The 72,089-nt window shown below is 43.0% G+C and overlaps 4 protein-coding genes across 6 annotated transcripts in view; 1 reads left to right on the forward strand and 3 right to left on the reverse strand.

Moving 5' to 3' along the window:
- LOC135513258 (WW domain-containing transcription regulator protein 1-like) overlaps positions 1-9,982 on the reverse strand; it is an 84,021-nt gene extending 74,039 nt beyond the window's left edge. For both annotated transcript variants that reach the window (XM_064936110.1, XM_064936109.1), the window contains exon 1: positions 8,689-9,982. In XM_064936110.1, the coding sequence (XP_064792182.1) occupies positions 8,689-9,092 (404 nt within the window). In that variant the 5' untranslated portion in view covers positions 9,093-9,982. The remainder of the gene's footprint in view (positions 1-8,688) is intronic.
- Positions 9,983-15,816: 5,834 nt separating this feature from the next.
- On the reverse strand, positions 15,817-23,330 carry commd2 (COMM domain containing 2). 2 transcript variants are annotated; one of them, XM_064936113.1, is made up of 5 exons: positions 23,106-23,330; positions 22,057-22,134; positions 21,831-21,913; positions 21,486-21,659; positions 15,817-17,850 (listed from the first exon to the last, which is right to left on the reverse strand). In XM_064936113.1, the coding sequence occupies exons 1-5, from the start codon at positions 23,170-23,172 to the stop codon at positions 17,650-17,652; spliced, it is 603 nt and encodes a 200-aa protein (XP_064792185.1). In that variant the 5' UTR covers positions 23,173-23,330; the 3' UTR covers positions 15,817-17,649. The 2 variants fall into 2 exon arrangements, with proteins under 2 accessions (XP_064792185.1, XP_064792186.1); XM_064936114.1 differs by having other exon boundaries at positions 23,228-23,325.
- Positions 23,331-37,570: 14,240 nt separating this feature from the next.
- On the reverse strand, positions 37,571-57,001 carry lmnb2 (lamin B2). The gene is made up of 12 exons (XM_064936115.1): positions 56,562-57,001; positions 52,943-53,079; positions 51,559-51,715; positions 49,529-49,654; positions 48,263-48,433; positions 47,191-47,316; positions 46,773-46,993; positions 45,265-45,493; positions 43,952-44,059; positions 43,659-43,778; positions 42,590-42,676; positions 37,571-40,858 (listed from the first exon to the last, which is right to left on the reverse strand). The coding sequence occupies exons 1-12, from the start codon at positions 56,763-56,765 to the stop codon at positions 40,820-40,822; spliced, it is 1,725 nt and encodes a 574-aa protein (XP_064792187.1). The 5' UTR covers positions 56,766-57,001; the 3' UTR covers positions 37,571-40,819.
- Positions 57,002-70,656: 13,655 nt separating this feature from the next.
- Positions 70,657-72,089, forward strand: part of LOC135513264 (large ribosomal subunit protein eL36) — a 2,773-nt gene continuing 1,340 nt past the window's right edge. Inside the window, exon 1 of the mRNA XM_064936117.1 lies at positions 70,657-70,732. The gene's annotated coding sequence lies outside the window, so the exon portion shown is untranslated. The remainder of the gene's footprint in view (positions 70,733-72,089) is intronic.

A 72,089-nucleotide genomic window follows, 5' to 3' on the forward strand; every position in this document is an offset into this window, starting at 1 on the left:
CCACATGACATTTCCTTCAACTTTAATTGCGTTCAATACAATGTATATCTGTAAGTCACGCAAGGCCAGAGTGCTGTGCAGCTCTCTGGAGCTACAAAGCCCTTCTTGTCCAAGAATATCCCCCATCAGCAGGAGAGGAGAGGGGAGCGGCCTAAACGCCCGGCCGGCCAAACAAGCAGGTCTTCATGCTCGTCCAACTTACATATTGGGACAGGAAGTGGATCGAGCGTGTACGCAGAGCTCAGGCCAGGCCTCCGCCAGACTACATACAGAGCTGGCCTCCGCCAGACTACATACAGAGCTGGCCTCCGCCAGACTACATACAGAGCTGGCCTCCGCCAGACTACATACAGAGCTGGCCTCCGCCAGACTACATACAGAGCTGGCCTCCGCCAGACTACATACAGAGCTGGCCTCCGCCAGACTACATACAGAGCTGGCCTCTAGACTAGAAAGACGAGGCAGAGGGATCCAGCATGTCTGCCTGTTTGCTTGGCTGTCTGCTAACCGCCTGGCTGATTGATTGGCTAACTGGCTGGCTGACTGGCTGGCTGATTGGCTACCAGGCTTGACCAACATCTGTTCTGGCTGTTCCCTAACCACCCCCCCCCTCCTTCTTCCTCCCTTTGCCTAGAACAGACTGAGGCAGCAGAGAGCAAAAGAGGGAGGGAGGTAGAGAGAGCCTCATGGCCCCTGGCTTTGGGCCTCTACCTCCAGCCGAGTCTATGGGAGCAAAAGGGAGGAGGAGCAAGAGGGAGGAGGAGGGCGACTAAAATTTTTCCAAAACAACAGTTCAAGCAGTGACCAACGAGACAGCCGATTGGCTGCCTGTGCCTGGCACATGTAATATGTCACAGCTAGGTGGCTCATAGCATATGGAGACCCGGTGAAACTGACCTCCAGGTTAGTACACTAAAGGTTACAGACAAACAAAAAGGCACTGGTGGCTGGGATGGACCAGGGTGCAGGAAACCAAAGACACGACAATCAACTGAACTCTACCTGGCTGCCTCAGTGTGGGTCCTGATAGTGACAAATACTGCCAAAATATCAGTCACTCTTCTGCCATTGGTAAGGAGTGCCCCTGTCCCAAGCCATAGAATGGCTAGCACAACACATTCCAAAACAATGACAACAAAGAATCCAAATTAGAACGTTATTGTCATGGAACATGTTGTGCCAACATGGATGACAGTGTTCGGAGAATATCTGTGAATATGCTCCGACTCGGTCATGCTCTTAGGATCTAGCCGTGCCCTTCGTGAAAACAAATCAACATCAGCCAACCAGCCTTTTTACCAACAGACTGCTGGTCTGGTCCTAATTTCAGCCCCTAAAAACTGATACCATCCCAGGTTGAAGATAAACGTTTAAGACAAGAGGATTCTAATATCCCAGAACTCTTTGCATAAATGAGGAAGAACTCTGAACTAAGGGACCAACGATGCTGTTCAGCAATGGCACTGGTTCCATGAATCTGTTTATTTTCTAAAGCTTCCACATGGAATCATTACATTGTGCTAACCTGGGTATCTTTAACCTACTACCAATACCGATGACCTCTAACCTCAACAGCCACTTCCACTCCCCGACCCTGCCTTCCTGGTAGAACCCCCACCACCATCCACCTACCGCTTAACTGTCAGTCCAGTTTACAGGTGCAGAACAGACCTCCTGTAGACCTAGCTGAACATCCTCCCAGGACAGCCCTGGGTGAACTCCAACCAGCCACCATTACACCCCAGGCAAGGTTTAGCCATTAGTTACACTATGCAACCAGTCTCGCTCTCTCAGACTGAGCCACTAATAGTAAACTATTAAAAGAACTGAATACACCTTTCAAATCACAGCACCGTCCATCTTAGTGGTTTGCACCAGGTAGCTGGACAGTTAAGTAGAACTTTTAATGAGCTGGTTGGTCTACTCCAAGCAGTGGCTCGGAGTCTGTCCCCGTGGGTCCGTCCATACATGATAGTGTGTATAAAAACACTTCTGGCAACAACTTCTCAGCCAGAACCTAAAAACTGCAATATATAAGACTTCTTGGGAGACCTGACCAAAATAGAAATATGAGTTATAGATCTGTCACTCATTGAAAGCAAGTCTAAGAATCGCTAGATATCTTACGTTCTATGCTTCCTGTTATTATGTTTCGTTTTGACATCTTTTACTTTGGGTTTTGTACACCAGCTTCAAACAGCTGAAAAATGAAAATATATTTCACAGCGGTTTAGATGGTACAATTATTCCCTACAATACACTTGCTTGTTTTGTCACAAACTGAAATTAGGCGACCTACTAGAATGTTGGCAACCAGGAAATCGCAGAACACACCTTTAAGAAGGCAGAACACTTCAGGCTACATACTCCCTCGTTGCTGATTGGTCAAACCAATCACAACATGGCTGATATTAGCTATGCATTAACATAGGAACACTACCAATGAATTTCAGCTACACCGAATTCCATTTACAACAGATTCACGGCAGATTAACGTGCTTCTGTTTGCAGCCCTTTGAAGACACTGCACCCATCATTAAATGGCAAACTCAGGCTTAATTACAGACTACCCTTATTCCCAATTATTTTGTAAGAAAAAAAAAAAACACTATCCAAAACGTTGAGGAATTCCCTAGTAAGAACAGACACTCTGGTATGCAGTGAGACAGCCTTGTGATTGAGGCAGGCACATACACAGCCTTGAGTATGCAGACCAGATGAAAGCACTAAGAGATGCTCAGAGCCATGGCGTAAACTAGACAGCAGCCATGCTGGGGTCCATGTTTGTACATAAAGGGCTCCAAGCAGTAGAACTCAAGATAAAAGCCGGGATTCAATACGAACCGTGGAATGTCCAATTGAGCCGACATCTGCAGCATTGGCGAAGTACCAGTGCCTTTAACACGGTGCATCGCCGAAGAGGGGGCAAACAGATTGAACTCCGGCAGAAGTCTCACCTTCATTCTCTCCCATCTTGACTTTCACCTCTGCCTCAATGTACCAGGACAGACTGTTCAAATCTCAGTCCCACCCCCAAACCCCTGTGCTAACTCAACCCAACAGAGAGAGAGAGAGACAGATTGGTTCAGCTCAACGCTGAATGACTTCTGCTCGTCTCTCAGCATCAATCGGGGGCGGCAGGGTAGCCTAGTGGTTCGAGCGTTGGACTAGTAACCGAGCTGACAAGGTACAAATCTGTCGTTCTGCCCCTGAACAGGCAGTTAACCCACGGTTCCTAGGCCGTCATTGAAAATAAGAATTTGTTCTTAACCGACTTGCCTAGTTAAATAAAGGTAAATAAAATCACCTCTCGTCCAGTCCAGAGTGGACACAGCCACCCACGATGATCTCCCGCTCTGTTATCACAATCATTTACACTATCACTTCTATCGCTCGCACAGACCGTTAATCAGTCACTTTACAGTAAGTTACCCGACTGTAAACCCACCCGAGGCACCGCTATATCAAGCCAGCTAGGGAACTCTTCCTCAGACCAGCTTGGGAACGCACGGTCAGGGACTGGAACACTGTGGTTGGGGTGCAGAGTGGAGGTCTATGAAGGGTCTCAGTCCACGGGCTCCTATTGCAGTGACAGTGAAGGTGGTTTGGACACGTTTCAATGGAGAGAAAATGGGAAAAGTGGGAGAGTTTGAGCGGGTGACACATTACGGTAGTTTTACAGCTACCACATCCTGACTGGATTAAACTGGACCGTGCCGCTCATTTCTCTCTGTTCACTGTCAATTGCACTAAGTACTAAATTCAATTGTGTCAGCTGTCGCGACATGCATTGTTTTCACAAGTGTGCGGGTGGGCGGGGAATGGGGGGAGGATAATAGGTTAAATAATTGACTTGTGGAAACGCACACACACACACACGGGGTGGATGTGAGAGAAGCACAAGACAGTAAAGGATGTGTGACCTATGACCGGGGGCTACTGTCATCATGCAGGATTTCCTGCAGAGCCAAATGGCAGGACTCTAAAACCTGAGGTCCTATTCATTTGATGTTTACACACATTGTATACCATCCTTTTTGGGGGGAGGGGGGGGGGGCATTCTAATGTAAAGAAACATTCCTGGAATAGAACACTGAAAAAAAAGTTCTGAAAAAACCAACAAAAAAAAACCTCAAGCCTCAAAGAGCTTCAGAAGGCAGACAGAAGATGGAGAGACAGTGGTCTCCGTAACAAAGAGCTCAGAGTGAAACTTGCAGATCCAGCAGCCCAGGACCAGCCAGGCAGACTTTGTTTTCCTGCCTGGTTAATTGCAGGGTGCGGTGGGGCTGGGGCTCCCAGCTTTGTTGCTGGTGACAGAGCCAACTGTGAAAACCTCTGCAGGAGCAGGCATGTTCACAACCCCGGTTGGGACCGAGAGAGGAGACACCTCCTGGAGCCTGGGGTTAGACTGCAGGCATTCCCTCCCTCTCCTACCCCTCTACGCAGCTCCTCCCTTTCTCTACAGCTGCCAAAAAACAGCCTCAGCCACTCCGTCTTTCCCTGCCTCCTCCCCTCTGTCTTTCCCTGCCTCCTCCCCTCTGTCTTTCCCTGCCTCCTCCCCTCTGTCTTTCCCTGCCTCCTCCCCTCTGTCTTTCCCTGCCTCCTCCCCTCTGTCTTTCCCTGCCTCCTCCCCTCTGTCTTTCCCTGCCTCCTCCCCTCTGTCTTTCCCTGCCTCCTCCCCCTGTCTTTCCCTGCCTCCTCCCCTCTGTCTTTCCCTGCCTCCTCCCCCTTCTTTCCCTGCCTCCTCCCCCTTCTTTCCCTGCCTCCTCCCCTCTGTCTTTCCCTGCCTCCTCCCCTCTGTCTTTCCCTGCCTCCTCCCCCCTGTCTTTCCCTGCCTCCTCCCCCTCTGTCTTTCCCTGCCTCCTCCCCCTCTGTCTTTCCCTGCCTCCTCCCCCTCTGTCTTTCCCTGCCTCCTCCCCCTCTGTCTTTCCCTGCCTCCTCCCCCTCTGTCTTTCCCTGCCTCCTCCCCCCTCTGTCTTTCCCTGCCTCCTCCCCCCTCTGTCTTTCCCTGCCTCCTCCCCCCTCTGTCTTTCCCTGCCTCCTCCCCCCTCTGTCTTTCCCTGCCTCCTCCCCTCTGTCTTTCCCTGCCTCCTCCCCTCTGTCTTTCCCTGCCTCCTCCCCCTCTGTTTCCCTGCCTCCTCCCCCTCTGTTTCCCTGCCTCCTCCCCCTCTGTTTCCCTGCCTCCTCCCCCTCTGTTTCCCTGCCTCCTCCCCCTCTGTTTCCCTGCCTCCTCCCCCCTCTGTTTCCCTGCCTCCTCCACGCCTCTTTCCCTGCCTCCTCCCCTCTCTTTCCCTGCCTCCTCCCCTCTCTTTCCCTGCCTCCTCCCCTCTCTTTCCCTGCCTCCTCCCCTCTCTTTTCACACCCTTCTCTTTCTCCCTGTTGTTTTCACCCTCCTTCCTCCCACTTGTCCAACCCCCTCAACTCGCTGTGTTTTTCCCCCACCCATCTCTCCTCTGGGAAGTTATCTAGCTAATGAACAGCCAGACCTCCTGATCTGTGCTCCCTCTGTTGTGTGTTAGTTCTCCTGACGGTCAGTCAGGATGCAGCCAGCCAGCCAGAACAGGCCAAACCTCTCTTTTTTAAATTTAACGAGGCAAGTCAATTAAGAACAAAATCCTATTTACAATGACGGCTTACACAGGCCAAACCCGAACGACGCTGGGCCAATTGCGCGCCACCCTATGGGACTCCCAATCACGGCCAGTTGTGATACAGCCTGGAATCGAACCAGGGTGTCTGTAGTGACGCCTCTAGCACTGAGATGCAGTGCCTTAGACCGCTGCGGCCACTCAGGAGCCCGAGCTCTCTGCTTTACTTTTCAACCCAATGGCTGCCTGTTTCCTGGGGAACACCCCCTCTGACAGCATTGTTATTCATAGTTTACCTGGTCAGTTGGTGTTTAGCATGCTAGTAGATACCCATAGACTTCGTCATTATGCTAAAGCTACTTAGCATTGGCTTGTTTTATTCATAGTTTTACCTGGTCTGTTGGTGTTTAGCATGCTAGTAGATACCCATAGACTTCATCATTATGCTAAAGCTACTTAGCATTGGCTTGTTTTATTCATAGTTTTACCTGGTCAGTTGGTGTTTAGCATGCTAGTAGATACCCATAGACTTCATCATTATGCTAAAGCTACTTAGCATTGGCTTGTTTTATTCATAGTTTACCTGGTCAGTTGGTGTTTAGCATGCTAGTAGATACCCATAGACTTCATCATTATACTAAAGCTACTTAGCATTGGCTTGTTTTATTCATAGTTTACCTGGTCAGTTGGTGTTTAGCATGCTAGTAGATACCCATAGACTTCATCATTATGCTAAAGCTACTTAGCATTGGCTTGTTTTATTCATAGTTTTACCTGGTCAGTTGGTGTTTAGCATGCTAGTAGATACCCATAGACTTCGTCATTATGCTAAAGCTACTTAGCATTGGCTTTGCGAATCTACCTCCAGTTTCCTTCATATTGGACACAGACATAAAATGGTATCCACTAGTTCAGGGTTAGGCAACCCTGTCCCATGTACTGCAAGCTTTTGTTCCAACTAGACACCATGCCTGACCAACTGAGATAATTAATCCGTTCAGTGATTGTCTACGCCACTCCAGGACCAGGTTTGCCTACCCTGTACTAGTTCATCTGACTCTGGTGTTGAAGTAGATAAAGGGGACACTGACCAAATCCCCCAAGTATCCCTTTAAGTTAATGTTAAACGGATACCGATTCCTTTTGGAGACAATGGGCACCGGGCTGTTGATACTGTTCTGTTGAGTTATCTGGGAACAGAGGCTCAGTGTGTGAAAAAGGGTGTGTGAAGTGAATGTGTATGTTTTAGCACAGGGGCCCCCTCTGCTGCCCCTGAGGCTGAACGGAGTGTAAACCCAGGGTGTGTTTTCTCACACCCTCTATAATAACTATCCTTTTGGAGGACACCCTGCTGAGCTGACCCCTACCACACACACACACTTCTGCCTTGGGTCAGGTAGCCATGGTGACCCCTACCACACACACACACACTACTGCCTTGGGTCAGGTAGCCATGGTGACCCCTACCACACACACACACTACTGCCTTGGGTCAGGTAGCCATGGTGACCCCTACCACACACACACACACACTTCTGCCTTGGGTCAGGTAGCCATGGTGACCCCTACCACACGCACACACACGCACTTCTGCCTTGGGTCAGGTAGCCATGGTGACCCCTACCACACACACACACTACTGCCTTGGGTCAGGTAGCCATGGTGACCCCTACCACACACACACACACACACACACACTACTGCCTTGGGTCGGGTAGCCATGGTGACCCCTACCACACACACACTTCTGCCTTGGGTCAGGTGGCCATGGTGACCCCTACCACACACACTACTGCCTTGGGTCAGGTAGCCATGGTGACCCCTACCACACACACTTCTGCCTTGGGTCAGGTAGCCATGGTGACCCCTAACACACACACACACACACACACACACTTCTGCCTTGGGTCAGGTAGCCATGGTGACCCATACCCCTCCACACACACACTTCTGCCTTGGGTCAGGTAGCCATGGTGACCCCTACCACACACACACACACTTCTGCCTTGGGTCAGGTAGCCATGGTGACCCCTGGGCCAGGGAAGAATGGGTCTGCCTGTTCGTCTAGTTCTTCACAGAGTGAAGAGTCGCAACACTCATTAGCATTGAGACTGACGGGTGTCTCCATCAGGAGAGATCGGGAGATACGAGCCAGCAGCACTGATAAGGTAATCACTTTCTTATCAAGGTGATCACAGGTAGGTGTGTGTGTTTAAAACAGGTGACAGAACAGAGCCTCTTCATTGATTTAAACACTGATATTTTCAGTCACACACACACACTTCAGTACACCGTGGGCATGTGCTGAGGTGAGAGATGAAAGGTCAGCGTGACACCTCAGTGTGAACGACATCTATCTACTGTTATTGTGTCTTGTCCCTGTGCATGGGTGAGGATAAGACACAGAAGATAACAGCCATTGTGGTTTAACCGGCTGGGGCTCAGAGAACGAAACCAAAGACAACTTCACTGCTGTTGCAAAGCACACTAGACTAGAGGTGGTCTGTTATCACGTTGCCCGTGGGGATACGTCCCTTATTGAAACGGCAAAACTTTCCATTGAGTGTATTAAGAGGTTTTCATGTTATTATATGGCCTAGCACAAAACATTGAATAATTTTGGAAAGAAGATTCATCTAAAACAAAAGCATTGGGGCCTGCGTGAAAAGTTTGACACAGAGCACTAGGGGGCCACTGCAAGCACAGACAGGTACGACTCACATAAATGACTTGATGCTAGCTACACGACGTTATATCTTAGGTTAGACCTGTGTGAATCAGGGGATGGCATTATAAGGTTTAAGCTGACAGAGACTAAAACAGTGTATTCTGTCAAATTTGCCACATAGGTGTTCAAAGGGGCCAATCGTTCAGCACAGTGATCTGAAGCTTTGGCGGTTTACTCTCAGAGTTACACTGATTTTTCACGGTCCACTTTATAAGTCTATCATTTCAGATGAACCAATGTCATCTGAAGTGAGTTTTACACCGACTGAACTTCAGATCGGTGGTGCTTTAAAGATTATGGAGTTTAGTTTTATTGAAAGGACTGGGGACTTTACCGTGTGTGTTTTCTGTGGAATAAACAACAACAACTTACTTGAGAAAGTACTTCTGTCCGTTGGACGTGTAGGCCATCTCCCATCCAGGGGGCAGGGGCAACTCTTCGGCAACATCGAAAGACTGGTGGCGGATGTGCGAGTGATGTACCGGGCTTGGAGTTGGGTTGGCTCCCAATCCAATCTGTAAAGTTGCGGGCGAGGAATGTGACCGTACGTGTTGTACGGTGAGCCTGGGCGGGTGACTGCCCGAATCAGTGCTCGACTGTCGGGAGTGAGATCCAGAATCTGGCTCCTTGAAAAAAGAGTCGGGTAACATTTTTTTCCTCCATGAACTGGGTTTCGGGTTCATAACCGAATTAAAAAGCGCCTCGAGATCCGTATCCGAGTCCTGCGCGACATGGATAACTTGTTGTCCTGGCATTGGCTGAAGTGGGTTGCTCATTTTGTCTTAGTGTAAAAGTTAGAGCAATACAGAAAATATAAAAACGAGTTAAAGTTGAGGCTTTATACAAATATCAAACGTTGAGCCTTCTGAAGTAGGCCTAGGCTACTCTCAGGCAAACTTTTATAAACCCTCTGTGTGGACAAAAATAGTTCACCTTTCTGCCGTCAAACTCGCTATAAAACTATTCTATTAGAGTAAGATAGAGAACAACTGAATGTGTCCCTACATGAGAAAAGTAATTTTAAATGTAGCTACTTTCCCTTTGCTCCGGCCAGTTCGGTAGATCTTGTTGCTCCTGTCCCAAAGTTTGTAAACTCAACTTTTCTACGACGCCTGTGTCAGCAGTCGCTCATGAATTATGCATGACCTCCGGCGCTCGAGGGGTTGCACCGTTTCACGATTACTAAACAAATATCTCTCAATTTACAAACTATTGATGGCGGGTCTAACAATGACGCAAATGTTGAAATAGTTCAAACACAACGCCACAAAGTTGCGGAATAGAGTTGTTGCGAGATGGTTTTTGTAATAAATCACAGCTGCTTCTTTCCGTTTGGAGACAGCCCTGTGTTCTGCTCTAAACTAGTTATTTACTGAAATATAACAATTTAAGTAAAGTTAATCTAAAAATGTCGACTGGATGTTTGTGTTTTGAATGTTCTGTAGAAGATAATGACTTTTTTGGTGGAAAAAGAACAGCCGTGAAATCGTTTTGAATGTAGCCTAACGGATTGTCACACAACACCCCAAGTGTGGGTGTGAAAACATTAGCCTACCCATCTGTTGAATAACCATTTGAAATTTGAGCCCTTGGTGCCCCGCCCTAGATACTTTGACTGAAATAAATGTTTCTCTGTGATTTTGCCCGAGTATACATACACTATGCAGTGATCTTCGAAGTAGGTTTCTCATTAATTTGCCCATATATAGTAGCATGACTGATAAACCCTCCCACGCCAGTCAGATACACTACTTTTTCTCTTTGTGAATTTTCAATCCCACGTATTCTTTAGTGGTCCAGTCTATAGTGTGGCGAGGGGCCTATATTTGATAAAATGACAAATACATTGTGCTTGCAGTCGTTTCATTACAATGTCAACACATTGCACTCATGGTGAATTTTATCAACACGTTTTTTATTTATCTAGGTTAATTTTTATCCCCCCCAAAGTTATCCAGTTGAATTTTAGCCAATGTTTTTTAAATATTTTTTTTTAGGTGAATTTTCTCAAATGTGGTTTTAAAAAAATAAAAAATATCCACTAATGTGGTACACAGGGCAAAGATGCCTTTGGCTCAATTGATAAAAAAGTTCAGCATTAGGGTATTGGAACGCAGCAGGTTAAATCTCTGTTTGGTGGGCTAAATTAATTAAGCTCCATGTTCATAACGATGATAAATGGATAACAGTTTTGTTTGTTTACTTTTTAGAATAGATTCCTATATGTTTCCCAGTCGGTGGCCCTTCGGGCTTTTAACCACTGTGTGAAACTGTAACACAGGCCACGATAAAAGTAACCAGAAGCCCTTGTACTCCACAGAGGGTGCAGCTGTCCTTTGTAATGTCAAATGCTAAGAGATGGCGTGTGCCACCCTGTAAACCAATCCCTTTGATGGACAATTACTCTGTCCTCAACAATGTACCTACCAAGCAACCATGGACTCCTCAGTCTGGCTGGCCTTGGCCGGCTGGGGGGGGGTCTGGTCTGGGTTCACTGGTCCGTTTCCGGCCTCAGACCACCAACCCCATCACGTCATAGAAGTAGTTCACCTACAAGAGTACAGTAGAATCCTCAACAGTACAGTAGAATCCTCAACAGTACAGTAGAATCTTCTCAAGAGTACAGTAGAATCTTCTCAAGAGTACAGTAGAATGTTCTCAAGAGTATAGTAGAATCATCAAGAGTATGGTAGAATCTTCTCAAGAGTACAGTAAAATGTTCTCAAGAGTACAGTAGAATCTTCTCAAGAGTACAGTAGAATGTTCTCAAGAGTACAGTAGAATCTTCTCAAGAGTACAGTAGAATGTTCTCAAGAGTAAAGTAGATTCTTCAAGAGTATAGTAGAATCTTCTGAGACCAAAAAGTCAATGATTTTCTCTGGATTGGAAGCTTTTTGGTCGAGAGGTAGGCTATGTATGGTTGACTATAGGGTGCAGAATGTTGATGTGTCCCACAAAATAAATCAAATGTATATTTTTATAGCTACAGCACTCACAGATACTGTACTTAGGGCGGCAGGTAGCTGAGTGGTTAGAGCATTGGACTAGTAATTGAAAGGTTGCAATATTTAATCCCAAGGCTGACAGGGTAAATATCTGTCGTTCTGCCCCTGAACAAGGCAGTTAACCCACTGTTCCAAGGCCATCATTGAAAATAAGAATGTGTTATTAACTGACTTGCCTAGTTAAATAAAGGTCAAATAAAAAAATTATATAATACAGCCACAAGCCACCAGTCATACTGATGTAACATTGCATGCCCAACCAAAGCCCAAACCCCAAGCTGTCTGGCATGCCAAGAAAAGCCCCGATCAGATGGAGCGGCAGTCAGTGAACAGGGATCATATTCAACCACATAACATCGACTACATCCACAGTGGAGACATCATTTGAACTGAAGGTAAATAAAGAATTAGAATTATTATATAAGAGTCAGTTTCTCATTAAAGTTCATATTCTGTTAACTCATACCCAAATAATGTTGTTGACTCGTCTTATATTCGTACTTGTTTCCAAAGCATAATAAAAATAAACTTTAAAAATCCCATCTCAAACTTGTATCTCAGACAGTTTAGACAAATGTGTGCTATTTTCTCATAGAGATTGATTTCATCCTGCCTCATTGACTGAACTGGACAATCAACAGTGGTCAACACATGTGAATATTCTTTATGACCGGTATACGCCCACACCATTGCAACACAGAAAAGCTGCTTGTAACATACTGTTCCTTCCAAAAAGTAGTAATTACAAGCATTATTATAGGTCATATTTTATCAAAAATCTGGAAACACTGGACAGTATCTTTAAACGATTAGGATGAATTCACTCCCACAGTACTCATTCTCGTTTTTTTAGCTGTGCCTGCGATTCTGATTCACACACACACACAGCTCTGACTGTCGCTGAGGTAAGCTCTCTGGCGATGTGCATCTGTCTCTGAGAACAGTTGACTTTGCCAGAAGTTCAGCAGATATCTGACACAGAACCCCTTGACCCTCCATACACACACCTCCACCCAACCCGTACCCTGAGAAACACACCTGTCACTGGATCTATCCTGACCTCTGAACTCTACAGCAGCCCCCCCAATAGTCTGGGGGTTAAGAGGTAGATCTATGGGATACAGTCAGGGCTTACTTACTCGGGGGCTCCCGAGTGGTGCAGCAGTCTAAGGCACTGCATCTAAAGTGCTAGAGGTGTCACTACAGACACCCTGGTTTGAATCCAGGCTGTATCACAACTGGCCATGATTGGGAGTCCCATAGAGCGGCGCACAATTGGCCCAGCGTTGTCCGGGTTTGGCCGGTGTAGGCCGTCATTGTCAATAAGAATTTGTTCTTTTTTTTTTTTTTTCTACTGTGTTATTGACTTGTTAATTGTTTACTCCATGTGTAACTCTGTGTTGTCTGTTCACAATGCTATGCTTTATCTTGGCCAGGTCGCAGTTGTAAATGAGAACTTGTTCTCAACTAGCCTACCTGGTTCAATAAAGGTAAAAAAAAATTAAAAAAATTAAATCTGATATTTGACAATAGGACTTTTAGTCTTGCTGGTGTGTTTAAGTTGTTTGTGTTTTGTCTGTACATGCCTGCACAACATGTTATGATCTTTCATCATCTTCTAGATGAATAATGATCATAAATTGATTACAAGCATGTCATTGTATTATTGTTACATTGTACTGGTATGTAATGTGTTATTTATAAAGGCTTTCTGAATGACTACATTCAACTGATCTAAAAATGCTCTTATACACATCAGTTGTCTTTCAATGATACAATGACGTGATTTTAGTATTCAGCCTCAAATAGCGCATTAGGCTCTGAACTGTGAAGATGGTTCCAGGAAGTGCAGTAAGTTGACGTGATAACACAGGAAGCACCTGTGTTATTGAACAACTGGGAGCTCGGAACTCGCCGACTTCCGAGCGTTCAAAACAACTGGAAACACGGAATTTTTTTTTGCTCAGACTGGGAGAAAAACAAAATTGGTTTGAACAGTGATCCGAAATAGAGCCTCTTTCTAGAGCTGTGACTTTCCGACCTGAAGATCACTGACGTCGTGATTTGACCTCATATTCTTCCCAGTTGTTTGGAACACGGCATGCAGGCCGTTCAGAAAGTATTCAGACCCTTGGAATTTTTCCACATTTGTATGTTTCAGCCTTATTCTAAAATGGATTAAAGAAATGTTTTCCTAAATATAAACACAATATCCCATAATGACAAAGCGAAAACAGTATTTCTTTTAAATGTTATCAAATTTATTGAAAATTTAAAAAAGAAAAAAAAGAAAAACCTTTTTTTGCGTAAGTATTCAGACCCTTTGCTATGAGAGTCGAAATTGAGTTCAGGTGCATCCTGTTTCCATTGATCATCCTTGATGTTTCTACAACTTGACTGGAGTCCACCTGTCATAAATTCAATTCATAGGACATGATTTGGAAAGGCACACACCTGTCTATATAAGGTCCCACAGTTGACAGTGCATGTCAAAAACCAAGCTATGAGGTCGAAGGAATTGTCCGTAGAGCTCCGAGACAGGATTGTGTCAAGGCACAGATCTCGGAGAAGGGAACCAAAACATTTCTTCAGCTTTGAAGGTCCCCAAGAACACCATCATTCTTAAATTAAATAAGTTTGGAACCACCAAGACTCTTCCTAGGGCTGGCCGCTCGGGCCAAACGGGGGGTGACCAAGAACCCAATGATCACTCTGACCCGATGGCCTGACCCAATGGCCTGACCCGATGGCCTTCATGGTAGTGGCCAGGTGGAAGTCACCCCTTAGTAAAAGACACATGACAGCCCGCATGGAGTTTGACAAAATTGAGACCATGAGCAACAAGATTCTCTGGTCTGATGAAACCAAGATTAAACTTTTTAGCCTGAATGCCAAGTGTCACGTCTAGAGGAAACCTGGTACCATCCATACGGCGAAGCGTGGTGGTGGTTGCATCATGCTGTGGGGATGTTTTTCAGTGGCACGGACTGGGAGACCAGTCGGGAAAGATGAACGGAGCAAAGTACAGAGAGATCTTTGATGAAAACCTGCTCCAGAGCGTTCAGGACCTCAGACTGGGGAGAATGTTCACCTTCCAACAGGACAACAACCCTAAGACCTCCAGGCTGTGCAAGGGCTAATTGACCAAGGAGGAGGTGGAGTGCTGCCTCAGATGACCTGGCCTGCACAATCACCCAACCTCAACTCAAATTGAGATGGTTCGGGATGAGTTGGGACTGCAGTGTGACGGAAAAGTGCTCAGCATATGTGGGAACTCCTTCAAGACTGTTGGAAAAGCATTCCAGGTGAAGCTGGTTAAGAGAATGCCAAGAGTGTGCAAAGCTGTCATCAAAGCAAAGGGTGGATACTTTGAGGAATACAATATTTAGATTGGTTTAATACTGTTTTGGTTACTATATGATTCCATTTGTGTTATTTCATAGTTTTTATATCTTCCCTATTATTCTACAATGTAGAAAATAGCAAAAATAAAGAAAAACCCTTGAATGAGTAGCTGTGTCCAAACTGTTGAATGGTACTGTATAATTTCCGGGCAGCTGGTAGCCTAGTGGTTAGTGTTGGGCCAGTAACCAAAAGGTTGCTCGATCAAATCCCAGAGCTGACAAGGTACAAATCTGTCGTTCTGACCCTTGAACAAGGTAGTTAACCCACTGTTCTTTGGCAGTCATTTTAAATAAGAATCTTTTCTTAACAGTCTTAAATAGAAATGCTTTCTTATATCTCCTAGATGTAGGACAGACACTACAAAACCTTTATTCCTTATTTTTGTACTGTCTTTTTTCTCACATTTCTGAATGTCTTATTCGATGCATTTCTATGGGCTATAGTAATATAGGCCAAATTCAATTTTTTCCCCTATATTGCAAGGGAGGGTAAGCTGATCCGAGATCAGTGCCTAGAGGCAAATTCTATCTTGTATGGTCTGGAGCCAAGACAGTTACAGTAACTTTCCAGCCACCATATTGGCCCGGTTCTATTTCTCCCCTAGTTCCTCCCCCCAGCTAGAATTCCATCAGTATGAACTTCATAGGAGGGATAGGCACTGTAATTAGGAATAGGGCCGGGCCGGGCAAGGCAACCCCCGCAAAGGTTCATTTCCAGCTACTATATTCTCCCGCCTACTGTGTCTTAAGACTGCCATAGGAGTTGAATTAGGTCTCAGTCAAGTCTCTGCTTTCGTTTTGCTGATAGTGGTGGTTTACCGATACTATACATCAAAACAAAAACAGAAGCACAGTTGAGTTGATTGGCCTAAGTTGCTGTTTTGTTAAGTAGTTTGCTGATGGAGGTATTTATGTGTAATCATTCCCTATTTGAGAAGTAATAGTATTATAAACCAATGAACAGGCATGTGTTCACAAAAAATGCTTTGCCAAAAAATTAACTCACGAAAACTTGACTTCAGTCTTTGAAAAATGAATAGACGGCAATATCTAAATACTGTTCTCTGTTGCTCAAGAAACAGTCGCAGGTAAACATTTTGACTTCTTTGCTTTATAAAATTCAAAGTAACATTCAGCCACTCAAAAATCATCAGCAATCCTAGAAGAATACATTAGTCAGACATGCAGAAGTAAAACAAAAAAATTAACACTTGATGTATAACAGGAAGAACACATTCTGAATCCTCTACATTATACAGTGCAGTGTTCTCTCACCGTCCTCCATAACTGACCCTTCTCTATGCCCGCCCCCTCCTTGGTTACTGTTGCAACATCGGAAAACATTTTCCAGTGCGGTCCAATTCCCCATTCAACCACTGGCGACATCCCCTCACAATGATCTCAAACTGTGTTTTCTAATACATATTGATAATAAACATTTGCTAATCAGGAAAAGCTTGGGTATGTTGTAGTGGACTGTCATTACAATTGTTTCCTGAGAACCTGATCAAATTATGCTAGTGGTGCAGCTAGCCACGGAAAGGCTCTGTCAGCATGCAGTCAAAACTATAACCCCCTTTGGAGCCAACTAGCGCTTTCAAATCATATCCTGATGTCGATACCAGATAGCAATGTTATGAATACAACTCCTAACTTCGCTAGCTAACATACATTGAGAAAACAAGTTATATTAAGTGGCTCGCTAATGAGACAGAGCTTGCTACCCAGCTGAACTAGCAAACAATGTTATTAGTATAATTTCAGATTTGAAAAATACTCCATCAACAGGCTCTGCATTTCAGGAATCACAGTATCAAGTACTCCTGCTGCACTGTTCAGTTATTTAGGCTAAATGTTTTTTTTAAAGAAAACTATTTTTGCCATAGTCCTCACTGGATTTCATGTGATTTAAACCGGAGCTTGTCCGAGTTGAACATGACGACGGTTGCTATCCATTTGAGTGATGCGATTGGTTGCCCAACATTCTGGGGCAGGGCTTAGCAAAGGGTCAATTGGTCCGTGAAAAGAATCAAGGCTATCCCCCCCCAAAAAATGTTAGCACAAAAAAAGTGATATAAAATACAATTAACACTTTTACATGTGAAGGTGAACAAATTCAATGATCAAAGAAGATGAATGCAAAAGCACTGCATGATTACGACTGAGGGCTTTTGCCAAGTGCTGTGTTTCCACAAGGTTAGAAAATATCCATGAGTAACCTCCACATACCACATTAGAAATGCCCAAAATAACCTCCTACCTAATTCTGATCTGGTTATTGTGATTGCCATTAGCTACGTGAATTAGAATTGCAATGCCTTTACATGTCTACATCTCAACACCTTAGTGTGGCCTCGTCTCCCTCCCCGATCGGAATAAAAGTGCACAGGTGATAGCATGCCCCAGGTGGCCTCTGCCATTTTTATTTCACTTTTCCTGATCAGCTCTCCCAGGGCCTGTGTCCACAAAGCGTCTCAGAGTAGGTGAGAGCTGATCTAGGATCTGTCCATTTAAATCTGATTCATTATGAGCTAAAAGGCTAAACTGATCCTAGATAAGCCATCCTACTCCAAGACACTCTGTGTCGACGGGTCTTGATCCAAAGTAAAAAAGGAGACAAGGAGACATAAGCACTTCAGGCAACAAAGTTTTATCCTATGTGATAGTGGCCCATCTCCTATCCCTGCTATTCCTGATGCAGGGTAAGCTGTAGCGCCCTCTGCTGGCAGAGCTCAATTCAAAGTTGAGAAATAATTTCATGTCAGGGGGGAACCTATTTGCTCTTACATAGGGTTCCGGGGTCAAGGAATAGAACCCTGTTTGATGTTGCACAGGAATCTGTGTCCAAAGGATTTGATGTTGCACGCGTCCAGATCAGTGACGTCCCAGTTCAATAACAGACAATAGTTGTCAGTCGGAGGTCCCTATTTGATGTTGCGTAAGATCCTGCGGCAATGGGTGGTCTTGAGCTCAGCTAGGGCTTTCTCCAGCTCCTGGATGAGGTGCATCAGGGTGGCAGGGTCAGTCTGTAGTACCTTAGCGCTCTTATCACCGCCACTCTCCTCCAGGTGCAGCTTCATAGTCACTGTAGGCTTAACCTGCTGCCGGAGGGCACGACTAGCCAGCTAGAGGAGAGAGATGGGAGGGGGACTTTTTATTTTTACAAACTGAATTGATGTACCATCAAAGAGAGACAAACACAGAAAGACTCCACTCTCACACACAGGTCTAACTAGCCCCTCTCCCCCCCAAAAATTGCAGCATTTATTCAATAAAACAATTTTTCCATGACGTTATCAGGCAGGAATATCGACTTGTAATGACGTTAGAAGCAACATTTGGTTTTCATCAAAAACTTATTGCGAGCTAGGAGGTGACCTACTAAAAGAATTTGAATATTTCACAAGAACACATCCCTTAGCTGTGGTATATTGGCCATATACCACTAGGAGGTGACCTAATAAAGGAAATTGAATATTTCACAAGAATACATCCCTTAACTGTGGTATATTGGCCATATACCACTACCACCGAGGTGCCTTATTGCGATTATAAACTGGTTACCAACGCAATTAGAACAGTAAAAAATAAATAAACACCATGTCAAACACATGGTATATAGTCTTATTGAACACAGCTTTCAGCCAATCAGCATTCCGGGCTCGAGCCCAGTTTATAATTGTAAATAAATACCTTTTGCACATGTGCATAACTACAGATAAATCCAACAGGAGATTGGAGTGAGTTGGACAGAGGAACCTCGAAACCTCTGCACAAGCAACACTTGAACGAACTTCCAAAAAAAACTAATGTTAAAACTATTTTCTGGCAATTGTGCCCGGATGTTAAGACAAAAAATATATAATTAATTAAAGAAATGTATAAAATGGCCTGTCTACGAGAATGACTTGTCGTTTCAATAGGGATAGGCTACACACTAAAATCTAGGTTTATGATAGTAATTCACCTTTGCCATGGTTTGCTAAACGAGATGCAGGCTGACTATAGCCCCTGATAGGACGACATCTAATTTCAGATCGCCTACAGTAGCCTAGGCAAGACGTAGGCTGAACGATTTAGCAGCTTGCTTAGTTCAAATTTGACAGAATCATTTATCAAATCAAAATTTGATTGCATATACATATTAAGCAGATGTTATTGCGGGTGTAGTGAAATGCTTGTGTTCCTAGCTCCAACAGTGCAGTAGTATCTAACAATTCACAACAATATACACAAATCTGAAAGTAAAAGAATGGAATTAAGAAATATAAATATTAGGAACAAGCCAATAGTGTGCAAAGCTGTCATCAAGGCAAAAGGTGGCTACTTTGAAGAATCTAAAATATATTTTGATTCGTTTAACACTTTTCTGGTTACACATGATTCCATGTGTGTTATTTCATAGTTTTGATGTCTTCACTATTATTCTACAATGTAGAAAATAGTACAAATAAAGAAAAACCCTTGAATGAGTAGGTGTGTCAAAACTTTTGACTGGTACTGTATATGTCTATGTATATATAGGGCAGCAGCCTCTAAGGTGCAGGGTTGAGTAACCGGGTGGAAGCCGGTTAATGATGGCTATTTAACAGTCCGATGGCTTTGAGATAGAGAATCTGTTCAGTCTCAACCCCAGCTTTGATGCACCTGTACCGACCTCGTCTTATAGATGGTAGCGGGGTGAACAGGCCGTGGCTCGAGGGTTGACATCCTTGATGATCTTTTTGGCCTTCCTGTGACATCGGGTGCTGTAGGTGTCCAGCAGGACCGGTAGTGCCCCCCGGTGATGCGTTGGGATGACCATACCACCCTCTGGAGAACCGTGCGGTTGTGGGCGGTGCAGTTGCCGTACCAGGCGGTGATACAGCCCGACAGGATGCTCTCAATTGTGCATCTGTAAAAGTTTGAGGGTCTTAGGGGCCAAGGCGAATTTCACCACACTGTCTGTGTGGATGGACCATTTCAGATTGTCAGTGATGTGTACACGGAGGAACTTAAAAACTTTCCACCTGGGGGGGGGGATCCCTCTGCTGTTTCCTAAAGTCCACAATCATCTCCTTTGTTTTGTTGACATTGATTGAGATGCTATTTTCCTGGCACCACACTCCCAGAGCCTTCACCTCCTCTCTGAAGGCGGTCTCGTCATTGTTGGTAAACAAGCCTACTACTGTTGTGTCGACTGGAAACTAGATGATTGGATGAACAGGGAGTACAGGAGGGGGCTGAGCACACATCCTTGTGAGGCCACATTGTTGAGGATCAGCGAAGTGGAGGTGTTGCTTCCTACCTTCACCACCTGGGGGCGGCCCGTCAGGAAGTCCAGGACCAGTTGCACAGGGCAGGGTTCAGACCCAGGGCCTCAAGCTTAATGATGAGCTTGAAGGCCACTATGGTGAAGGCGGAGCTAGTCAATGAAAAACATTCTTACATAGGTATTCCTCTTGTCCAGATGGGATAGGGAAATGTGCTAATGATTGCCCTATTGGGGCGATAAGCAAATTGAAGTGGGTCTAGAGTGGCAGGTAAGGTAGAGGTGATATGATCCTTGACTAGTCTCAAAGCACTTCATGATGACAGAAGTGAGTGCTACGGGGCGATAGTCATTTAGTTCAGTTACCTTTGCTTTCTTGGGTACAGGAACAATGGTAGCCATCTTGAAGCATGTAGGCTCAGCAGACTAAGATAAGGGTTGATTGAATATGTCTGTAAACACTCCAGCCAGCTGGTCTGCGCATGCTCCGAGGACACGGCTAGGGATGTCGTCTGGGCCGGCAGCCTTGCGAGGTTTAACACGTTTAACAGTCTTATTCACGGAGTCCACAGTTCTTAGCGGGCCGCGTCGGTGGCACTGTGTTATCCTCAAAGCGGGCGAAGAAGGTGTTTAGCTTGTCCGGAAGCAAGATGTCGGTGTCCGCGACGTGGCTGGTCTACCTTTTGTAGTCCGTGATTGTCTGTAGACCCTGCCATATACATTTAAGCGTGTTAACCCTCGCAAGGTACCAGCCCAGACGGCATCCCCAGCCGCGTCCTCAGAGCATGCGCAGACCAGCTGGCTGGTGTGTTTCCGGACATATTCAATCTCTCCCTATCCCAGTATGCTGTCCCCACTTGCTTCAAGACTACACTGTTTATATTCAACCATATTCCCAGTCACCTTGCCATGGTTAAATGCGGTGGTTCACGTTTTCAGTTTTGCGTGAATGCTGCCATTTATCCACGGTTTCTGGTTTGGGCAGGTTTTAATAGTCACAGTGGGAACAACATCCCCTATAGACTTCCTGATGAACTCCGTCACCGTGTAAGCATCAATGTTATTCTCAGAGGCTCCCCGTAACATGAATAGCGAGGCGAATTTGAGTTAAGTGTTTCCCAATAGTCTGCTGAAATAGGCTACTGAGGATGGGGGGGGTCATACTTTCAATCACTGAATTAAATATTAATAATATGGATATGAACTGACGATGCTTGTCAACAACAGACATTGTATTTTTCCCCCCAGCAGCCTAATCTGACTGACTGTGTTGCTGTCAATCTAATGCATTTTAACAAATGATCAGCGATTGTGATTGACCGTTGCAACTTAAAAATAGGCCAAAAACCCACAACCAATACATTTTCACCCGCGACATCGTTGTCAAAGTATCCCAATTTGTCAGGGAAACCGCAGACTTAGCAACCCTGCACGCACAAAAGAAGCCCACACACAGACAGGCCAACAGAGTGACATGCAGACAGAGAAAACAAACGGACAACAGAGCACCTGCACGTCCAGCCTCCACTCCAGGTTGTGGTAGTGTGGCAGTGAGGGGGTGAGTTCACCCAGGATGTGTCGGATCTCCTTCCTGTTTTCCAGGTAGAGCTGCTGCAGCAGGTGGTTCAGCTCCTCGGTGAAGCCCAGCACCAGCACGGAGTCCTGAAAGTCCACCTCAGAGATCTGCAACACATACACAAGGCAGAGAACAGGCTTAACATGAAAGTTGATTCTGAACTCTTCCGAGAGCTGCCTCAATGTAAGTGTGCTAGTTACACTCCTCTGTCTAACTTCTCGTCCCTCAGTGTGTTAGGTGTAGGAAGGGTATAGGGCAGGCTCTAGGTACCCACTCACCATGAGTTTGGAGCTCTCGGTGAGCAGGTACATGAGCCCCTCCACACCATGCTGTACGGTCTCTGCGTCAACACTCAGCTTCCCTGAAGGACACAGTGAGGAGGGGAAACTAGTCAGCTACAAGTCTACCATGTAAGACATGTTGAACAAAGAAATGGAATGACAGCTTTACATGGATAAAATGTTTTGTAGGAAGAATCATGCAAGCTTGGAAACTGATACTTACTGGCAGCCCCCTCATAGATCTTAGGGTTTGTTCCCTTTCGCAGGAACTCAACCGCTATTCGTCCAAATTCACCAACCACTGATAAGGAAAAACAAGAAATATTACCCCTCAAACTTGTGGCAATGATCCTGTGACTCTGGTCCAGATCACCATTAGCCTACCACTCGGCTGTACAGCAGCTAGTGGGCGTTAAAGCGTAGGGCCATAAAGCCCTGGCTAGCCCAATAACGGACTAAAGGAGCCTAACGTTACTCAGTATTGTCCAAGGACTATGTTACCCTATTCATAGACGTTAATTATGTTAGCGTCTATTGACTAAATTATCTTCTCGGACCAGCTTGCTCTAAATATTAATACGCATCGCTTGTGGTACGGTTTTGGAAACCTAAGGAACGTATATTCCATATCAGCGTGAAATTATTTTCAAAAATGAAAAGGTTAAATTACTACACAACTTTTATAGGATTAGGGCTCCCACACGGACATATTACACACCGAGTGGACGACCGGTGCGAATCTGCGTCTCCGAACACCGGTGTCCGCGTATAAACGTAAGACGGACGCCACAAACTTTTTTTTAATGTGATATGAAAGTAAAGGGAACTATGTTTCTATAACCGTACCGCAATTGAGTATCGATTCACGTTTAGATTGAGTATTTTGGCTTCCACAGCCAATTCGCCTTTAAAAACAGAACATGTAAGCACCTATCCCGCCTCGGCACTCCCTTGCTCTCTGATAGTCTAGTGGCATTTGACATATTGCTATACCCATTAGTAATTTCAGATCCACTCAAGGGGTATAGGTAGCTAGGTTGTTTCTGGACAGGCACAGTAACATTATAGGCAGACGGAAATAGCGAACGTTAGCTAGAATCACATCTTGATAACAGACAGGACAATCTATGAATCTATGTTGGATCAAGACTCAATGTTGCACTGTATTCGCTGGTTGAATAACTTTAAAACACAATGAATCTAGCGTTGATTTAGTTAGTCTAATGACAGCTGGTAACATTAGCTAGCTGTCATGCTAACAGTCATATTTACCCGCAGAGTCCACCTCTGGCAGAAACCCCAGGTGCTCCTTATGTTCGTCAGATAACACCAACAGCATTATTATAAGTTATAGTCTAACTCTTATTGTGCAAAGTCGACAAAAATGTACCTACTACAGAATGAAATGTTGACTTTTATCAGTTAGCTAACTAGGCTGATCAAAATCACATGACCACCAGGATCAAAATTCTACAGCCCATACAATTCGAAAGAAACAAAGTTGCAGCAGAAAAAAGGTTCCGGTTTCCTGCCGCACTGGCCTGCTTATATTTGTCCTGTCACAAGTGTTTAATGTAAATGTATTTCTTGCATATCCCAACTCCCCCTAAGACACCCACAGGGGTGTCACGGCCAGGGCCACCATTGACACGTTAAATGCCTTGCTCAAGGGCACAGCAACAGATTTACATTTTTTTCCACCTCTTAAACTCTGTCATTTACACCGTCAAACATTCGGTTACTGGCCCAACACTCTACCTCGAGGCAGGACATTGTACAACACATGGGTGTTGAAATGAAGTTGTTGAAATGATCACTATTCTGTCTGGTATTCATCACAATAGGCCACACTATCACCAGGCACTTGAGGGGCTTCACATTTTTGAGTTTTTAAACAGTGATAACAACCTTGGCATTCCAACCTTGATGTCTGGAGGCTGAAAAAAACACTGATTTCAAGTAGGCTACGTACACGCAGTGGTGGAAAAAGTACCCAATTGTCATACTTGAGTAAAAGTAAAGATACCTTAATAGAAAGTGACTCAAGTGAAAGTCACCCAAGTAAAATACTACTTGAGTAAAAGTCTAAAAGTATTTGGTTTTAAATATTTTTATTTAACAAGGCAAGTCAGTTAAGAACCAATTCTTATTTTCAATGACAGCCTAGGAACAGTGGGTTAACTGCCTGTTCGGGGGCAAAGCTCAGGTATTTTAACTTGCAACCTTCCGGTTACTAGTCCAACGCTCTAAACACTAGGCTACCCTGCCGCCCCAATATACTTAAGTATCAAAAGTAAATGTAATTGCTAAAATATACTAAAATATACTTAAGTATTTTAAGTAAAAGTATAAATCATTTCAAATTCCTTATATTAAGTAAACCAGACTGCATCATTTTATTGTTTTTTTATTTTATTTTCGGGTAGCCAGGGGCACACTGCAACACTCAGACATCATTTACAAACAAAGCATTTGTGTTTAGTGAGTCCGCCAGATCAGAGTCAGTAGGGATGACCAGGGATGTTCTATTGATAAGTGTGTGAATTTCACAGGGTGGGCAACTCCAGTCCTCAAGGGCCTGATTGGTGTCACACTTTTTCTCCATCCCGAGTGTAACCGATGTGAAATGGCTAGCCAGTTAGCGGTGGTGCGCGCTAATAGCGTTTCGATCGGTGACGTCACTCGCTCTGAGACCTTGAAGTAGTGGTTCACCTTGCTCTGAAAGGGCCGCGGCTTTTGAGCAGCGATGGGTATAACGATGCTTCGCGGGTGTCAGCTGTGTATGTGTGCAGAGGGGTTCGAGCCCAGGTAGGGGCGAGGGGACGGACTAAATAATACTGTTACACTAGCAAACACAGCGGGTTAATCAAATTGCATTCGAAACTGAAGGTTTAGGTGATTCTTGGAGTCAGGTGTGTTAGCTGGGACTGGGTCAAAACTGTGACACCAATCAGGCCCTCAAGGATTGGAATTTCCCACCCCTTTAAGCGTTCTAAATGTAACAAGGACTTTTGGGTTTCAGGAATAATGTATGGAGTAAAAAGTACATTATTGTCTTTAGGGATGTAATGAAGTAAAAGTTGTCAAAAATATAAATAAAGTAAAGTACAGATACCTAAAAAAAAAACTACTTAAGTAGTACTTTCAAGTATTTTTACTTAAGTACTTTACACCACTGCGTACATGTTTACACTACATGTTTTTTTCTATAACTTTCTATTAGTTGAACTGTACCACACTCTTGCAGTGCAATACCATTTATAGATATTTTTCAAGAATCACTGGAATTAACAATTCCTCCATTGTGAAGTCAACAGCACCGAGGAACTGTAATAAACATAATTCTGAACAGATGTGTGAATGACTATGAATGAACATTTACCAGTTAATTGTTTTTTAAACTTTGTCTCCCTTTACTCGGTTAAATATTTTTTTTATGAGTACAAGCTTTTGTCAGTAATGTGTCATCAGTAAAGGACATGAACCTGAACGTAGCTAGACAATTTAGCAACTCTAGCCCAGACTTTAGAGTTGCTTTGCAGCTTCCGGTTTTATTTAAAAAAAAAAAAAAAAAAAGTCTAGAGCTTGTTTTAGAACTGCATTCAATAATGGCGTTATACCAGTAGATGACGTAGTATAGGCTTGGGCCTTTAGCGAATGACTTGTGTGAGAATGATAAAGACACAGAAGAGCCTTGTCTAGAATAACCGCCTGAGCTGCAAAATAAAAATTAAATATTGTTTAGGCTAGGCCTATTTCGCCAGCTAAATATGCCATGCTGTTGAGTGTTATTTCATAGCCTTATCATTGCATGATTTGTTTTTACAGTCACATGGGGCTATTGTGGTGATCATGTAACCTCATGAATCACACTTTCTCCAGTATTTGGGAGCACAGACTGTAGGCCTTATGTGGTGCCAGGACAACAACCTCTCCCTCAACGTGATCAAGACAAAGGAGATGATTGTGTACTACAGGAAAAGGAGGACCGAGCACACCCCCATTCTCATCGACGCGGGCTGTCGTGGAGCAGGTTGAGAGCTTCAAGTTCCTTGGTGTCCACATCACCAACAAACTAACATGGTCCAAGCACACCAAGACGGTTATGAAGAGGGCACGACAAAACCTATTCCCCATCAGAAGACTGAAAAGTTTTGGCATGGGTCCTCAGTGGTTGCATCACTGCCTGGTATGGCAACTGCTTGGCCTCCGACCGCAAGGCACGACAGAGGGGCCAAGCTTCCTGCCATCCTCAGTACCTCTATACTAGGCAGTGTCAGAGGAAGGCCCTAAAAATGGTCAAAGACTCCAGCCCCCCTAGTCACAAACTGTTCTATCTGATATATTTAGCAGCCTGTGAGCTAGGGTCTCTTTTTAAAGGGAGCTTCATAATAAAAAAGTTATAAAACACAAATAAAGTTACACAATTATTCCACAAGACACCAGTACCCCCAAATTATAGCCTAAATTGCAATGCCTATGTTGAAGGCCTATTTTTTTATGTGGATTAGGCCTAAATTAAATATTGAATTATTAAAGTGATAGGCTAAAGAACTTTGTAAAATGTATATAATTTTGAATTACACACATGGATTTCAATAAACGTATGGATGAGACTGTTCAATTCTCTTTGATTTAGTTCCTATTGCAACTCAAGACAAAAGACTGAATGGACGACAAAGTGACTGAACTGAACTGAACGAAGGATGAATTAGATGTTCAGAAGTGTTGGAATGACGAGCTCCACACATGCTCTGCACTTTCCTTGGCTACAAGGCAAAGAGGCCTACATTAAGGGTATAATGACTATGGCTGCGAAGGGTATCTTCTGAGGCTGAGGGGTGTTTTACCGAAGGCGCATGGTGCTGTGGTGCTGCATGGAGTTCACAAGCTCTTCAACTGGGCAGCAGTATCGCAATGGAGGGAATAGCCTATAGGGAGACTACCGAAGACTACAGCAACAGAGTTATTGTAAAGTTTGAGGATAAGCTTATGCCAGACTGTTTAACCTCTCCCTTGTTCATTTCAAAGTCTGTATGTTAAATTCATATTAACGGCTCCTACAAAATATTATTTGGCAAGACTTTGAGTGATTAAATAAATATCAAAATATTCAAAAATATATATATTTTAAGTGGCCAAGACTCCAGTGGTCATACATAATTTATAGATTCACCAAACATAGAATAATAATCAATGTTTCATTATTCCTGGTAGCCTAGTGATTAGCGCGTTGGGCCAGTAACTGAAAAGTTGTTGAATCCAATCCCAGAGGTGACAAGGTAAAATTCTGTCATTCTGTTTTGAGCAAGGCAGTTAACCTACTGTTCCCCGGGCGCCGAACACGTTGATGTCGATTATGGCAGCCCCCCGCCCCTCTCTGATTCAGTTGTACAGCTGACTAGGTATCTCCATTTCCCTACTACTGGTGATGATTGCAGACAGAGCCCAGAAATGGGATGGTGCAATATTGAATTAGTCATATTTTGGTGCATGCATGGGAATGTTCTTTAGCATTCGGCCATCAGATTAGCCACCAAATGCTCTTTATAAGACACATCACTGCACTCTATACTCCTCTGTAAACTGGTCATCTCTGTGCTGCTACCATGTTGTGTTGTCATGTGTTGATGCCATCCTATGTCGTTGTTTTAGGTCTCTCTTGTTGTGATGTGTATTTTTAATGTTTAATCCCAGTCCCCTCAGGAGACCTTTTGGTAGGCCATCATTTTATTCCTAGCAGACTGAAACTTCACTGTTGTAGGCATAATACAGCTAGTGCTATCTGGACTTGCGCTGGCAAACAAATGCATTACATTAGTTACCTAAATGTGAAGAAAACTAAACTGAGTCATAGAGAATGGAGACTTTTAACTTGAAAAAGTGCAGGATGTGTCTTACCGGTTTCCCCGAATTCCGTTTTTCTTTTTTATACCGTGTTAAACTTGTTCGGGAAGCGCTCCTCACAGGCCGTTTGGTATAAAACATTTTTGTGAGGTGAGATGATACTGCCAAAACGCGGAAAGTTATTATTGTACGTGAGAATTGCAACACAAGATTTGTTTAGACCGTAATCGTAACATGGTGTTTGTATGTTCACAGATTACATTTCACGTTTACATTCATATTTCACGCATAGCTTTTTTTACGATCCTAACAATTTGTTTGGATTTTCTAACGACTCGTATAGTAAATTACCAGTCAAAAGTTTGACCACACCTACTCATTCAATGGTTTTTCTTTATTATTTACAGCATTGTAGAATAATAGTAAGGACATCAAAACTATGAAATAAAACATATGTGGAAGTAACCAAAAAAAACGTTTGAGATTCTTCAAAGTAGACACCAATATGGCCAACATACCACGGCTCAGGGCTGTTTTTAGTCACGAGGCAACGCAGTGTGCCTGGATACAGCCCTTCAGCTGTGGTATATTGGACAAATACTACAAACTCCAGAGGTGCTTTATTGCTATTAGAAACTGGTTACCAACGTAATTAGAGCAGTAAAAATAAATGTTTTGTCATACCTGTGGTATACGGTGTGATATACCACAACTGTCAGACAATCAGCAATTAGGGTTTGTACCACCCAGTTTATAATCTCTATTAGGTTGCGACATAGCACGCGTCAACCAATGGTTTTGTGCTATGTCAGCGATTGACAGACTGATATAACATGTGGTTAAATTGATACTGTAAAATACTTATCCGGGCGTTGTAAGATCTGCCACGCCCATTTTGTCGGCCCAGAGGATATCCTCCACCCCCTCATCCCCTTTTTTATTTTATTAAGAACATATCAATACAGAGAGTACATGAGGAACAGATTACATACAATGGACAATCGATCTAGGGGGCGGGGCTGGGGGCGGGGCTAGGGGGTACAATATCACATTACACAAAGACCTTAAGGGACATACATAACCTTATTATTCTAACAGCTTTTTTGTTAGTAGAGTATTTGTCTTAAAATACAGTTCCATTTTTTATTTTTGTAGGGTAAGAAAATGTGTTTTTTTGTTTGTAAATTTACATTTGTGAATATGAAATTTGGCCAAAAGAATAATGAAATGAATTACATAAAAATGTTTCAGCTTATTCCTATCATAGGTAAAGAATCCAAGCAGTACATCTCTCCACAATAGTGTAAGACCTTCATAAAAGTGTTTAATTATAAATCTACTGATGTCTTGCCACAGTTTTCTTACATGAATACAATGCCAAAAAAGATGCAACACTGTTTCTGGGTGGTCATTACAAAAGGAGCATATTGAGTTGACATTTTCCTTAAACGTCTTAATTTAGTGGTTGGCAGGATAATTTTTATGAATAATTTTAAAGGCAACTTCCTTAATTTTGTTAACAAGTAGGTATGTGTGTGGCAACAACCAAACTTTTTTTCCAACAGATATGATCAATAAATCCATTCCAATAAGGCATGACATAAGGTATAGATACAACATCCTGCTGAAACAAGGATCGTATCGCTCTGTTGTTGAATGGACCAAAAGAGAAACAAATCTTTCCTACTGATGAGTCAACAGAAGGTAGGCTCTGAGGGTCTTGACACGTTCCTGAATAACAGAGCAACAGATGAGGGAATGGCATCTAAAACAATTGCAACATCTTTAGTTGTTACAGGGACCTTGTAAAGTGCTAAGAATGCCTTATAACTGAGTAAAAGACCCTCAGCATTTACGAGTTGGCTCACCAATAGGATATTATTTCGGAACCCAATATTCTAAAAACAAAGTAGTATTTTTATACAATATATCCCGATTATTCCATATATAATATCTGTGTGGAGAAAATGTTTATAAATTAAGGACCATGACAAGAAAACCTGCCGATGAAAAACAGAAAGTTTCACTGGAACTTTGTCAATATTATAATTGCAAAACAACATGAAGTTAAGGCCACCAAAAGTAGAGAAGACATGAGGAATAAAATTCCAGATAGAAGTGGGTCTTCTTAGGAATTGTTTTATCCAATTGATCTTAAAAGTATTATTTAAGGTATTAAAGTCCATAAAATTCAGCCCACCATTTTCATAAGTGTTCATTACAACAGTTTTCCTAATGTAATGGGTACGGTTTCTCCACAGAAAGTTGAAAAGCATCTGGTCTGTCTCCTTGCTTATTTTACTGTCAAGATATAAAGATAGAGCAGCGTATGTTAGTCTAGAGATACCTTCAGCCTTGGTTATTAGGACTCTACCTTTTAAAGATAAGTCCCTCTGTAGCCATTGATTTAGCTTCTTCTGGGTTTTTTTAAAATAAGATGGTTCAAATTTAGTAAGCCTCTAGACTTCTGATCCTTTGTAATGGTTATGCCTAAATATGGAAGTTCTTCTTTTACTGGAATACCATAATATGAAGGTGTTACACAATCTTTGACAGCCATGAGTTCACACTTATTAATGTTAAGATATAGACCAGACGCTTTGGAAGAGGATTGTATCACATTGATCGATATGGGAATCCCTTCATCCCCTTTTCCTTCCACTCCTCTTCTCCCGGATGTCACAGTCAACTCCATACAGGATGCAGCTGTGGAACAGCAGTAGTACAGTCTGTAAAACCCAGAGGCGCAACATCACAAGACTTCCGGGAACGCTTGCGAAGCAGACTTGGCAGACCAGGCTGGGGTTTGAGAAGGCAATGACAGACGTGTAAAAAGAGAGACGTGTAAAATAAATTAGGCCCGAATCTAAGGGTTTCACGTGACTGGGAATACAGATATGCATATTTTGGTTACCCTAAAAAAAGTATGGGGCATGGATCAGAAAAACAGTCAGGATCTAGTGTGAACATCATTTGCCTCATGCAGCACTACACATCTCCTTCACATAGAGTTGATCAGGCTGTTGATTGTGGCCTATGGAATGTTGTCCCACTCCTCTTCAATGGCTGTGAGAAGTTGCTGGATATTGGCGGGAACTAGAACACGCTGTTGTATACGTTGATCCAGAGCATCCCAAACATGCTCAATGGGTGACATGTCTGGTGAGTATGCAGGCCATGGAAGAACTGGGACATTTTCAGCTTCCAGGAATTGTGTACAGATCCTTGTGACATGGGTCGTGCATTATCATGCTGAAACATGAGGTGATGGCAGCAGATGAATGGCACAACAATCGGCCTCAGGATCTCGTCACGGTATCTCTCTGCATTCAAATTGCCATTGATAAAATGCAAATTGTGTTTGTTGTCCGTTGCTTATGCCTGCCCATACCATAACCCCACCATAGGGCACTCTGGTCACAACGTTGACATCAGCAAACCGTTCGCCCACTTGACGCCATACACGCTGTCTGCCATCTACCCGGTACAGTTGAAAACAGGAATCATCAATGAAGAGGACACTTCTCCAGTGTGCCAGTTGCCATAGAAGGTTAACATTTGCCCACTGAAGTCGGTTACGATGCTGAACTGCAGTCAGGTCAAGACACTGTTGAGGACGAGGAGCACCCAGATGAGCTTCCCTGAGACGGTTTCTGACAGTTGGTGCAGAAATTATTTAGTTGTACAAACCCACAGATTCGTCAGCTGTCCAGGTGGCTGGTCTCAGATGATCTGTCAGGTGAAGAAGCCGTGGAGGTCCTGGGCTGGCGTAGTTTGACGTGGTCTGCAGTTGTGAAGCTGGTTGGACGTACTGCCACATTTTCTAAAAATGACATAGGAGGCGGCTTATGGTAGAGAATTTAACATTAAACTATCTGGCAACAGCTCTGGTGGACATTCATGCAGTCAATATGCCAATTGCACGCTCCCTTAAAACTTGAGAGATCTGTGGGCATTGTTGTGTGACAAAACTGCACATTTTAGTGGCTTTTTAATGTGCTGGCACAAGGTGCACCTGTGTAATGATCATGCTGTTTAATCAGCTTCTTTATATGCCACACCTGTCAGGTGGATGGATTATTTTAGCAAACAAGAAATGCTCATTAACAGGGATGTAGACAAATTTGTGCACAGAATTTGAGAGAAATATTCTTTCTGTGTGTGTGGAACATTTCTGGGATCGTTTATTCCAGCTAATGAAACACGGGACCAACATTTTACATGTTGTGTTTATATTTTTGTTCAGTGTATAAACCCTTGATTGCTGATGCTATGCATTGGCCAGTAGTGAAAGGCTATGAAGCCACCAGAAGAAGCAGTTCTCCATAGGAATGAATGGAATCCGGGGCGGATCCGGCCTGCGGGTGGTTTGAGTATTTTTTTAAATCTAATAATAAATTTACTTTTGGTGGTCAACGAACTCAAGGTACTTCAAAATCTAAACTGTGTAGTAATGATAATGAACTTACAGTTTCTCACTAATTATCATATCAATGAAAGATAAACCAGTGGTCCTCAACTGGTTTTGCATCGGGACCCAAATTGAACCAGGTTGTCTCAGCTGCGATCCGATATTTGCATAGCCAAAATACAATCTGGAAAAGTATTTTTTATGCTATATTAATGACACGGGAACAACATTCCCTCCTCTTTCATCATTAATACTTTGATTAAGAATTACATTTAGCCCATAATCTTGATGAAAAATGTTAATAAACTCACTGGTTTGCGACCACAAATCAACCGAAATAGCACTGCTAATAGCTCTATATTTGAAATACTGTGATAAAAGAAAAAAATGTAGAGATTAAATGATTTAACATTTTGCAAGTTCATTATCATTTTTTTTACACACTCTCGACCTGGTTTAAGTCGTTTATGTAAAAACTGGAGTATTTTTGTTATTTAAAATTCTTTTTTTTTTTTTTTACTTAGCCACCAACAACCCATTCAAAACCTCCCGAGACACAAATTTGGGCCGCTACCCACCAGTTGAGAATCGCTGAGCAAGACAGCCAGAAAGAATCGAAAATTGCAAAAAACGACAGAGAGAGAGAGGACACATTTTTTTCACATTTTGATGGCGAGGAAATGTAACCAATTTTCTGTGCGGCCCCCCGGCAAATGTGGTCCCCGGGACAAAATGAGTTTGACACTTCTGTTGTACTGTCTTTGGTAGTAGTGCTGTAGCCTGGTCGACTCACCGGGCCAGGTGCCAGAGCATTTTAGTGGGCTGGCCTAGTGTCTTTGGTATTCCAACTGGGCCAATCACAGGTCCTCATGAGCTTGTAGTCTACTGCCGTCATGTGGGCTCAACTTGTATGCCACAGACAAATATGAATTCACAATAGTTTTTGAAGTTTTAAACCTCATTTTGAGTTCGATTGTAAATAATCAGCAAAATAACAAGTATTACAGAAGCAGCTGCCATATAGAAAGTACTACAATCTCTCTAGATATCACAATTACATTCATCCTACATAACCACAGCTGTGCATACCTTTTCCTACTTATACTGAACAAAAATATAAATGCAACATGCAACAATTGTACGTAGTTACAGTTCATATAAGGAAATCAGTCAATTAAAATAAATTCATTAGGCTCTAATTTATGGATAAATGAATGGCTAATATGTTCTTCCCACCACAAAAGGACTTTAGTACATACATAAATACTCCTGTTTCATCAGCTGTCCGGATGGCTGGTCTCGGATGATCCCGAAGGTGGAGAAGCTGGATGGGGAGATCCTGGGCTGGCAGGGTTACATGTGGTCTGTGGTTGTGAGGCCGGCTGGGCATACTGTCAAATTCTCTAAAACGACTTGAGGTAGCTTATGGTAGAGAAATTCACATTCAGTTCTCTGGCAACAGCTCTGTTGGACATTCCTGCAGTCAGCATGCCAATTGCACACACCCTCAAAACTTGAGACATCAGTATTGTGTGACAAAACTGCATATTTTAGAGTGGCCTTCTATTGTCCCCAGCACAAGGTGAACCTTTGTAAAGATCATTGCTGTTTAATCAGCTTCTTGATATGCCACACCTGTCAGGTGGATGGATTATCTTGGAAACGGATAAATGCTCATTAACAGGGATGTAAAGTAATTTGTGGACACAATGAGATTTTTCATTTCAGCTAATCAAACTGGAGGTAGCAGGTAGCCCAGTGGTTAGAGCTGATCTGTTATGCCCCTGAACAAGGCAATGAACCCATAGTTCCCCCATAGGCCGTCATTGTAAATAATAATTTGTTCTTAACTGACTTGCCTAGTTAAAAGGTTAAATAAATAAAATAACCAACACTTTACATGTTGAGGATGTATACAGTACCATTCAAAAGTTGGACAAGGACATTAGACCTGTGGAAATCTGTCCTTTGGTCTGATGAATCCAAATTGTAGATTTTTGGTTCCAACCGTCGTATCTTTGTCAGACGCAGAGTAAGTGAACAGATGATCTCCGCATGTGTGGTTCCCACCGTGAAGCATGGAGGTCTGATTGTGCAGGGGTGCTTTGCTGGTGACACTGTCAGTGATTTATTTAGAATTCAAGGCATACTTAACCAGCATGGCTACCACAACATTCTGTGGCGATACACCACCCCATTTGGTTTGCACATAGAGGGACTATCATTTGTTTTTCCAACAGGACAATGACCCAACACACCTCCAGGCTGTATAAGAGCTATTTGACCAAGGAGCGTGATGGAGTGCTGCATCAGATGATCTGGCCTGCACAATCACCCGACCTCAACCCAATTGAGATGGTTTGGGATGAGTTGGACCACAGTCTGAAGGAAAAGCAGCCGACAAGTGCTCAGCATATGTGGGAACTCCTTCAAGACAGTTGTAAAAGCATTCCAGGTGAGAGAATGCCAAGAGTGCGCAAAGGGAAGCTAATTTGAAGAATTTCAAATGTTTGAATTTGTTTAACCGTTTTTTGGGTTACTACATGATTCCATATGTGTTATGTCATAGTTGACGACTTCACTATTATTCTACAATGTAGAAAATAGTTTAAAAAAATAAAACCTGGAATGAGTAGGTGTCCAAACCTTTGACTGCTGCTGTATATTACATATGGTGTTCACACAGACAACATATTTAAATTCCGGACTGATATTGCTAGCTCTGACATTTCTTAATCTCGTTTCTCCATTAGTTTTTTGGGGGTGGGGTCATTTGTGTGTTATATTGTACAGTTAGAAATATACTACGTTGCCGGAGCCAGAAACAAGCTTTTCACTGCATTTGCAGTGATTTGAAGTGCTTTCGGAAAAGCTGACCACGACTCCATTTTGTTGAGCACGGCCTACAGACAGAAACTAAAACAAGAAGCTCACACGCTGAGGTCTGTCCAACGCTGGTCCGACCAAGCTGATTCCACACTCCAAGACTGCTTCCATCACGTGGACTGGGATATGTTTCGTATTGCGTCAGACAACAACATTGACGAATACGCTGATTCGGTGAGCGAGTTCATTAGAATGTGCGTTGAAGATGTCGTTCCCATAGCAACGATTAAAACATTCCCAAACCAGAAACAGTGGATTGATGGCAGCATTCGCATGAAACTGAAAGCGCGAACCACTGCTTTTAATCAGGGCAAGGTGACTGGAAACATGACCGAATACAAACAGTGCAGCTATTCCCTCCGCAAGGCTATCAAACAAGCTAAGCGTCAGTATAGAGACAAAGTAGAATCTCAATTCAACGGCTCAGACAAGAGGTATGTGGCAGGGTCTACAGTCAATCACGGACTACAAAAAGAAAACCAGCCCAGTCACGGACCAGGATGTCTTGCTCCCAGGCAAACTAAATAACTTCTTTGCCCGCTTTGAGGACAATACAGTGCCACTGACACGGCCTGCAACGAAAACATGCGGACTCTCCTTCACTGCAGCCGAGGTGAGTAAAACATTTAAACGTGTTAACCCTCGCAAGGCGGCAGGCCCAGACGGCATCCCCAGCCGCGCCCTCAGAGCATGCGCAGACCAGCTGGCTGGTGTGTTTACGGACATATTCAATCAATCCCTCTCAGTCTGCTGTTCCCACATGCTTCAAGGAGGGCCACCATCGTTCCTGTTCCCAAGAAAGCTAAGGTAACTGAGCTAAACGACTACCGCCCCGTAGCACTCACTTCCGTCATCATGAAGTGCTTTGAGAGACTAGTCAAGGACCATATCACCTCCACCCTACCTGACACCCTAGACCCACTCCAATTTGCTTACCGCCCAAATAGGTCCACAGACGATGCACTCATCCACACTGCCCAAACCCATCTGGACAAGAGGAATACCTATGTGAGAATGCTGTTCATCGACTACAGCTCAGCATTTAACACCATAGTACCCTCCAAGCTCGTCATCAAACTCGTGACCCTGGGTCTCGACCCCGCCCTGTGCAACTGGGCACTGGACTTCCTGACGAGTGGCCCGCAGGTGGTGAGGGTTGGCAAAAACATCTCCACCCCGCTGATCCTCAACACTGGGGCCCCACAATGGTGCGTTCTGAGCCCTCTCCTGTACTCCCTGTTCACCCACGACTGCGTGGCCACGCACGCCTCCAACTCAATCATCAAGTGTGCGGACGACACAACAGTGGTAGACTTGATCACCAACAACAGGGAGGAGGTGAGGGCCCTCGGAGTGTGGTGTCAGGACAATAACCTCACACTCAATGTCAACAAAACTAAGATGATTGTGGACTTTAGGAAACAGCAAGAGGGAACACCCCCCTATCCACATCGATGGAACAGTAGTGGAGATGGTAGTAAGTTAAGTTCCTCGGCATACACATCACAGACAAACTGAATTGGTCCACCCACACAGACAGCATCGTGAAGAAGGCGCAGCAGCGCCTCTTCAACCTCAGGAGGCTGAAGAAATTCAGCTTGTCACCAAAAGCACTCAAACTTCTACAGATGCACAATCGAGAGCATCCTGGAGGACTGTATCACCGCCTGGTATGGCAACTGCTCCGCCCACAACCGTAAGGCTCTCCAGAGGGTAGTGAGGTCTGCACAACGCATCACCGGGGGCAAACTACCTGCCCTCCAGGACACCTACACCACCCGATGTTACAGCAAGGCCATAAAGATCATCAAGGACAACAACCACCCGAGCCACTGCCTGTTCACCCCGCTATCATCCAGAAGGCGAGGTCAGTACAGGTGCATCAAAGCTGGGACCGAGAGACTGAAAAACAGCTTCTATCTCAAGGCCATCAGACTGTTAAACAGCCACCACTAACATTGAGTGGCTGCTGCCAACACACTGACTCAACTCCAGCCACTTCAATAATGGGAATTGATGGAAATTGATGTAAAATATATCACTAGCCACTTTAAACAATGCTACCTAATATGTTTACATACCCTACATTATTCATCTCATATACGTATATACTGTACTCTATATCTACTGCATCTTTGTAATACATGTATCACTAGCCACTTTAACTATGCCACTTCGTTTACATACCCTACATTACTCATCTCATATGTATATACTGTACTCGATACCATCTACTGTATCTTGCCTATGCTGCTCTGTACCATCACTCATTCATATATCTTTATGTACATATTCTTTATCCCCTTACACTTGTGTATAAGACAGTAGTTTTGGAATTGTTAGTTAGATTACTTGTTGGTTATTACTGCATTGTCGGAACTAGAAGCACAAGCATTTCGCTACACTCGCATTAACATCTGCTAACCATGTGTATGTGACAAATAAAATTTGATTTACTTACCACATTACTACACTACCGAGAGTGGGATGATGAGAATTACAACCCAGTTAGCAGCGTTTTCAAATTGGTAGTGTTCTACTTAAGTACTTGGTCTTTGATAAATGGCACTCAAGTCAGAATAAATCAAACCTATTAATATGGAAAACATTTATTATGATTTATGTATACAAAAAAAAATATTTCAAAATTGTAAAATGTAATAAAATCAATAGCAGTATGACAAACACACATTTGGCATGCTCCCTCCCTATACAAGTCCTCTTAGAGTGATAAAGTTTAGGGTTTCGGTTTATCTGCGCATTTGACCCAAATATCAATTCACAAATGTTTAGTATGGCTCAAAATGACTAAACCATGCTCTCCCATGTTAACTGGATTTCCTCATCGTCAGTCCTTACCACCGCTACTATACAGTAAAAAGTACTAACAATATTCTTAGCTTCTCCACTGGCTTAATAAATCCCAGCATCTAATGGTGGTAAGGAGTGAACACTGAAAACCCGCCAAGAAAAACGCTGTAGTCTCTCACATTTCACTTGCTACATCTGTAACATAGAACCTGATAATTTGGCAGTACTGTGAATACATACTGACATCATTGACTCACATTAATAGTAGTACTGTGTACTAACAGTAATGTGTGTCTAAACCAAACAGTGCATGAAACTAAAAGCTGTCAAGGAGCCTAAGTACATCACCAGTAGTGGTGGTGGAATTCCTATAGAAAACACTATAAAATGACCATCACAGTTCAATCATGATTAAAAAGAGTCTGGATACCCTGTCTGCAGTGGATACGTCATTCCCAGGGATCCACTCTAGAGTTCAATGGAAATGCATCAACACAAAACCTTGTTGCAACATTACTTCCATGATTTTCAGTTACCGTGACAATTAAAAAATGTTTTTTTTTTTTTTTAATCTGCCTGAAAATATTTACACTAGACACTAATTTTGCTAAATATTTTGGGGGGGAGAATTAACACTTTATAGTCAAACACACACAAAAAAAATAGTTCTGCCATTTTAGGCCCAAACTTGATCCATCTAAAGAGAACTCGAAAATACAAATTACAATTATCCTATCAAAATAATAATATTCAAATAATGCAAAGCACTGCATTCAAATAGACATACAAAAATTATGTTTCCCAGGCCAATATTAAAACTATAAAAAGTCAAAGCAACATTGCATCTTTTTTGTTAAATTTGTTCACGATTATTGATCAAGTGGGAAAAAATGTCAATAATTCAAATTGCTCCTTCCCTCCATTTTCAGTGCCATGTTAAGAGAGAACACTGCTTGGGTAGTACAACTACTTCAACCACTGAGATGCTATAGCACAGCCAGCCACAAAGAATGAAAAATCAACGAGGTTTATAAGTGTTCACATCCTGAGGTTATATATATATATATATATATATATATATATAAAAAAGGGGGTGCGTCACTCAAAATGACTAAATTACATATTAGTTTCCTTACCCTGTAAGCAGTCTATGGACAAGGAACGGTAAGTAATTCTGTAATTTGGGTTACTATCCCTTTAGCTTGTCTACAACAAGTAGTTGTTTGGGATGAGAGTCGAGACAACAGATCCCCCTCCACGCATCCAAGCATATTGCTATTAGAATCTTTTTTTCAATTCAATTTTGAAAGTCCAAACTGCACCCCCCCCCACCCATCTTCATGAAAAGGCAGATTCTCACCAATTGCATCTCATATTGCTGACTTGAAGTAGCACGACTACCTTTCATTCTTGGCACGGCCATACATTCAGTAGGTGCATAAGGTAGAGAAAGGTTACACCTGGTTTAGTTTTAAGACAGAAACCCTACCATTAAATCTTAAGTCACATTTAAAATATGCATACTGTAGTTCTTACAGTCTACTTGTCTTGAGAAACATAATTTTCAAAAAGATTTTAAAAAATCACGATTTATCATGTCAACAGCATCAGAATAAGACAACAGGTTGGAAACGTTCAGTCACGGTTTATACCAGTACACACCTGATTGAACGTCAACTAATCATCAAGCCCTCAATGAGTTGAATCAGGTGAGTTTGTCTGGGAGCAAAACACATTTTTTGCTGTTGGGGGGGGGGGGGGGGTACTTGAAGGACGAGTTGGGAAACAAGTTTTTTTTAAAGAGTGGCGTTTTAAATACAAGCGTTGCATGATTGCATGCCATGTCCTATCGTAACTCATCACGTCGCCATCTGATGTAATTCTCTCCAAACCATAAAAAGTACTATTTTGAGAAAGAGCAAAGTCTTAAATCTATATTTCATTACGTTAAAAAAAAATATACATTTCGTTGAAAATTTGAAACATTTCCAATTATAAAATTGTAGGCATTAATGCATTTTTAAAATATACCAATCCATTTAGTAGAATACGCAATCCTAGCATTTCCATCCTGTTGCTGTGATTTGCCAGACTAAAGCCAGTACATGAGCTAAGCGACAGCTGTCAGTTACAATCTACTACACATTTAAGGAACCAAAGATCACATCCACTCTGCCATTATGCTCGAGCCTGTAATGGAACCCACTGAATAGTGCTCAGTTTCATTATAAAATGCCATAATAAAATGCCAGACTGTTATCCAAAGCGACAGTCATGAATGCATACAATTCTTTTTAACGTATGGGTGGTACCAGGAAGCTTTGCAAGTGCCATGCTCTATCAACTGAGCTACAAAGGATCATGTTGTGAAATGAAACATTGAAAAGGAGCAATATTCAGTGTGCAACAGATTCCAGGCTGACCATTCTCCTTCAAACTCCTTTTCACTCTCCTGCCTCGATGGTGACAAGTTCATCGAATTAGCAATCGATTCAAATGCCACCACGGACAACTATGCCCCCCAAAAACTTTTTTTTTTTTTTTTAACAATTGGTTAGGTTTAGGTCCAGCTTTTTCTCAACAGACGTGTCTAGGGTTAAAACACATCCCATGCACACAGTGAAGTCCTTTCTGACTTGACAGGACAACAGCAAGCCTAAAGCCAGTGTCCTCCAGTCCCGGGGACTACTCTCATTGATTCATGTAGATTAAGTGGAATGTGGGATCATGTGGTGAACGAACAATCATTATTCTTTAAAATCCAGAAGACATCCAGCTGTCTGACTCAACATAATTGGGGGGGTGTATACACTAACTGAGCGAATTCAGTCCTAAACTCAAGGCAAAAATTGTTTTATTTTGTCATGATTACTTGGATGTTAAAAACGGGGTCTTGAAAATATGGGCAGGCTCTTAAATTGTCTTATAAGATTAAAAAAATATTAAGAACACAAGACTGAATTATACAAAAAGTTGAGTGGCTCTAGAAAAAGAAGCAGATTTTGTAGGAGAACAAACTATGGGAACTTCTTCACATGATTGAACATTCCCTGGAAGAGGCCTTCTCTCCCTGGAAGGAAACAAGGGTAAGATGTGAGACAAAACAATGCACCACTAAACTAATACTAGCAGTTACATTTAAAACAGCCATCTTAATCTAGTATAGGCACATGCAGCACGTTTTTATGTAGAAGGACTGAGAAGCTCAGTTCTGGCGACTTTAAGCGGACATCCTACTCCAAAATGAGTACAAATAAAATTACGCTGACATCATCTAAAATATAATTTCCACCTTCAGAAATGAGCCCAATAACATATCGGTAAAAAGTATTCATCGGCCGTAGCTTAACTGATGCAGCATAGTGGCTATAAATACATAGATACCCCAAGCTTCAACCCATCAACACTTACCCTATTGGACTAATCCTTAACCAGATTCTGAATTTGATCTCTTAACTAGTTGGCATCAGATTTATACATTTTATGTCCCCAAAAAACCTGCAAAAACAGTGAATATAATGTAGGCCTACCTGTTAGGGGAACTTACCACACGGGGTACAACACTGGGCACTAGTAAGAATAATATAACTATTTTTATAGTCAAACAGCAGATGGCAATAGCTTAAACTTCCCCTGACACGGATAAGTTCAACCTGACAGAGAAGTTCAACCTGACAGAGAAGTTCAACCTGACAGAGAAGTTCAACCTGACAGAGAAGTTCAACCTGACAGAGAAGTTCAACCTGACAGAGAAGTTCAACCTGACAGAGAAGTTCAACCTGACAGAGAAGTTCAACCTGACAGAGAAGTTCAACCTGACAGAGAAGTTCAACCTGACAGAGAAGTTCAACCTGACAGAGAAGTTCAACCTGACAGAGAAGTTCAACCTGACAGAGAAGTTCAACCTGACAGAGAAGTTCAACCTGACAGAGAAGTTCAACCTGACAGAGAAGTTCAACCTGACAGAGAAGTTCAACCTGACAGAGAAGTTCAACCTGACAGAGAAGTTCAACCTGACAGAGAAGTTCAACCTGACAGAGAAGTTCAACCTGACAGAGAAGTTCAACCTGACAGAGAAGTTCAACCTGACAGAGAAGTTCAACCTGACAGAGAAGTTCAACCTGACAGAGAAGTTCAACCTGACAGAGAAGTTCAACCTGACAGAGAAGTTCAACCTGACAGAGAAGTTCAACCTGACAGAGAAGTTCAACCTGACAGAGAAGTTCAACCTGACAGAGAAGTTCAACCTGACAGAGAAGTTCAACCTGACAGAGAAGTTCAACCTGACAGAGAAGTTCAACCTGACAGAGAAGTTCAACCTGACAGAGAAGTTCAACCTGACAGAGAAGTTCAACCTGACAGAGAAGTTCAACCTGACAGAGAAGTTCAACCTGACAGAGAAGTTCAACCTGACAGAGAAGTTCAACCTGACAGAGAAGTTCAACCTGACAGAGAAGTTCAACCTGACAGAGAAGTTCAACCTGACAGAGAAGTTCAACCTGACAGAGAAGTTCAACCTGACAGAGAAGTTCAACCTGACAGAGAAGTTCAACCTGACAGAGATGTTCAACCTGACAGAGATGTTCAACCTGACAGAGATGTTCAACCTGACAGAGATGTTCAACCTGACAGAGATGTTCAACCTGACAGAGATGTTCAACCTGACAGAGATGTTCAACCTGACAGAGATGTTCAACCTGACAGAGATGGATAACCTGACAGAGATGGATAACCTGACAGAGATGGATAACCTGACAGAGATAAGTTCATTATGGGCTTCAATTCAAGGGAAATAATTTACTCTCAGTTCCTCCTCCTCGAAGTCGTCATCATCATCTCCGTTCTCCACCTCCATCAACGTCTTGGTGACGGTTCTCTTAGCCACTTCCTGGATAGGAAGACAACAGCTCAATAAAAAGAAATCTCTGCATAGATCTTGTACTTACTATTCTGCAATTTTCGCCCTCACCAAATATTTTGCACATGGCAATGTTTGTAAAGGCTATTCAAATTGATATTACAATTCAGGACATGTAGCTAATGTCTTAGAAAAGACAAACATATTGAACTTAGTGCGTTCAGAAAGTATTCATTCCCCCTTGATTTTGTGTTACAGCCTGAATTCAAACACGATTTTCTCTCTTGCACCCAATACCCCATAATTACATAGTGAAAACATGTTTAGAAATGTTATTTATAAAAATCTAATTTTAAAAATAAATCACAACTGAGTTAATACACGTTAGAATCACGTTTGGCAGTGAAGTGTCTTTCTGGGTAATTTTTCAAGCTGGTTGTTGATCATTGCTAGACAGCCATTTTCAAGTCATGTCATCGATTTAAGTTAAAACTGTAACTAGGCCACTCGGGAACATTCAACATGGTCTTGGTATGCAACTCCAGTGTATATTTTTCCTTGTGTTTAAGGTTTTTCTCCTGATGAAAGGTGAATTTATGGATATGCTTGTCCTTTGCCAATGACAAGCATACCCATAACATGATGCAGCCACCACCATGCTTGAAAATATGAAGTGGTACTCAGTGACGTGTTGGATTCGCCCCAAACACTTTTTATTCCGGACATAAAGATAATTTCTTTGCCGCATTTGTTGCAGATTTACTTAAGTTCCTTATTGCAAACAGGATACATGTTTTGGAATATTTTTATTCTTAAAGGCTTCCTTCTTTTCACTGTCATTTAGGTTCGTATTGTGGAGTAACTACGAGGTTTCCTTCCTCCCCAGCAACTGAGTTAGGAAGGACGCCTGTTTTTTTTTAGTGACTGGGTGTAATGAAGGGAGGCATTGGTGAATTCTTTATGAAGGCACTGTAGGGGTGCGTTTCTTCCCCCCCCCCCATGCTCCTCTCACCTCTCCGTCAGAGTTCACAAGGGTGGTGGTGATGTCATCCCCGGTGCCCCAGGAGGCCTGGCTCTTCCACAGCAGGTCAGAGGGTGGGCTGTGAGACACACCTGCGTCCGAGCCCCACACCTACAACAGGACATCACACAGAAAGATGAAATCAGGACTGTTCAACACCAGAGGAAATGGCTAATCAAATTGTTACAAAAGTGGATTTACAAACACTTAACACTGGGTGAATCTAGTTGATAAATAAATAAAGAAAACCAGTCACAGACTGACTGAGGAGGAGTGCTGCTTACCGTGACAGTCTTGCCGGCCTTGAGGACAAACTTGGGAGAGAACTTGTAGGTGATCTCCTCTCCTTCTCCAATCTGCCTCTGCAGCCTCCAGCTACCTAGAGACTGGTCCTATAGACAGTGTGTTTTAAACACCAATTCTTTCACCGATCCGAATAAACACGCAATTCATTATTGATTACTTCACAGCAGTGAAGGAGCAGAGAAGTTGTAATATTGAATTGTAATATGTAATTGCAGTGTTGTAGCATTCGAGTCTGACTCGAGTCACAATTTTCATGACATTAGACTCAAACTTGGACACGACCATTGGTGACTCGGACTTTCCTTCCTGGCACTTGTATTTGCACTTGGGCTGAACAGGCTACTATGATAAGCAGAATATTAGCAGCACTGGGTGAGCAGAGCAGCGAGGGTTCTGTTCTCCAGCAGGGGAAAGGACACAGCACCGGCACACGCAGCCTACATCAGCTGGTGAGCTGCGTGGGAGCAAGCGATCAGTGTGGGCAGACATGATCCCAGACGGAGCCGAGGTTACACGCCATACAAGCGACCACCAGTCACCAGTCTACCATTTAGCGTCGCCTGGTTAAGAAACACTAACTCCTTTACGAAACTTAAAACAATAGTATTGGAGTTTAAAAGTTTTAAAAAACAGTCTAGCTACTGTCGCTCTCTCCCCTTGGGTCTGAAAAGTAGGTATTTGAATTTGTCATCTCTCTCTACCTTCTCACTTTCCCTAGTCTCCCTTTAGTTTTTGCTCTAGAATAAAACCTTTACAGAAATATCAGTGTTCGGCTACAAAAAGTAGCTTAGAGGCAGTAATTATTTTCGCAAATTATTAATCTGGTCAATCTGACAGGAGCAATAGCCTACTCCATCTAGAGACCATTCATCCATTCAAAAACAGCATTACTAATTTGACATAACTATTGAACACAAATTAAATATTTATGTAAACCTGTTTATGAAGGACTTCTGTTTCATAGGCTATTGCATATTGAAGGCAATTATGACCTAAACAACACAGAATTATTTGTTTTGCTTTCAAACGTTGGCATTTTTACTTGCACATCAACCAAAATGATTGTGGTATTTGTTTTTGTTAAAATCAGACCCAGAGACACAACCACCAAAATGAATGTGGTATTTTTTTGTTAAAATCAGACCCAGAGACACAGACTTCAGCCATAACGACTTGTGACTCAACTATTGATGACTCTGAACTTAGCTATAGGGAATCGTGACTCGACTACCAACACTAATTGTAATTCTGAATAGTCGTAGTATGTAATTTTATGAGTAGCTAGCGGTACCTTGTCTGAGTCGTTCTTGAGGGTGACACACTTTCCCTCCAGGTCAGTCTCCTCGATGGTGATGCTGCCGATGGCCTCTGCCTCCTGGTTGATGTGAACCTGAGGCACGACCACTGACTCTTCCTGCAGCTCCACGCGCTTCCTCTTGGCCCAGGAGGAGCGGGAAGAGCCTGTGCCCATGGCACGGGACACTGTCACACGGCCGGATGGGCTGGGGGACAGCTTCAGTCTGTGGGGGGGGGAAACAGGAGGGGGAAACAGAGAAAGAAACGTGAGTCATCCATTACTTGCATCCCAATTACCCAATACTTTAATCAAGAAAACAAATACCTACTGTATTGTGGAGGAAGACTGTTATACTAGTCAACCTTTAGTCTTCTGCTCTTCACTCCAGTAGTCTGTCTGGCGCTAGCTGATTGGCTCAGGGTCTTTTTTTACCTTTATTTAACCAGGCAAGTCAGTTAAGAACAAATTCTTATTTTCAATGGCGGCCTAATGGGTTAACTGCCTGTTCAGGGTCAGAACGACAGATTTGTACCTTCTCAGCTCGGGGGTTTGAACTTGCAACCTTCCGGTTATTAGTCCAACGCTCTAACCACTAGGCTACCCTGCCGTCTCAACCACCTGCCTTCAAATACCGCTTATGACATAACGTCATAGACATCTATCCTGCAGCACCTGGATAAGCCTTCCTAAACCCTTCACTTGGTGCTCGCTGAACCACTCACAGGTAAAAGTTAAGAGGCGTGACATTTGGGGGAGAAACAGGTGTCAGCTTGAGAGGCCTGTTTCAAATTAGCTAGTTGTTTACCCCTCTGTACTATCCTGGGGGATATTCTCTAACCTGGAGGGTCAGTGACAAACCAGAACGGAGAATTATTTGACCATGCTGGTCATTTCTGAACATTTGAACATCTTGGCCATGTTCTGTTATAATCTCCACCCGGCACAGCCAGAAGAGGACTGGCCACCCCTCATAGCCTGGTTCCTCTCTTGGTTTCTTCCTAGGTTCTGGCCTTTCTAGGGAGTTTTTCCTAGCCACCGTGCTTCTACGACTGCATTGCTTGCTTTTTAGGGTGTTCGGCTGTGGGTTTCTGTACATCACTTTGAAATATCAGCTGATGTAAAAGGACTATATAAATTAATTTGAACGATTTTAATTATTGCCATATTTATTAGTCTACCCGTTTGGTGTAACAGGATGAATGCAGTTGGACTTGTTCCAGCAGCTTGTCAACAGCATTAGACGGACAGAGAGACACTGCTGCATCCCTATAACAATTGAGGAATGTACCGGCTGGAATTTACTGTGTGATGTTAAACTTCTCAGGCAGGGGTTGAAGAAATGCACTGCTCATCTGTCTGTTGTCCAAATCTAACAACTAGTTTGCAAGATGCAATGATGGCTAAGTGTTTTTCTTTTAAACTTTGTTTTCTTTTAAAAATCAGCTTTCCCCTGTTCTCTATGGATGAGTGAAGTCAGTCAGTCCGCCCCATCCCATCCTCACCTGTCTTCCTCTCCCTCCAGCAGTTTCCTGTAAGCGTTGATCTCCATGTCCAGGGCCAGTTTGACATCCAGCAGCTCCTGGTACTCGTTCAGCTGCTGCTGCATACGCTCCCTCATCTCAGCCATCTCCCTCTCCTTCAGGTCCATCTGCATGCGGTGCTTGTCCCTCTCTCCAGCCACCAGGTTCTCAAGCTCACGCACACGCTCCTCATTGGCAGAGGCCTACACACGGAGGGACGAGATGACAAAATCGTTAGTAAAAATTACAAAATAAAGGACAGTTCAAGGAAGTACATACAACGTAATTGCAGTAGATGGCTATCTGGAAGTAAATAAAAAGAATGTGTTTAAAAGTTCAGCCGACCAGATAGATGAACAACAGTACTTAACATGCCGTTCAGGTTAATAGGTATGTGTACCTGTTTCTGCAGGGCAGAGAGCTGGTAGGCCAGGCTCTCGATCCTCATATGAGCCTCCTGCAGTTCCTCCCGAGCTGTGCTCACCGCCTTGTCATTCAGCTCAGACGACACCTTTGCATTATCCAGCTAGACAGACGGGGTGGGGGCAGAGAACAAAACATGTCATTTAGTCCGGAACTACAGACAAAAAGGACCACAAACAGCAGTATCAAATTAAACTTGTCACAGATGCATGATAAATATAGTATGAAATTGACTACTTGTTTCACAACAACCCCCAACCCCCCCTAACTTTCATGGCCAATTATAAATCATTATGGTCGTATCTCCCAGTGTCCCTTAGACGCCCCACAGGACTGCATACACTGCATTTGAAAAGGATTCAGACCCCTACCTTTGTTACATTACAGCCTTATTCTAAAATGGATTAAATGACTGGCCTCCCAGCCAAACTGAGCCCGGACTTGAACCCGATCGAACATCTCTGGATAGACCTGAAAATAGCTGTGCAGCGACACTCCCCATCCAACCTGGCAGAGCTTAAGAGGATCTGCAGAGAAGAATGGGCGAAACTCCCCAAATACAGGTGTACCAAGCTTGTAGCGTCTTACCCAAGAAGACCAGAAACTGTAATCACTGCCAAAGGTGCTTCAAAGTACTGAGTAAAGGGTCTGAATACTTACGTAAATGTGATAAAATTATAAATGTATAGATTTGCCCCCAAAAATAATTTTAAACTGTTTTTGCTTTGACACTATAGGGTATTTTTGTGTAGATTGATGGGGGGGACATCTCATCCATTTTGCAATAAGGCTGTAACGTAACAAAAGTCAAGGGCTCTGAAGTGTCCAAACGCACTGCATTTCTGTTGTAGCAAAAGCACACCTGATGATTCAACTAAAATCAATGATTAGTAGACTACCCGGTTCCACCGGGCTACCCGGTTGTAGGAAAGGATGGCCTAGGGGTGTAAGGCTAGTTTCTTAAAGGTCATACAATGGCCATAAACCCCTAGCCTTACAGATATAAAAAGGTCTAGGGTGGGAAGCACGGGGTCAGACATCACACATACCTTGGCCTGGAAGGTGTTGCCCAGCTCCTCCTTGTAGATGGAGACTTGTTCCTCATGCTGCCGGCGCAGGTCCTGCAGAGCCTGAGCCAGCTGGAACGTGTAGTCCTGGGTCACCCCACTGTCCACCTCCACGGTACGCTTCTCGCGACGTCGACGCGTCTCACGTACCTCCTAAAACACACGAGGGTCACCAGGCCAGTCAGACAGGTGTTCCCATGACAACACGGCTAGTATGCTTGCACATGCCCAGGTGTAAAGATGTACAGCTTTCATATCAATTGGTTTGTGCAGAAAAGGAGGCATGTGAATCACAGTTGTTGCTTTTGTTCTTGTGCATTTCACTGTGTGTGTGTGTATTTGAATCCACAGCAGCTGTAGGACTTTATACACTGAGTATACAAAACATTAAAGAACACCTGCTCTTATGACAGACGGACCCGATGAAAGGTAGGAGACAGGTTAAAGAAGGATTTTTAAGCCTTGTGACATGGCTGGTGTATGAGTGCCATTCAGAGGGTGAATGGGAAATACAAAAGATTTAAGTGCCTTTGAGTGGGGTTTGGTAGTAGGTGCCAGGCGCACCGGTTTGTGTGAAGAACTGCAACATTGCTGGGGTTTTTCCCACTCAAGTTTCCCATGTGTATCAAGAATGGTCCACCACCCAGAGGACATCCAGCCAACTTTACACAATTGTGGGAAGCATTGGAGTCAACATGGGCCAGCATCCCTGTGGAACCCTTTCAACACCTTGTAGAGTCCATGACCTGATGAATTGAGGCTGTTCTGAGGGGGGAAAAGGGGAAGGAGCTCCTAATGTTTGGTATACTCAGTGTACAGGACGAAGTTGGCCCGAAGTTACCGTTTCTAAAAAACGTGACATTTATTTACCTGCTGGGGCTTTAAATCAATAAATAGTTTTAGTAGGTTTTTAGTGGAGCAAGTGGTACTTATTAGTCATTCATTTTTTATTTAACGAGGCGAGTCAGTTGAGAACAAATTCTTATTTTCAATGACGGCCTACACCGACCAAACCCAGACGACGCTGGGCCAATTGTACACCGCCCTATGGGAACTCCCAATCACGTCCAGATGTGATACAGCCTGGAATCAAACCAGGGTCTGTGGTGACGCCTCGAGCACTGAGATGCAGTGCCTTAGACCCCTGCGGCCACTCAAGAGCCATTTACCTGAGGCCCCCCCCCAATGAATAGTGTTTCCCCACCCTGGGCAAACAGTGACGGACGTTATCGCCATGTGTCCACACACCTCGTCGAACATGCTCTTCCTGAACTGCAGCTCTTCCATCAGGCTCTGGCAGCGGTTCTCCAGATCCACTCTCATCAGAGTCTCGGTCTCCAGCTGCTTCTTAGCTACAGAATGGGCATCTTCAGCCTGGAAACACAAGACATGGTGTGTAAGAACTAAGGTCTGACCTGTGCGTGTGTCCTAACCTAGCGGCAACACGATAGCGTGCGTGTCCTAACCTAGCGGCAACACGATAGCGTGCGTGTGTCCTAACCTAGCGGCAACACGATAGCGTGCGTGTGTCCTAACCTAGCGGCAACACGATAGCGTGCGTGTGTCCTAACCTAGCGGCAACACGATAGCGTGCGTGTGTCCTAACCTAGCGGCAACACGATAGCGTGCGTGTGTCCTAACCTAGCGGCAACACGATAGCGTGCGTGTCCTAACCTAGCGGCAACACGATAGCGTGCGTGTGTCCTAACCTAGCGGCAACACGATAGCGTGCGTGTGTCCTAACCTAGCGGCAACACGATAGCGTGCGTGTGTCCTAACCTAGCGGCAACACGATAGCGTGCGTGTGTCCTAACCTAGCGGCAACACGATAGCGTGCGTGTCCTAACCTAGCGGCAACACGATAGCGTGCGTGTCCTAACCTAGCGGCAACACGATAGCGTGCGTGTGTCCTAACCTAGCGGCAACACGATAGCGTGCGTGTGTCCTAACCTAGCGGCAACAGGATAGCGTGCGTGTCCTAACCTAGCGGCAACACGATAGCGTGCGTGTCCTAACCTAGCGGCAACACGATAGCGTGCGTGTGTCCTAACCTAGCGGCAACACGATAGCGTGCGTGTGTCCTAACCTAGCGGCAACACGATAGCGTGCGTGTGTCCTAACCTAGCGGCAACACGATAGCGTGCGTGTGTCCTAACCTAGCGGCAACACGATAGCGTGCGTGTGTCCTAACCTAGCGGCAACACGATAGCGTGCGTGTGTCCTAACCTAGCGGCAACACGATAGCGTGCGTGTCCTAACCTAGCGGCAACACGATAGCGTGCGTGTGTCCTAACCTAGCGGCAACACGATAGCGTGCGTGTGTCCTAACCTAGCGGCAACACGATAGCGTGCGTGTGTCCTAACCTAGCGGCAACACGATAGCGTGCGTGTCCTAACCTAGCGGCAACACGATAGCGTGCGTGTGTCCTAACCTAGTGGCAACACACACACATATACACACACATACATATATATATATATATATATATATATATATATGCGCTAACATTGCAGCAACATGATCGCGTGTGTGTATATCCTAACATTGCAGCAACATGATCACATGTGTGTATATCCTAACCTTGCAGCAACAAGATAGTCTATGTGTAAGCACAGTCTGACTCACCGAAGTGTGTATGCGTGTGTGAACGTACTTTACAAATAATATGACTCACACCCCCCACCCCACTCCCGCTTCTCTTGTTCCAATGCACATATATAGCCCATAACAGTTACGTAACTAACGACAACCATCTCTACCAACTTTCAATTGGGTCATTTCCGTTCAGTTTGCCACTTGTGGTTGCCCAACCTCCAGCCTTAACAGAAGAAAACGGACTGTATGGCGAGTAGCAGGCAGGTGTGAGTAAAACAGGAAATCCAGATAAGGATACTACCAGGCTAGAAATATTGTGTGTGGGATTCCCTCTTGTCCTTCTTAGTAAACGAAGACCTTGTTGGTAGAAAACCAGACAGGGCTGTGTGACATAACAGAAGCCCGTACTACCAGGCTAGAAATATTGTGCAGGGCCTTGGACTCGTTTTGGTTGTTATCAGTAACACTTTAGACTGTTTGTGTGGTCCTCTGTAGATCAGTTGGCTAGAGCACGGCACTTTCAACGGCAGGATAGTGGGTTCGATTCCCGGCACCACCCATACGTAAAATGTTTTCATTCGTGACTAAGTCGCTTTGGATAAAAGCATCTGTTAAATCCCATTTCATTATTATTATTTTATAACCAGTGTCGTGAGAGTGAAACTGTAGAAGGTACAGAAACCTTGGCTAACTGGGCCTTCAGGTCGGCAACCTCCGCAGCCAGGTTTCCATTCTCACTGAGGGCCGTGGCCAGGTTTGCTTCACTCTTGTTGAACTGGGCCTCAAGGTCCTTGGCCCGAGCCATGGCCAGAGTCAGGTCGCCATCTTTCTTTTTCAGACTGAGGAGACGGAGAACAGACAGACACTGAGACCACGTGCATTTATTTTCATAAAATAAACAGTAACCCAGATGAAAGTGTCCATAAGTAACACTTCCATTCAAACCAAAGAAATTTAGACTGAAATTTAACTTTTGCCAATTTCCAACCAACTGTTTGATATATTAAAGCGTGTTTCTTGTCCCTAATCTGATTTCACAGAAAAAGGCACGAAAAAAAGGCCACCGAAATCTCAGCACTTCTGTGCTGTACAGCATCAGCCAACAGAAAATAAAGGATCACGACTGTATAGCTACACATTAAACGTTGCTTTAAAGATAAGCATGCCCACAAGACCATAAATAAAGAGGATAGTCCTTCAGTGGTTAGCAGCGGTAACCAAGACAGTCAGTGCTTTAGAAACTAACTTCCTGTCTACCAAAGTGTTAATTAGCAACCATGTAAACAATGATCAACACAAGCGTCTGGAACTTTTGAGGAACAGATGTAAATCTCCCCCAAGCATCAAACCAACTGCCTGAACAAGTAATTCAAAAACAGCTTGGGGGGGAAATCGGATTAGTTAAGATTAAGTGAACCAGGTTTACACTAACAGCAAGAGTAATTGGGAGTCAAGACTACGAGGTATCTCCACAAAATGACCTTGCTCATAAGACCACGTAGTTAATTAAGTGAAGAGAATAAGATCACTTGCTTAATGATCAGTTCCAAGTTACTATAATGTTGGAAATCTGTTCATGCATAATATAGAGATGTACAGTACCAGGCAAAAGCTAACAAAACATTTAATGAGTAGGTTACTTGAAAAAAATAACTATTTTCTACATTGTAGAATAATAGTGTAGACATCAAAACTACGAAATAACACATATGGAATCATGTAGACACACACAAAAATGTGTTAAATCAAAAGACATTTTATAGTTGAGAAACTTCAAAGTAGCCACCCTTTGCCCCAATGGCAGCTTTGTACACTTGGCATTTTCTCAACCAGCTTGGCCCACGGCTGAATCTAGTTGATGACCCCTGTCAAAGGATTGCGTGAAGAACGTCATACAACCAACACACAAAGATTTCCTACGACGGTCAAACGTAATGGAATGTACATGTTGTCATGTTCAACCATTTCCTCTTCCAGAGCGAGAAGAATGTGTAGCCTTTCCCGTTGAATAACACACTTTTCAGGCAGACTCCAAATCTTGGGTATCAGTGGGTGTTATTACTTACTTCCTGGTCACCTCCTCCACGTCAGAGTTGGCCTTGCCCAGGTCTATCTGAAGCCTGGCCCTCTCCCTGGCAGTCTCATCCAAGACACGCCGTGCATCCGCGAGCTCTGCCTCGTACAGGGTCTTAATCCCAGTCACCTGGTGCAGAGAGGGAGCACACACACACACAAATCACAGTTTGTCACATGCGCCCAATATAACAGGTGTATAGTTTACCGTGAAATGATTGCTTACAAGCCGTTCCCAACCATGATGAGTTTTATTTTTAAATAGTAACACAAGAGGAATAAATTACACAAGAACAGAGCTACATACAGGGAGTACCAGATCAATGTGGAGCTACATACAAGAAGTACCAGTACCAGATCAATGTGGAGCTACATACAGGGAGTACCAGATCAATGTGGAGCTACATACAGGGAGTACCAGATCAATGTGGAGCTATATACAGGGAGTACCAGATCAATGTGGAGCTATATAAAGGGAGTACCAGATCAACGTGGAGCTATATACGGAGAGTACCAGATCAACGTGGAGCTACATACAGGGAGTACCAGATCAATGTGGAGCTATATACAGGAAGTACCAGATCAATGTGGAGCTATATAAAGGGAGTACCAGATCAATGTGGAGCTATATACGGGGAGTACCAGATCAATGGCGAGCTATATAAAGGGAGTACCAGATCAATGTGGAGCTATATACGGGGAGTACCAGATCAAAGGCGAGCTATATAAAGGGAGTACCAGATCAATGTGGAGCTATATACAGGGAGTACCAGATCAATGTGGAGCTATATAAAGGGAGTACCAGATCAATGTGGAGCTATATACGGGGAGTACCAGATCAATGGCGAGCTACATACAGGGAGTACCAGATCAATGTGGAGCTATATAAAGGGAGTACCAGATCAATGTGGAGCTATATACGGGGAGTACCAGATCAATGGCGAGCTATATACAGGAAGTACCAGTACCACATCAATGTGGAGCTATATACAGGAAGTACCAGTACCACATCAATGTGCAGACGTACGAGGTGTTTTGAGGTAGACATGTACATGAAGGCAGAGTAAGGTCATTTGGCATCAGGATAGATAAGAGTAAAATAAAGTGAGTAAGAAGCAGAAAAGGAGTATGTATGCGTGTTTATGTTGTGTCGGTATGAATGTGTGTGGGTTGTGTGCAAGTGTCAATGAAGTGCATGTGAGTATATATATATATATATCTATCTAGTGAATGTGCGTAGGGTCAGTGCAGATAGTTGGGGAAGTATTAAATAGACTATTTAGCAGTCTTCTAGCACACAGGCTGTCAGTCACGAGCTGTGCCCGGTCAGAAGCCTGTACTATCCGGCATTCCACAGATTTTTCCCCCCTCATACATAACAGATTGCGGGCGTGGCTTGCTTAACAATTCCCAAACGAAAAGATTGAATAAACCTGTTAATACCACTCAGACCTTTTGTTATAAAAAATTGTTTATATCTTAAACTGGTCATTAAAAAACATGTTTGAAGAGATGTATAACTTTTTCTTGAACGCCACTTTCTATGCACAGTCACTTTTAACTCATTCCATTATCAAATACAAACTAAAATGATTGCAATGATTTTCAAGAGGCCATCTGACATGCATCAAACTAGTTTTCCCAAAACATCAATATTTGCATACTAAGTTGTTTAAGCAATGCATGTGGCCTCATGCTGTGCAAATCACAACAGGCTTGTTTAATATATAAAAACAGGCCGGGGGAAAGTAACAGTTACAAAAAAAAACAACTTTGAAAAGGCGCCCCCCTGGGCCACTCCCATCTGGAACTTTGACTCTGCACAGCCCCGGCAGCCCAACAATACTCCCCTCGGCTGGAAACAGGGCGGTGTCTCTTTACAGTTTGGCTCAAGTCCAGACAATGATCCCATTCTGGGGTCTGTTCAGTACAGAGCCCAAGTCAAAGCACTTCTTAGTGGCTGAGATTTTCTACATAACCACTATGTAACAGTGATAGAATGTAGTAGCTAGACGAGCTGAAAGGTGCTTCCTAACCTAGCAACAAACAGGTGTACAAGCTGACAGGTTAGTAAGCACCTTTGACATAACGCTGAACAGGTGTACCTAGCAACTACCATATATCAACAGTAACCACAATCACTCAACTCATTTCTAGCTCAATGAATTTACCCGCTCCCCCATTTGTATGCTTTCTAGGAAACGTGGTGAAATAGTTATCAATGTGATCCTCTGCACTGAAGTGAACCGAAGTCATTCAGGAGCTCCGAGACTGAAGTTGTCAAATAAATCAGACTAAGGAACTGTACAGCAAATTGCACATACCGTACACATTCCGACGTGATAGGAATCCCACAGAAGATGTGGATTTAATGCTGTACAGGGAATAACAATAATAAATGCTGATGGTGGTGCAATAAACAGCAGGGTAAAAACAAAACCACCTGGACTGCTCTAAGTGGCAGATTGTAACAACTAACGTGATGTTCCATTAGCCGTTGCATGACAGGTAATGTTTGGCACAGCAAAGAGAATATGACCAACCTTGGCCATACGATCTTCGTTCTAGATTCGGGCCAAACACGCATCTTCAAAATGGCCATGTTCAGCTGCAGGTGGTTGGTTTGAATGTTTAGTGATTAAGATAAAATGTTTTGCTCCATGAATTAGTCCAACAAAATGCATACCGCCATCTTGTCCATTTCAAATAAATGCACCTACCTACACCTGTCTCGATAAATGAGAGAATATTTTAAATAGACAAGATGAAGGCGTACACATTGTTGGACTAACTCAGAGCAAAAATGTTTTATTCCTTTTGGTTGGTCGAAAATTGTATGTGCTATGCCAAACAGTAACAGACCTATCCTGTAATATAAATGAACATATAGCCGGTTACAATCGGCTAACTAGGACAGAGACAACTTCGGTTAGTTTACCTTATCTACCACGCAATGTACTAATCTTGGACATCTTTTTTTTGAGAGAGAAAGGTCAGATTTGTTCATTTGAGTTTAATCAAAACCACCAGGTTCCCCTCCAAAATAACAATAATACTCGCGGGAGTTTCGAACACCCAAAACGTGTTTTCCTAGCTGGCTAATCGAGCATGTAAATGTAGGCACGACAGCTAGCTACCATGCAAACTGGACTAGCATCACGAGTCTTATAGTTAACTATATGATTCACCAGGAATGAGCAAGATGACTAGTGAAATGTTACAATGAAACAATAGTCTCAACGATTGATACAATGTAGCTATAGCGAGACAGTGTAACAGGACAATTTCTTTGGACGAGTACAATGTTACCTACAAGTTAAGTAGCTACAAACTTGCTAGCATGCTAATCAGCTAGTTTCAGCCAAGGCCCGTAAGAAATACAGCCAAGCCAACAAATCAAACTGCTCGAAAAATATACAACTGATAGACCACAAGTTGGTTATCGGTGTGTTCCATTAATCAGCTCGATTTGTTAACTAGATTGTTGTTTTACCGGTAACTTAGTAGCTATTTATCTTGCTAGCTAGTTAAATGCTAACGTTAGCTAACTACCGTTAAATGAATGTTATAGGGTTAGCTAGCAACATAAGAGATTTAATGGTTAAAAATTACCTCTCGTGTAGTGACTTCTTCCTTTTCGGAGACCTTGACCATGAGCCGGTCATTTTCAAGCTCTAGTGACCGGACTCGGTCGATGTAAACGGCAAGCCTGTCGTTCAAATGTTGCAGGTCTTGTTTTTCCTGGAGGCGCGATATCCTCGTCGGGGAGAGCGGGGTTCCAGCAGGCGCGGCGCGGCTTGGGGTTGCGGTGGCCATGATTCTTCAAGTTTTACTCCACTCTGTAATGTTTTCAAACTTGTTTTATTTATTTTTTAATTGTTTTATTCTTCCTTATACTCGATCGCCACGCACTTGTTGTTTTGAGGTTCCAAAAGCGGTTTAGTTAAAACCTAAACGAGTTTGTTTGATGAATGAAATCTGCAGTCTACTACCAAGACATGTAGCTAAATTTCTCCTAGTTTTGAAAGACCTCGCCAAAACAAAATGGCCGAACTTCACGCGGACCGCGCCAAAAGGAGAGTTGAGTTTTGCTCATAGACTTAGATAGACATCGCATCTGTCCGAAAACAACTATATTGTGTTTAGAGCAATCATTTCACATGACCTGGATTTGAACCTTTTCTTTAAAGCTTTTTCTACAAATTGTCCCACTTTTTTATATCAGATTGGTCCATTACCATCCTCAGACAATTGCTTTCATTTTATGCAATTCTCATTTCTGTAAAAGGCTTCAAATAAAGGTTCATATCTAGGTCATGTGACATGATAGTCCAAACCACTAGGCCCTAATTATGGCATCTGTCAGCATGTGCAGCCCCATTTAGGCGGTGGGCCAAAGCTGCAAGACTTGAGCATTCTGATGATGTGTTGGCACAGTTAATTCTTGCACATTTTCTCATTAAAAAAAAGTATATTTCATCCTGTCTGCTCAGGCAAATAAGCCATACTGCTAAACATGGAACCAATCAGAACTCCCGTACATACCCCTCGTGATGAAGGCAGCCAATGGCCTGCTTCTATTTAGGATGTAAACACAGCCTAAAATGAAAACTCGAGCTGCTCTCTCTGTATGTGTGTGATGAGCTCCCAAAGACTGAAATAACAGAAATATCTGCTTTTGAGTGCACTTAAAGCTTCTTTTCTGAGCAACAGCGTGTGCGTTTGTAGCTATGAACAGCTGACAGAAGGTTAGTTAAGTTTTAGTTGTTTTTTTTGTTTTATCAGATATGAACTAATAATGGACGATGCCAGAAGTAGAGATGGAGCTTGAATCTGATGGAGGTGGAAATAAGGAGGAATGCACTTTTGTCTAAAAGAATAGTAATAAAAAAAGGATAATTGATGTGGATAAAGAAAACACATCTATAAGCCTATAGTATTTTACCTTTATTTTACTAGGCAAGTCAGTTAAGAACAAATTCTTATTTTCAATGATGGCCTAGGAACAGTGGGTTAACTGCCTGTTCAGGGGCAGAATGACAGATTTGTACCTTGTCAGCTCGGGGATTTGAACTTACAACCTTTTGGTTACTAATCCGACACTCTAACCACTAGGCTACGCTGCTGCCCCAATCCGGTTGGGGTTAGTTTGTTAGGCCTCACTCGAGATGATGATAATTGTCCTGTGTCTTGTTTTGACCTACGGCCCAGGGCACCTGTCAAAAGGAGACATTTCTGTGTCGGAAGATTAAAATGCTAAATATAAAAACGCAAGGTAAATAACGATGTTTTTGGTTAACAGAGCAGAAATGTAACGATGCACCTACGAAGGTTTTAACAATGAACTTAACCTTAAGATGCTTTTGGGAAACAGACTTCAGTTTAGTTGAAGAATCTTCAGCGGCGTTTTGTATAGGCAAACCTGTAACAGCCATAAATGGAGACAAACAATCTTTCGTTATATCCCATTATATGGTGTACAATCTGTTCGCTAACTCCAACTAAGCCTATTGACAGGGCTCCCGAGTGGCCGCAGCGGTCTAAGGCACTGCATCTCAGTGGAAGAGGCATCACTGCAATACCTGGTTCGAATCCAGGCTGCATCACATCCGGCCGTGATTGGGAATCCCATAGGGTGGTGACCCAGGTTCGTCCGGGTTTGGCCGGGGTAGGCCGTCATTGTAAATAAGAATTTGTTCTTAACTGACTTGCCTTGTTAAAAACATTTTTAAATAATGTGGCTATTCTTATGTCAGTATGAATGAACTAATGAGCCCTGCCTTAGTGATTGTGTATAAGCGCCGTTTAGAGGTTTCGAAGAGTGGAACGCCATCTATAGCTGGGATAGTAGAGACTCGACACCATCTCTAATCAAACACCATCTCTCATCAGTTCATATGAAAGATAGGAATTTTTTAGACAGGTCAGGCATTACTAATCTAATTTTCATCCTTACAATTGTATTAGCTTTATTTAACCCTTATTTTACCAGGTAAATTGAACTAGAACACATTCTCATTTACAGCAACGACTTGGTGAATAGGGAGAGGGGGGGGGGGGGTGAAGGGGGGGGGGTGAATGGGCCAGTTGTAAGCTGGGGATGATTAGGTGACCGTGATGGTATTAGTGCCAGATTGGGATTTTAGCCAGGACACCGGGGTTAACAACCCTACTCTTATGATAAGTGCCATGGGATCTTTAGTGACCACAGAGAGTCAGGACACCTGTTTAACGACCCATCCGAAAGACGGCACCCTTTACAATACTTGTGCTATAGATTTTTGTAGTCTTAAATGATGACTTGGAATAATGATTTCTTAAGTTCCATGTCCTGGAATGACATGCTAGTGATTCAATTATCTTTGTTAGGGGCAATCAGTCGATGAATAAGAAGACCATTTACTTATTTAAAATTGAGACGCTGCCCATGCTGTCAGATATAGTAGTTTCATTGATACAAAGATGAGTCCTCTATCTATATCTATGCCCTGTTGTTCACGAGCATATCTGCCCTCTCATTGGCTAGAATGCTCCCACCTGATTTTGCCTCCTCCCTTTGACAATTTTTGGTCTAGTTCCCTCATATTCATCTCTGGACCTCTTCTGCTTTTTTTTCGTTGTTACCCTCTCATCATCAATGTTGATTTTAGCATGTAAATCTTGGGGCAAACTCAAAAAAATATGTTTTTATACAGTCAGCAAAGCCATAACACTAAACAATACATTCATTGCACTATAACGGAGACAAACATGCCCACTAACTGTTAGGGCCTACATAAAGCTGTCCCATCAGCAGAGGTTTCTTTTCAGCACCATGTAGTGAATCCTTACCACCACTCCACCTGGCTCTCAGCGGAGCCTTGTCTGGCAGCGAAACAGTTCATTCAGTCTCATTTACTGCCTTTTTAAAAACCATAGCTTAAACAAATGTGGTTACTCCTGACTCCTTGTGGATTTGGGTAAGTCGAAAAGACCCACATTCTCCTTCAATAATAAATAAACATTATTACATTTATGTTCAGTACATGTATGCGTATTCTTATATCATTAACACTTATCTCAAAGTATAAGCAAGTGTAACCAAACGAGGTAGGCCTATTTGTTCAGCACTTTCAAAACAGACACCAGACATTGATGTCAGTTCAGATAAATTCAGCAAGATGTTGAGGCCTTAACTTTACACTTCTTTAAGTCACCACACTCACACAGAGAGACACAGAGACACAGAGAGAGAGACACAGAGAGAGAGACAGAGAGAGAGACAGACACTTGGTTAGCCTACCATTTGAAGTATTTTATTCGGCCTATGTGGTCTAAAAATAAATGAAAATCCTGAGGATCCACTTCTATATAAAATACCGACACACAGACCGCAATGACAAACAGAACTCTAGCAATATTAACTGGAATTACATGGGTCTATTTCTGAACTTTTTGGCGAAAACAGATATATGAATGGGAAGAGACTGTCGCTGGTAAACATGGGTACAAACACAACAACATCATATACTATCTCCTCCTTGTCAAGAAGCTCCCTGTAGATTCTGCGGTCAGGTAGTGTCCCCATGAGTGACAGAACTGTCATGGCTGTTGTAAGGAGCTGACCAAGGTGCAGCGTGGTGAGCGTACATTTTCTTTATTAATCCAAATGACGCCAAACAAAACAATAAACACCACAAAAACAAACCGTGACGCTCACAAGCAAAGTGCTCTAAACAGAGTCAACCTCCCACAAACACAGGTGGGAAAAAGGATACCTAAGTATGGTTCCCAATCTGAGACAACGATAGACAGCTGTCCCTGATTGAGAACCATACCCCGCCAACGACAAAGAAATAGAAAACATAGAATGCCCACCCCAACTCACGCCCTGACCAAACCAAAATAGAGACATAAAAAGGATCTCTAAGGTCAGGGCGTGACAAGAACACTGAGCCAATCACAGGGCAACTAGAGAAGATTACCAACCCCTACGCTGTGCATTTTCCCTTGGCTGCCCCACCAACACAGAAAGCACTGCTTTAGGCTGAAACAGCTGTATTTTGGAGCTGCATTACTCAAGAACGCAAGAAAGATACCATGTTTGTATGCTGCTTTATTCACTCAATACATTTGATTTTTACATTGTTTGCAAACTGATATGTGGCAAAATAACATGCAAAACAGGCATCAACCCCCGCCAAAAAAAATAATACTTCATTTAGCTAAACAGGCGGGGCTCAAAACAGCCATGAATGACCGATCGCAACTGCTAATCAGGGATTTAGACTTGGGACACAAGGTGTGTGAAATGAATTATGAGGTAGAACAGAAAACCAGCCGGCTCCGGTCCTCGTAGGGTCAGTAGCTGTGGGTAAAAGCTCCGGGGAAGCCAAGACAGAAAGCAAATCAACATACTCAGTAATAACTGAGTTGTTTACTCTATAACCTGTCAGTTCTGCCTTGTAATCGTAATAAAGAGGCCTAAGGCCGAGATAATAAGAAGACACAGTGGCAGAATAAATTCAACCACACTTTTATTTCATCATAAAACCGGAGAGCAACCACTGTCTGGTGAAGTCCACAAAGCATATTGCATGTAACAAACAGTTACATGACCTACAGCATGGTCAAGCAAGGTAATGTTCCGGATATTTTCTGACTACTAAACAACTATTGATTTAAAACCAAGGAGAGTCTCAGGATGGTAAGTTGGTGGTTGAAGATATCCCTCTAGTGGTGTGTTTCTGACCCTTCCTAAAACTATTGATTTAAAACCAAGGAGAGTAACCGCAAGTCTCAAAAAAAACAGGAGCTGCCTCCACTATTCCAGCACCATTTCAACTTCAAAATTTTAACATCTAAATCACCTCAGCTTAGTCTAATACAGTGACAACTAAAAGACACCAACAACTGTTTAGTCCAATCAACTTAAGCTAAATATGTGGCTGTCCATGGTACTGATTTCTCTGTGTGTGTGTGTGTGTGTGTGTGTGTGTGTGTGTGTGTGTGTGTGTGTGTGTGTGTGTGTGTGTGTGTGTGTGTGTGTGTGTGTGTGTGTGTGTGTGTGTGTGTGTGTGTGTGTGTGTGTGTGTGTGTGCATGCAAGTAGAAAACAACATATTGACACAGCCTACTTGTCGTGAAACGTCAATGCCATCCCCCTCTTTCATGTTACCTAAACCGTCCATTACTCTGTCATACAGTAAACACTTATAGTTTTAGTTGTCCTGGGCTACCTGGTGTCATGACTCTGGCCTGTGGATGAGGTTTATGACCCCCCCCCATAAGTACTTTTCTCCCTTTCCTCTCTCTTGACTCTACAGAAGGACTCTTGAAAAGCCTTTGTTAAACATAGAGAGTCTGGGAACATGAAAAGGTGTGGGGAAAGGAACCACATTTCGGTAATCCAACCAGCTGAAAATATGCATTGGTACTTAAAGAATATGATGACAGATCAGTTGTCATCTGAGACATTATTACTAATGATAGGATGACATCAACTGTATCTTGAAAAGTCTACACATTACAGTTATCAGATTCACATGGAATTGTTGTGCAATTTAAATGTTTAAATATGAAACTATTTGTGAAAAGATTAAATGTAATTTTAGCTTCCAAATGAGAGAATTGGGCTTTCATGAGTGAACTATGCTCAACTCAGTGGCCCTGCCTATGTGAACAGACATTGGTTATAAACTATGAAACACGCCCTTCTCTCCCCTCCTATATAAAGCCCTTGACGAAAATGTAACTTTCTGTTCCGAGGACATTAGGGCGACAGTCCTACTTTAAAAGGGCTCAGATACTAAGCTGTTCCAAGGACATGTGGACTTGAGATCCCCACGTTGAAAGGACAAAGACCACCTACAGAACTAATTAGCATCGAATTTCAATGTGAAGGTGACGACCTACATGCCGGAAGGATGAATTTCGACTATACCAGACAGAATATAGCATGAGCATATAGCATGGCAACTTGGTATGAACTTTGAACTCTTATTCACTCCAGAAGTGATACCTCCTAGCCGTTGATATAGCAGCAGACGCTAAACATGGGCTAGCAGAGGATGGACAGAGTGCCCATTCTACCACGCTCCAGTTCACCCCTAGACATTCTTCAGAGGACCAGAGATCCATAAAGGACAACCAGGCCTCCCATCTACCGAAGCACAGCTCAGAGTAAATATTTATTGCATTCTCCTTTTTCAAATGGGCAGTTATTTAGAATGCATTAGATTCTGTATTTACGATAGCATAGCTTCTCCCTTTGTTCCTCAGTCTTCCCGCTCTTTCACTCAAACCCAACCCCCTCTCTTTGTGAAACCAGCCGTCGTATCTGTTCCGTCCACCAGGGACGTTTTCTTTATGACATCATTTGTAATCAATGCATGATCCATTCTGTGTGATGATTTAGGTATTTAGTAAATAAATAATTAAACCAAATTTTGTATTGCTGAATCAACTTGTTAGCCAGGGTTCGTGAAGAATTTACAACTTTCAGATGAGACTTAACAAGGTGACGATTAAATATTGACTGCTATTGAAATAAAAGATGACAAGGTCTTTAAGAGATTATTTGAAAGATAACAGCTCTATAAACATTATTTTGTGGTGCCCCGAATTTCTAGTTAATTATTGACCTGATTAGCTCAATCAGGTAATATTAATTACAGAGAAATTATTTTAATTGAATAGCATGTCAAATCACTTAATCCGGCATAGCCAAAGACACAACTCTGGCTAAAATGCTTGCTAGCCTAACTTCCTTTCATGGGACAACCATGAAGTTAACATAAGAATACTACTTCTAGCTTCCTTTGGCATCCATGAAGACACAAGTCTCACACTGGGGAAGTAGATAAACGGCCTCATTGCCAAAATCCCGAAGTATCCTTTTAATAGATTGTATTTTATAAATAATGTTTTGATGTTGCATTTAACTGCCGTTATCAAGGTAATTTCCTTAGTAGGTAACGTAATTTCCTTAGAGGTTAGCGTGTGAGAAAAGTCGGAGCTCAGGGATGATCGACAAGTTTCCCACTAGGAATCACCAGAGGTGGGACCAAGTCACTATTATTCGAGTCACAAGGTTCAAGTCTTATGTCGAGTGCAAAGTAGAACGGGTCAACTGTCGAGCCGAGTCCAAGTCATGCATTCTAAGTCCAAGCAGAGAGGAAGTAGAAAGGCCCAACTCAGAGGAAAATCTGTCTCCCTCCAAGAGGTGGTGTTTTTTTTTTGTATGGAGGTCAATGAGAGTGTTGAATTTGGTCAATAAAGCAATTAATGGCTTATTTGCTACGTGAGGTTTACTTGATCTAATAGAGGTTTTGAAATGCTTAAATTGTCACGAGTGTCCTGATATAAGTATCACACGTGACATACCGGCAACTTTGAGAAAAAAACACTTTATAGAGGAGTTGTCTCGAGATGGTTATGCATATTCTTGACATGAGGCTAGTAGCATAGCCTCTCTCTCCATTGAATACAGGCAGTTGACATCAACAACCCAATCCAAAGAAAGGATCGACGGGGGCTAGACAGCTTTGTGGACAACGACTCCCATTGTTAGGGTGTAGAGACGTATCTTGTCAGTATATCCATAATCTTTGGTGCAAGTCAAGTCACAAGCTTTTTCAAGTCAATTAAACTAAAATCTATACATGCAATGACTTGTTCAACTACAAATATTTGTCTATTGATTGAGGCTACCAGACAGCCCTTTTCATTATTTTGTCTGCATAATTAGGCATATGTAATAATTAATTTGAACAAATTCCAAAAGCAAGCTTCATAAGTAAATTATTCATTTTATGCAATTTCATACCAAAAGAACAGAAGGCCTATGCTAGTAATTGTTGCTTGATTCCCCATTGCTGAGCTTGCAAATTCTTGATCACCAAACCATTGTTTTGGAGCTTGCATATTTATGACAATTCTCTCTATGTACAATTTGACATTTGCTCTGCACCCCATCCTATATTACAGAAGTCCAGAGGACATACTGAGCCTTCAGAAAGTATTCGCACTCTTTGACTTTTTCACGTTGTTGTTGTGTTACAGTCTGAATTTAAAAATGTATTACATTTAGCTATTCTCTGCCTTGTCTCAGGATGGTAAGTTGGTGGTTGAAGATATCCTTCTAGTGGTGTGGGGGCTGTGCTTTGGTAAAGTGGGTGGGGTTATATCCTGCCCGTTTGGCCCTATCCGGGGTTATCGTCGGAGGGGGCCACAGTGTCTCCAGACCCCTCCTGTCTCAGCCTCCAGTATTTATGCTGCAATAGTTTGTGTTGGGGGGCTAGGGTCAGTCTGTTATATCTGGAGTATTTCTCCTGTCTTATCCGGTGTCCTGTGTGAATGTAAGTATTCTCTCTCTCTCCCCCTCCCTCCCCAGGACTACCTGGCCTGATGAGTCCTTGCTGTCCCCCAGTCCACCTGCTGCTCCCGTTTCAACTGTTCTGCCTGCGGCTATCGAACCCTGACCTGTTCACTAGACGTGCTACCTGTCCCAGACCTGCTGTTTTCAACTCTCTAGAGACAGCAGGAGAGGTAGAGATACTCTGAATCATCGGCTATGAAAAGCCAACTGACATTTACTCCTGAGGTGCTGACCTGTTGCATTCTCTACAACCACTGTAATTATTATCTGACCCTGCTGGTCATCTATGAACATTTGAACATCTTGGCCATCTTCTGTTATAATCTCCACCAGGCATAGACAGAAGAGGACTGGCCACCCCTCATAGCCTGGTTCCTCTCTAGGTTTCTTCCTAGGTTCCAGCCTTTCTAGGGAGTTTTTCCTAGCCATCGTGCTTCTACACCTGCATTGCTTGCTGTTTGGGGTTTTAGGCTGTATTTCTGTACAGCACTGTGACATCAGCTGATGTAAGAAGGGCTTTATAAATACATTTGATTGAGTTTGACTGGCTCACACACACAACTCCATAATGTCAAAGAAATAAAACATGAAATGCTGAGATGTCTTGAGTCAATAAGTATTCAACCTCTTTGTTATGACAAGCAATCAAACAAGCTAAGCGTCAGTATAGAGACAAAGTAGAGTCGCAATTCAACGGCTCAGACAAGAGGTATGTGGCAGGGTCTAGAGTCAATTTTTTACCTTTAACTAGGCAAGTCAATTAAGAACAAATTCTTATTTTCAATGACGGCCTAGGAACAGTGGGTTAACTTCCTGTTCAGGGGCAGAACGACAGATTTGTACCTTGTCAGCTCGGGGGTTTGAACTTGCAACCTTCCGGTTACTAGTCCAACGCTCTAACCACTAGGCTACCCTGCCGACCCAATGACAAAAGTTTGGTCGAGATCACAAAATAATCAATAAAAGTACCACTCGTCATCCATTAATTTGTTCAGATGCACGCTAACCACTTCATCAAGGAGCCCTGCAGCGGCGTCGATATTTAAGCCCTGAACAATGCTCGACTTGCAGCACTGTCTCCCAAGACTACAGGCAATCGCATTGCAAGGCTAGTCTTCTGAGCCAGCTTGTTAGCTAGGTCGTCTTGTTAGCTAGCTAGCAACCTAGCCTGTTAGCTATACTGATTGTTAACTTGCATAACTGATATGTATAATTAAGGGAGACTTCCTGTTTTGTGGATATTATTTACATTTACAGTGGGTGAGCTCCATTCCTGACAGGCTGAGCAGAATCAATTTCAGCCACAGTGAATTCTATAATGTCGTCATTGATGAGAATGAATCTAAAAAGCTATTGACATTCAGAATAGACTTTGTTTAGACATCTAGCCTGTATTGTAGTTGCATGGTCAGAGACAAATCTTTAAAAAGGTACCTGTATTTGATTTGGAGTGGTACAGTGTTGATTTAAAGGATCCTTCCAACTAGATGTCAAGTGATAAAAATCCCAAGTTATCAATTAAAAATGTATGGAAAGTCTGCATTTGTCCTCAGTTTATTAAATATTCTACAGCTGTAATGTCAATCAAATCAAACTTTATTTATATAGCACATTTCTTACAACAAATGCATTTCAAGATGTTCAAAGTCAGGCATTGAAAGGCATATAGCAATTAGCATCCTTCCTGTTGGCAGGTCTCTAGGTGACCAGGGGATTCTGATATGTGAATTTGCCTCCATGGAGCTCATCAGTATAGCCTATTTTGGTAGTTCACAATATCATGGAATATGTGGAATGCGAGTGGAGGAAGCCAACCGTATCCAACGAGTGGAGGAAGCCAACCGTATCCAACGAGTGGAGGAAGCCAACCGTATCCAACGAGTGGAGGAAGCCAACCGTATCCAACGAGTGGAGGAAGCCAACCGTATCCAACGAGTGGAGGAAGCCAACCGTATCCAACCAGGTACAGTCAGTGGAGGACCTGTACCCGGCCGAAGACTACAACCCTCTGTCCCGAGAGCCCTCAGAGGAGGTTAAGGAACAGTCTCTGGGGCAGGTTCAGCAGAATGGCATGTCTCCTTGAACCTGAGCCAGAACAACTGCTACCCTCCCTGTCATTCCTTTTTGTACCAGACATTGTTAATGGGGTATACAGGTATCCTGACTGCCATGGCGCTGTCAGTGGAGCAGCAGAATGCTAAAAGGAGAGCAACAGTTGGGCGGCGCACCAACCCTCAACTGGAACACAACGAGGAGAGGGAGGTTGACGCACAGCAATGATGGAGCAGCAGTTAGGATCAAACGCGTTACTCTGTCGCAGATTTAAAGGGTCTTTAGATCACAGTCGGATGGAGTGTTGTCTGTAAAGTTTGGGTACAGAAAACGAAGAGGATTGGCATCAAGGCATTCACTATGGTTACAGGGATGGATGTGCAGGATTTTATGGCTTTTGGCCACGGGGTCTTGGTGCCTCGCCGGATAGTCTGGCGAGTGTCCCTAAGGGACCTTAACATTGAAGAGGCAGTGAAGTCAAAGGATTTCTTTATCAAGGGAGGGTCTTAACGCCTCCGTGAAGACCATCCTTACTGGCACCAGGGTTAGCTACACATCACTGGAAGGGACACCTGCTTCTTCATTGTCGTGGACAACCAAAGCCTCCATCCAGCGGGATGACCTGACACGCTCATATTGCTCTTCCTGTTTTCAGGAAAGCCAATGGTCCAAAAATATTCCACAGTTCTCTCTCACACACACACACACACACACACACACACACACACACACACACACACACACACCTCCCAGAATAGGTTATATAACATGAACGTTTTGCTCAAAGCAGCCAACCAAAGTAATGTAGTTAAAGTTCAATCACAAAGGCTGGTCTGAAGTGCATCTCCTCACAGTTTCATTCAGTAGTACAACACAATTCACATTGTATTTTATCATGGTCACAGTGAGAATTTATATCGGTGATGTCTTACCCCCAGAATGAGAGAGAGTACATCACTTCCAGCAGATCACCTTGCTGAGGATGGTGTTGATCGTGCACGGCTTCTCGTGGGGTGAGTCTGGCGTTCCGCATGTCACGACTAATGTCTAAAACACAGAGAAAAGGGGACAAAGTAAAAAGATTGAATTTGTAGATGCATCTATGTTTTACACAATATTGTATATTTTTTTAATATGCTACTGAGCTGTCTGTCCACAGGCCCGATGTGCTGTGTTCCCCACAACTGGGCACTCTTGCTCGGATCATGTTGGCACAAGATGTCCATGCAGCGGATGATCTGAGGCATGCACTCCTGTTGGACTGGAAAACAAAAGGGACATGTGGTCAGTGGTATGTAAGTCGCTCTGGATAAGAGCGTCTGCTAAATGACTTAAATGTAAATGTATGTAGGGCCGTATCAGCATCTTTATTTGGACAAAGAACACATTGTCCAAGGTGGAGTTTGTGTTATGATAAACAATGTGACAAGTGTTCCCTCAACACCCAATCGTCAAATCAAACCAAACTTAATTTGTCACATGCACCGAATACAACAAGTGTCAACCTTACCGTGAAATGATTACTTAAAAACCCTTAAACAACAGTGCAGTTCAAGAAGAGTTCAAAAAATATTTACCAAATAAACTAAAGTCAAAAATAATTAAAAGTAACACAATAACAAGGCTATATACAGGGGGTAGTGTGCGGGGGTACAGGTTAGAGGTAATTTGTACATGCACATTTGAAGCTGTTCTTACACAGCTCTCTGGTCTTGGTCATCGTTGAAAGGTTGGAGTCTGTTTGATTGAGTGTGTGGACAGGTGTCTTTTATACAGGTAACGTGTTCAAACAAGTGCAGTTAATACAGGTAATGAGTGGAGAACAGGAGGGCTTCTTAAATAAAAACTAACAGGTTTGTGAGAGCCAGAATTCTTACAGGTTGGTAGGTGATCAAATACATATGTCTTGCAATAGAATGCAAATTAATTACTTAAAAAATCATACAATGTGATTTTCTGGATTTTTGTTTTAGATTCTGTCTCTCACAGTTGAAGTATACCCATGACCTCTACATGCTTTGTAAGTAGGAAAACCTGCAAAATCGGCAGTGTATCAAATACTTGTTCTCCCCACAGTACGTACACCTTAGCCAAATACATTTAAACTCAGTTTTTTTTTTACAATTCCTGACATTTAATCCTAGTAAAAAAATCCCTGTTTTAGGTCAGTTAGGATCACCACTTTATTTTAAGAATGTGAAATGTCAGAATAATAGTAGGGAGAATTACTTGTTTCAGCTTTTATTTCTTTCATCACATTCCCAGTGGGTCAGAAGTTTACATACACCCAATTAGTATTTGGTAGCATTGCCTTTAAATTGTTTAACTTAGGTCAAACATTTCGGGTAGCCTTCCACAATAAATTGGGTGAATTTTGGCCCATTTCTCCTGACAGAGCAGGTTTGTAGGCCTCCTTGCTCGCACGCTTTTTCAGTTCTGTCCACACATTATCTATAGGAATGAGGTCAGAGCTTTGTTATGGGCACTCCAAAACCTTGACTTTGATGTTTTTAAGCCATTTTGCCACAACTTTGGAAGTATGCTTCGGGTCATTGTCCACCTAATATGAAGTAGTTCTAAATTACCCTATAGAAAAATTAATGGCGGAAAAATGATTGGAATCATGTCCGGGTTTTACCGCTCGGTTTTATGGGTATTACAACTCATACTGTGGTACTCAATACCGTAAGCTTATGTTAGAAACCAGATAAAATAGGCAAATTAATAAATATAAAATACATATTCAAATATTAAAGATATGTATTTTTCCCCATTCAGTTTCATACTCGTGACCCCCCAGAACTTAATCCACTGTGCTAACGCATCCGGCATGTGAGTTTTTTATCATATGTGACGCTACCAGCGGCTACTTAGCGCGTTGAAAACAACTGGGAACTCAGAAAAAATATGAGGTCAAATCATGACGTCCTCGGGTTGTGATGTCGGAGCTCTCGAAGGAGGCCCGAGTTGGATGACGGTTCAAATCAACCCCCCAAATAGAACCCCCCCAGTTGGTTTGAACGCACTGAAGTCTGAGATGTTTTTCTTTTAATATTAAGCTAATATGACGATACATAGGCCTGTAGCCTAAACATTACAACAATATTATTACGGGAATAAAATGGAAATGGACATTAATTATATTAGAATCGCTCTTCCTCTCTGATTTTACAAATGTCTGCTAAGGTATATTCTAAACGATTCACTTTTGCAATACATTTATCTTGAAAAAAAGAGACTGCTGAATCTAAATGGTCCGCACCCACAGGTGGCGCTACAGAGATTTCACTGGTGTTTTATTTTGGAAAAACCCTCATTACCCAACATCCACCGCTAAACTTTCCTTCCGGTTTGTGCGCCATTAAAGAAAGCAGGTAAGAATTTGATGAAGAATTTATATCATCTAAAATCTTTACAAAATCTTTGACATCCTTCCTTTTTAACTAATATGAATAAAACCAACACAATGTATACTTATTGCTTAAAGGATGCTTCCAATATTGTCGTCATAAATATACGATTTTCACGGTAAACATCAACCTAAAGTTGCTGCGCTTACATGGCCTCTTTCCCTACACATGTGAAACACATGGGCTTGTTATTGCTGGAGCTTCGTAACGAGACTATTTTTACAATGACTAGAGATAATATGCATGTCCTTGACAAAATAAATTGCTATAATGCAAACCCGTGAACTTCTATCGTCTGTAGTAAGAGTAATTACCTAGTTGTCTACGTTTGCTAGCTAACATTGTTCACGGTTAGTCTACCTTGCTGAATCAATAGTACTAACGTTAACACCTAAAGTAGTTCATTACATGACTGGAGTGTGGCTAGTTAAATATACATTGCAGTTGACGACACTGCTGTGCTTTATCTTGGCCAGGTCGCAGTTGTAAATGAGAACTAGTTCAACTAGCCTACCTGGTTAAATAAATAAATGAGCGTTGTAGGAAATCACCAGTAACGTTAGTTAGCTGGCTATCTTGCCAAGGCCACACCCGTAACAGTTGACATTAAAATAAAAATTAAATGTTATTGGTCGCATACACACGTAACAAGTATTGCTGTTGTAGCGAAATGCTGTGCCGTAATATCACTAACGGTACACACATTTTAAAAGCAAAATAATGGAATTAAGAAGTATTAGGATGAGCAATGCCTGGTCCTGTGTTTCACGAGCTGGGAATTTCTTCCCCCCGCAGCTTATTTATCTCAAATTAGTGAGCATTTCTCATCCACCGGACAGGTGTGGCATATCAAGAAGCTGATTAAACAGCATGTTCATTAATCTGTATTCAGTCATGTAAAATCCATAAATTAGGGCCTAGTGAATTTATTTCAATTGACTGATTTCTTCATAGGTCCTAAAATCGTCGACATTTTTGGGAACAGTGGGTTAACTGCCTTGTTCAGGGGCAGAACAACAGATTTTTACCTTTTCAGCTCAGGGATTTGATCTAGCAACCTTTTACTGGCCCAAAGTTCTAACCACCAGGCTGGTGGCAGGAATGATTAAACAGTTGGTTTCTGGCTAAGGGCAGGGTACCGGCTAGGGATGGCTATTTTGTCACAGCCAGATGGCCTTGAGACGGAAGCTGTTTTTCTTTCTCTGTCCCAGCTTTGATGCACCCGTACTGACACTAATGTAAGTTAGTTGGTCAGCAACTAGCGAGCCAGTTAGTCTCATGCTTTGAATTACATGCAACTAAACTTATATTTTCTCTCTCT

This window comes from Oncorhynchus masou, chromosome 24, assembly GCF_036934945.1.
Source record: "Oncorhynchus masou masou isolate Uvic2021 chromosome 24, UVic_Omas_1.1, whole genome shotgun sequence".
NCBI lineage: Eukaryota > Metazoa > Chordata > Actinopteri > Salmoniformes > Salmonidae > Oncorhynchus > Oncorhynchus masou.

Excerpts from the sequence above, each read along its gene's own strand:
- commd2 (XM_064936113.1), bottom strand. The coding sequence starts at position 23,172 with ATGCTGTTGGTGTTATCTGACGAACATAAGGAGCACCTGGGGTTTCTG. Across the intron at positions 21,660-21,830 it reads CCGAGAGCTCCAAACTCATG|ATCTCTGAGGTGGACTTTCA; the intron begins GTGAGTGGGTAC and ends TATGTGTTGCAG. Across the intron at positions 17,851-21,485 it reads AGTGGAGGCTGGACGTGCAG|CTGGCTAGTCGTGCCCTCCG; the intron begins GTGCTCTGTTGT and ends TCTCTCCTCTAG.
- lmnb2 (XM_064936115.1), bottom strand. The coding sequence starts at position 56,765 with ATGGCCACCGCAACCCCAAGCCGCGCCGCGCCTGCTGGAACCCCGCTC. Across the intron at positions 46,994-47,190 it reads TCTCTGCCCTGCAGAAACAG|GCCTCTGCCAATGAGGAGCG; the intron begins GTACACATACCT and ends CTCCGTGTGTAG. Across the intron at positions 43,779-43,951 it reads AGGCCGGCAAGACTGTCACG|GTGTGGGGCTCGGACGCAGG; the intron begins GTAAGCAGCACT and ends GTCCTGTTGTAG.